This window comes from Pipistrellus kuhlii, unplaced genomic scaffold (assembly GCF_014108245.1).
Source record: "Pipistrellus kuhlii isolate mPipKuh1 unplaced genomic scaffold, mPipKuh1.p scaffold_m20_p_2, whole genome shotgun sequence".
Lineage (NCBI taxonomy): Eukaryota > Metazoa > Chordata > Mammalia > Chiroptera > Vespertilionidae > Pipistrellus > Pipistrellus kuhlii.
This window is the reverse complement of record NW_023425515.1, coordinates 114,047,141-114,119,229: the sequence shown is the minus strand read 5'-3', so window position 1 is coordinate 114,119,229 and position 72,089 is coordinate 114,047,141. Positions and strand designations below refer to the sequence as shown.

Genomic DNA, 72,089 nt, shown 5'->3' with positions numbered 1-72,089 from the left:
GTTTATGACTATCCACATGAATTTTAAATGTATTAATGTCAATGGAATTTGATGAAATTTTAACTTGCATTGTAGAGTACACAACTGAACAATGTATACTGTTAAAAAAGTAACTTTAGATTATCTTGAAGTTGATTTGGAGTTCCTTTGTTGAGCCTCCCAAAAGTCTTTGACATGATGCATTGATCTGTAGGGTTTTTTGTTTGTTTGTTTGTTTGTTTGTTTGTTTGTTTTGTAACCCCCATTCCCACTCCAATTTTTCACATCTGTAGGTATTTTCTAACTGAACATAAGCTCTTCTACTTTAAGTCTTGTAACATGAGGACCACAAAAAACTTATTAAAGCAGCATTCTTGTATACTCAAATTTAGACATTATAGACAATAGTCTATTACCAGTGAAATATTCATGACAAAAACATGAATTTATTTTCAGTTTTATGATTCATATGACATTAATAATTAAGCCAAGTTTTGTGATACGTCATTTTGAAAGATTTGATTAAAATAGATTCAGAAGCACTGAAATAAAATGGTAAAAGTTCAGACTGTCTGTGTTTATTCTTGTTTGAAATATCTTTAAATGGGAAGAATGAAAGCAGTGGGACTACAGCTCAATTCTTGTAAGCTTGAGAACTCCTCAATATGAAAAAAAAATTATGAGATAATTTGAGACAAATTAGATTGCTGCCCTCTGAGCTCATGTAATATTAGGACAATTGAGCACAAAAGGAAATAATCAATAGGGTGTGGCTCATCATGAGAACCTAGAAAGTTGCAGCATGCTCTAAGAGTTCATTTAAAAAAGAAATGTTTTTATGCTATTCAAGACAGAAAACTACACAACTCTTAAAAACCATCTGAGTTCTAAAATTACAAATATATAATATTTTATATATTATATTTTAATGTATAAAATATTTAAAAATATTTTAAGGATACAGGTCAGTTGAGACTTAAAGCTGCTTTTGCAAATGTGTATACGTAAGCCTCTTGAGGCTCTAGGCTTTATTCTATGGGTGTAGTTGTAAGTCTCTACAACTTGGGTTTAAAATAGTTAACCTCCATTATCTGAGGTCAACTACCGTTGCAGCTCCCTCTTTTTCTTAACCTGGCTAACAGATTACTCTTTATTTCTGGCACATGGTAATTCCTCATCCCTGTGTTTTTGAGATAAACTAGGTATTATTTATATTTTCTGGTTTGTTTGTTTATTTATACAAATAAATAAAGAGTTTTGAATGTTTGTGTATTTTTGTAACTATTCCAAGATTTAATTTTCTGTGGCTATCTCAGGGCAGAAGCACAACATTGGCACTTCTCTCTCTCTCTCTCTCTCTCTCTCTCTCTCTCTCTCTCTCTCTCTTCCCCCCCCCCTCTCTCTTTCTCTGTTATTCCCTGTTCCTCTCCCTCTCCCTTTTTTGTTTAGGCTTCTCTTCCTTAACCAAAACCATACTTAAGTGCTACATATGCTTTATAAGATGTCTGAGAGGATTTTACTTACTTTTAACTTTGGCTAAAATACAAAATTCTGTTTACCCTTCACTACATTTAGAATTTAATATTACTACATAGGATTAAAATAATCAGACAAATCATGCACTTCTGGTGGCAAATTTGTGCAAATATTATTATTTGGAATATTTCTAATCCTACATAATAAAATGTTAATATGCAAATAGACCAAATGGTGGAACAACCTAACAACAGGTCACTATGACATGCATTGACCACCAGGGGGTGTGTGAAGAAATGGCAGACATTGGCCACAGCATGATGGTGAGCAGGTGAAAGGGAGCCCCAGACCAAGGTGGAGCACCAGTCGTTGTAATCAGGGAAAGCTTCTGGTGGTTACTGAAAAATCTTTGCTCCCATGAGTTGGAGTTTTGCCTGGTGCTCACACCTGCTGCCAATGCTGGCCCCGCTCTTGCCCACTGCCTGTGCCTGTTGCCAGTCCCGAGATCACTCAGCTTCATCAGTGAGTGAAAGCAGCTGCTGCCAGCCCTTATCACCCCTGAGGGCTTCTCTACCTCCCCCCTGCTCCTGAAGGGCAATTGGGGCAGCAGCTGCTGCTCACACCCGCTGACAAAGCTGGCCCCAATCGCTCCACACCATCAGTGGGAGCTGCGGCAGTGGGAGTGGGAATGCTGGTAGAAAGGGTACCAGGGGCTCTGGTGGGAGGGGCCAGGCTAGGGGTGCGGAGGGTGGGCTGAGACTGGCACCTGTGCCTACCACAATCTCACAGCCCACAGTTCCTTTCAAGGTGCACAAATTTGTGCACTGGGTCCCTAAATATTAATGATATTGTCAAGATCAAACTTAATTACTTTTTTAATTTTTTTCAGTAGAAGAACCTATATGTCTTTCTATAATAGTACAAAGTCAGTAAATTATGCTAATATGTCAAAATTCTATATACCAAATTATTCCTAGGAAATCATAGCTGTCCAATAAATGAGTCAATAAAATCTACACTTAATAGAAAGACTATTTGATTTTGGGTGAAATATCCAACTGAAACCCATCTGGGGATTCTAGTTCAGAGAACCTAATAATGCAATTTACCTTCTGGAGTTCCTCAAACTAAGTTATTTTCTAACTAAGGGTCTATATTCCAGCACTAATGCTGTAACACCAACTGGATATGCAACTGTTCAGTTCAATTCCAATACTGCATGGAGTTAGTGCAGACCTCATTGTCCTACTTCAGACACCAGCCTCACATCTTGGGTGTCTCTATGCCACTCAAACTTCTACCATACTTGGCTACAAATACAGGGGGGAGGGGGGTCTTACTACCCCTCCTTCAGGTTAGGTAATTTGTTAGAATGATTCACAAAACTCATTGAAATATAACTGCAATTGTACTTACAATTACAGTTGTATTTAAAAGACACAACTCAGGAATAGCCAGGTGGATACAGCAAGGTCCAAAAGGATCCCAAGCACAAGAGCTTCTGTCCTCTGGAGTCAGGTTGCATCACCCTCTTGGCCCATATCCGTAGGCTAACTGGAAAGCTGTCCACACTTCAGAGTTTGTAAGTGGGATTTTATTACGTAGGCACAATTGATTAAATCATCAGCCAAATGAATTTGATTCCAACTCCCTGCTTGCTAAGGAACTCAGAGAATGAAACTAAAAGTTCCAACTAACCCTTTAATGAATTGCTGGGTCTTTCTAGCATCATCAGCTCATCCCTTAAACCACTTGGGGCACACCCTGAGTTCCTTCACTAGCTTTAACTTAAGTATGGTTGAAGGGGCTGGTTATGAAAAACAAAAGACTTGCCTATTACATAGGACAGTGGTCGGCAAACTCATTAGTCAACAGAGCCAAATATCAACAGTACAATGACTGAAATTTCTTTTGAGAGCTGAAAACTGACTTTTGCGCATGGGCCACACAGTTTCAATTGCACTGAGCGTGCGCGCCCGCACTTGGTATTTTGTGGAAGGGGCCAAGAGCTGCTCACGTGCCACAGTTTGCCAACCACTGACTGGGGATATTCCAGAGGCTTTTTAAAGTTCCTGGTTGGGAAGTGAGAACAAAGACATTTAAAAATATAACTGTAAGAATAGAGTCTATGTGTCAGGGAAGAACAATTAGAATAAAAGAGATAGGAAAAACAAATATTTGATGTTAAGACATGATATGAATTGGGTGCACATTGTATAGCAAAGGGTAGATGCAAGTAAGAGATTATATAAGAATAACTATCCAAAAGGAAAAAAAAACCTATATTATACATATTCTGATAAGTTCTTGCTCATAGGCAAATAAATACAAATAAGTAAAGCAATATATATTGTATATATTGACATTATTTATCTCATCATGATTACTTAGTTTATATAACCTTGAAGAAGAAATATTTAATTTCTTTGTGTGTTTTTTCTGATAAGAACAGCTGTTCATAAATATTTGCCTATTCCCCAAATTCCCTCTACCAGGACCCCAGAGAAGTCCTCTCAATAAATTTAATATAAATTATACTATTGAGAAACTCACCAATGCTTATTTTATTATTGTTGACAGTTAGGCAATGTCAGTATATTGCTATCTGTGATTATACAATTCTACCCTGTTTATAAGAGATGGCATAGAAGAGTAAGAAAAAGATCATGTATGGAGCCAAATGATTAGGGTCATGTTCCTGGATCTGACACTAATTTAACATGTGGTTATAATGGCAACTACTTAACCTTTATGAACTCTAATGTCCTCATTTGTTTATTACATAGATTTGCTAGATGCAATGTTTAATATTTCTTGATTTTGTTCCTATTGACTTCAAGCTTCATAATAATCTAATTTATAGCCTGGTTGAAGTGGCTCAGTAGTTGAGTATTGACTTATAAACCTGGAAGTCACAGTCAGGGGACATGCTTGGGTTGTGGGCTCTATCCTCAGTGTGGTGCATGCAGGAGACAGCTGATCTAAGATCCTCTCATTGTTGATGTTTCTCTCCCTCTCCTTTCCTCTCTGAAATCAATAAAAATATATTTTAAAAAAATTAAAAAAAAAATATATATATATCAGTACAAAAACTTAAATACTTTATACAAGTTGGCAATATTTCAGAACTCAATAAATTGAAAATACAGATATTGAAAAGAATGTTAATAGAGGATGTACTAATTCACATTGATTAGCATAAATACCCATTATCAAATACAAATAAAAGTATTACACATAATTACTCCAGCCACTTCTATGACAATTAGCCTTTTATCTCTTCATCTCAATTGCACTTCTTACTTTCTGCACCAAGGCTCCTTGGTGGCTGGCAAATGTTGTAGCAGGGGAGTCATGGAGAAGCTCACTGAACTCATGCGTGCACAAACTGGAAGTAATGGAGAGTTAATGAGCCATGGAGTAATGTTGAGCAATGGGGAAAGGATGAGACAGAGAACTCCCCTGTTTTCATCCCTGGGAACACCAGGCTGAAGATCATTCTGTACAGTTTCTCAGTGGGTCCGAGTGGGATTGAGTCTCAGATGCCTTTCACAGTGATCAGCTCACCAATGCACACTGTGTTCTTGATTCTCTTCATCTCCATTCCAACCTCCGTGCTTCCCTCCCCTGTGCTCTGGGACCACTTTCTAAACAAACCACCTGCACACAAGTTAATGGGTCAGGCTCTGTTGTAGGTGAGGCCATACTAAGACTAAGAAAATTCAAAAGAAAAACTATTCTAGGAAGCAGACATTAAAGAGGAGATTCTGGTAGGGAAGAACTCACCAGCTCTGTGGCATTAAAGATGCCATTTCTGGTTGGAAGTCAGGTGGTGGTCAGTAGCATTATAACTACTAGAGCTCTCAGCTGACACTAACAGAGGGGACCTGAAATGCCACAATAGCCTTCCAGTTAGAATTCAGCTCATGAAGGTCAGGTAATGGCCCAAATATGCCTCACTGTGCATCCACTTGTTTGCAGCAATGATTTCCAAACCTTACTACTCATCTGGAGAACTTTAAAAAATCTTGATACATTGGTTATATCAGCTAGATTCTTCCACTAGTGTCAAAGCTGAGGATCAGCATTTTAAAATTTGCCCATGGTTATTTATTTAGTTTCTTTAAATTTTCTCAAGGTTATTTCTTGAGTTCTGTGAACATAGTGGGATAGATATGCTGAGCAGCTAGTAGAACCCTCATATTCATTCTCTGATTTAGGAGCCATGATAAGAAGTCTTTGACATTGAATGCCCACAAAATGAACAGTAAGAAATGGCAAATACTTTGAATACCTTAGTAATAGTCATGACTGCAACAGTATGGAAACCTGTACCAGTGACAGGGAAAGAGAAATCATATTTATTCCTCAGGAATACAAAAGTGTCCTGGAGTAAACTGACATTCTCCTATAGCAATATTATCAGTAACGCTTAACCCCAGCATACTGTTTATGTATTTGAAACCAAGTATGTTTCTTGTTTTGTATTTTCTATCTGTAAATTGCAAAAAAAAGTATTTTTAGGAAATAATAAATGAAACAGAAATAGACAAAGAAGAGTCTGCTATATCAGTGTTTCTTTTATTTATTATTAATTATCATTATTATTTTTTTAATTCTCATCCAAGGCTGTTTTTTCCTTTGATTTTCAGAGAGAGTGGAAGGGAAGGAGGAGGGGATGTAAAACAAATAGTGAGAGAGATACATTGACTGGTTGCATCCCACACATGCCCTAACTGAGGCCAGAATGGAACCTGCAACAGAGGCATGTGTTCTTACCAGGAATCAAACCCGTGATCCATTGGTCTATAAACATGCCAGGCAGGACTAGAATAGTGTTTTGTATTTTTTTTAGTGATTAAAAATATATGTCTCCTCCAATAGCTGTATTTTTAGTAAGAAAGTAATTAAGGTTAAATGAATGGGGCCCTAATTTGATAGGATTAGTGGCCTCATAGAAGGAGACACCAGAGAGCTTCTTCCTCCCTCCTCCACTTGAAAGAACCAAGAAAAGACCATGTGAGGACATAGAACTCAGCTGTCTGCAAGCCAAAAGGAGAGTCATCACCAGAAAGTGAATCAGCTAGAACATGAATCTTGATGATAGACTTTTAGGCTCCAGATTGTGAGACAATAAATTTATTTTCCTTAAGCCAGTCAGTCTTCAGTATGTTATTATGGCAGCCAGAGCAGTCTAGTACAAGTGGTCTGGAAGGTAGGCTGAGATATCTCTGCTAAGAGAAAGAATGAGTTGTTGCTCCTTGTACCTCTCACTAAGGAAGAGGTGATTAGGGGATCATTGAATATTTTCAGGATTTTTGTTGAAGTATACTATACATATAGAAAAGACACATGTCAGCAATGGAAAATGGCTTCTGGTATGCTCCCAGATTGTGGTAGACACTAAGAATCTCTTCACGGGGAATCAATTAACTATGTGGTCACATTTTCCCATTGTGAGCTGAATATCATGCTATACACTGAATCAGAAACCACAGCAATCCATTGTACAGTGGAAATTGTACATTCAGGATTAAGCTGGCATAGATCCAGAAAACAAAAGAAAACCACAAGAACTGCTGATTCAGACTCCCACAGCATCTTACTTTTTAAAACAATGCCTCTTGCTCAATTAATACTTATTCCTTTACCAAAAAATATAGACCACAAAGGAAAATATCAGGCCCTTTTCAATGATAGGCCAGATAAATTGATTAGTGCTTATCGATGAAAAAAGATTGCTTCCACGTGCTGTCCATTTTGGGCTGGACCTACTATATAGAGGTGAAAGGAAATGCTCCTAGTGGGCAGAACTGCAAGAAATGTACTTGGTCTTTCAGTTTGAACGGAGAGAGGAATGACTCAGTACAGAAACATCATAGCTGAGTAGAACAAATGTCTTAGTTGTTTCATCATGGGATTGGGAAGAGCAAGATTGAAAGATTGGAAAGAAAGAATTTTAGGGAAATCATGAGGATGGATAGATGGAAATGGTCCAAAGCCAATTTTGTCTCATTGCATTCTCTAGAAAGAATTTAAAATGAGGAAATATTCAACAAAACATATGACTTGACAGCTACTACAGTGCTAGAATCATGGGTTCCAAAACCAAGTAACCATGGAGGAAGGGAGGGGCACTATACAGGTATGTATCAACATGAGTGCCCTTTTGCCAATCACAATCTAGCTAGAGCCACAGTTGAATAATAAATTTGTCACCAGAGAGTTATGCTAAGCCCTCTAAATGACAACATCCCGTGAAGAGATGATGTAGCTACTTGATGGAGGTTAATTCTAGTGGAACCCCACCATCCTTACCAGGATTGGTAGTGGCTCCTGATATGGGAATGTCTCCCCCACTGCAGACTTACAAAAGGCCTGCTTTCCCAGTAGGTTACCTCTTGCAATATTGTCTTAAATAAGACATTATTAAGGAAGTATATTACCAGCCCTTGTATTCCATTATTAAGGAAGTATATTACCAGCCCTTGCACAGTATCCTCTGGTTCCTCCATATAATACATTACATGGAAGCAGCTAGTCTAACTAAATGGCCAGCTAAAGGCTTAATTAAGATGTTTGCTTAGGAACTCAACTCTAGGGTTTGGGTGTTATGCTCCAGGGTAGGATGCACATGTTGAGCGCACACCTGATATTTGGTTCTTATTGCTAGATTATGCTAATTACTATATTAATAGTATATAGGCTCTGTAACTAAGGAATGAAGCAGATTAGCCTCTATCTCCATCTTTTCTAATAGAGTTCCCATTTCTGAACAGGAAAGCACTGCCATACTAGATCGACTAGCCTCCAGCAGGCGTCTTCAAACTTTTTAAAGTGGGGGCCAGATCACGGTCCCTCAGAGAGCTGGAGGGCCGGACTATATGAACTACTAATTCTTACTGTAATACCTCGGCTGCTCTCACTGCCCAAAAAACCTGGCGGGCCGGATCAGACTCCTATGCGGGCCGCATGTGGCCCGCGGGCCGTAGTTTGAAGACGCCTGCTCCAGGGGAATCACTTGTACTGAGGCACACAGTAATGGCTTTCAATGGACTTAAAGCTATAACTACCTCCTGGTCACTTTGAGCTCCTCATGCCTTTGAGTTAAAAGGCAAACAAGAGTTACTGGACTGTAAATGGTAATGGATGCTGAGTACCATGAACTTAAAATTGCTGCTACATAATGGGGATGGGAAGAGCACATCTGGATCCCCAGAGATTCAGTGAGGCAGCTTTGGGCATTTCATGTCCAGTGGTGATTAAATATAGGCAATTAACCAATCATAACAACACAATGTAAAAGGCAAATTGAGACTCATTCCCTTGAGTATTAAAGTCTGATTTTCTTAGAGTGGGGGTAAGGAAAATCAGATGGTAGATAAAAGGCATCATGTGTGTTTTTTTAATTAAAACTTTTTTTATAATAACCATGGGCAACTGGAACCTCTCCTTTATTATTGGAACGTTTAATCTATAAACCTGTACTGTACATAATAAATTATCATTTCAGGATCAATTGTAGTTGGCAAACCCTACCTTTTGTATAAATTGCAATCTACTACCACATCAACATTGACGGCTTTGACTTAATGAAGGTTATAAGAAAATCTGAGCTGTGTAAGGGAGGGGACTCATGTTTTACTTGAGCCACTGCTGTTGAAGTCAGCTTCATGTAGGTATAATCTGGCTGCATTGCTGCCTCAGTACCCAGTGTCCCAACTTTCTACCTTAGGGCTGTCTGAAGCCAGGGTGGGAAATACCTATGAAAACCTGCCTAATACAATGTACATCTTGGAGGCAGGAGAATGTAAATATGTGCTGAAGCTTCTTGACAGCAGGGGGCAGGAGGCAGAGAATAAATGCTTCCCCACAGTTGTCAAGAGGCATATTCTATTCAGCCTCCTGGTAAGTTTGAGGCTGGTTGTCTACACATAATACCCATTTAGGAAACATATCCTTGTTTTAACATGTTGGTTTTGTTACTATTCAGGTATGGTGAGACCAACAAATCAGAAGATGAGTGCCACCTAAAAAAACAATTTGTCACAGTTCCCATGCCTTTTGGGACCACACAGGGAAGCTGTCAGGAGGCCAGAACCAGGGAGCAGGAAAAACATGGGCAATCCTCCCTTGAGATCACTTTGCAAATATCTTTACACAGACTCTAGCCTTATACTTTAATGTCATACAAAGGTTGTGGGTGTTGGAGAGGGCAAAGGGTAAGAAGTAGAGGAACCCAGGCTAAGAATAATTCATTCTAATCCATTTATTTATCTTTATATTGTATTACGATTTCTTAGATTTTGACCCTATCTTTCAACAGACTCATTGTCCATGACTATATAATGTAGATGGAATGTTGCATTTCGATACAGCAATGATTTGTGAGAATAAAGATGCTATATTAAGAAAAAAACAGAACCGACTTGAAAGATGGTTTAAGAAATTAGAAAGTTGTTTGTATGTGTTTTTATTAAATTTTTTTTATAATGACCATGGGCAACTGGAACATCTCCTTAATTATTGGAGCATTTAATCTATAAGCCTGTACTGTAACACAAAAAAGAAATGGGAGCTAAATCATATATGGTGTTTTATTAATGTGCAGAAAGAGGCGTGAACGGCAATAATCAAGAAAGAACATAATCAAATAAAGCAAACATTCTCTCACACATTCCTCCTAAGTGCTGTGTCATTCGTTCGATTTTCATCAAGACCCAAAGGAATTGCTTGAGTGGTTGAGCACCAGGGACCTCTGTGGCCATATGTGAATGTTATTTCATTCTTGATTCTCCTAACTCAAGACCCACTGATGGCAATTACTTTATGACATGAGGAAAGCAATCTTCATTTTATGTTGCTCAAAAGTGGGGATTGTGAAAATCAGGTTCCCTGTTCTCCTCGGAACACAGATTGGCTTTCCATCTTCCCAGGACACATTCTTCCAAGCAGACTTCTTATGCAGCATTTTCATAGACAAACCTGAGCAATGGAAAGCAGTCAAATATTGCCTTTAAGAAGCATATTACATAGCATTTTTAAAATTAAAATTTATAGAATTAAATTATTTTGGAATTTAATTCTAGAATTTAAGAATCAAATATAAAGAAATTATAAATTATTTTGCTGGCTTAAACAGCAGAGGAAAATAAAGCCCTACACTAGATTAACTACCCTGTATTTCAAAATGGGAAATTCTCTGGCGTGAGTCATAAATTTTCCCTATTCTGAGATTTCCCTGTGTGCTTTCTTAAGGGTCTGAGTTTGGAAATCCAAATACATCAGAGACTAACTTATTTAGAAATTACCCTGAATACCAGATTAGTGAGATTATCTAAAAATAACTGAGTTAATGTAATTCAGAAGGTAACTAATGACCTGTAAATGTAGGTTCCTCTATAACTCTCTCTTCAGGGAGCAGTTAATGCTTCTGAAATGGCTTCTAGGGGAACTGGATGGTTCAGAGGAATTGGTAATAAGAGATGATACAATGATTTTGCCATTATGTCCTGAATTGAGTAACATATAAACAAACTATCTTTCTAAACAAATATATTCATAAATGCTTAAGAAATGCACCAAGGGCTGATAGCAGCCTGGACTACTGCACTTCTAATCTTCCAGGCTTACTTGTCAATTCATTTTGCAGCACACACAGCATCATGTCTTTGCTTTTCTACAGCAATAGGCTATGTTATCACTCTAGTGTAAAACTTCCATTGCAAACAAGTTAATCAGAAGTTCTTTCTTCATTTGTACCTATTTCAATTGGCCTTTATATCGGTAATCAAGTAATTTAGGAACTAACACAAAGAATGGAAGACAAGATCATTTACTAAAAGGTGCAATGCTATGAGATAACCACAGGAGGAAAAAAAAAACAACAACCCAAAAACAGAGCTACAAAAGAGCTTACTTACTGCCAGATACTTTATTTCTTAGATGTGCAAAATGAAACAGAGGTAGTTTAAATTGACTTGCACTATGTAATCCACTTAAGAAATAGCAGAGGAGCTGAAACTGGTTTGACTCAGTGGATAGAGCATCAGCCTGCTGACTGAAAGGTCCCAGGTTCAATTCCAGTCAAGGGCATGTACCATGGTTGCAGGCACATCCCTAGTAGGGGGTGTGCAGGAGGCAGCTAATAGATGATTCTCTCTCATCGATGTTTCTAGCTCTCTATCCGTCTCCCTTCCTCTCTGTGAAAAATCACACCATCACCATTCTTACTCAGTACCCAGTGAGGTCTGTGGAGACCCACTAGTGGGTGTGAATATCCCTGGCTGAGCATCTTCCTGAGATTCTATTGTAGTTTCTAACACACTCCACACTTCCTTAGCCTTTAGTAATTCATTTGAAAATTTAGCTAAATTATTCTATTAATTTGTATATTGTTTGGAATCTGCCCCATAGCAATAAGAGAGTGTTTGTGCTCGCTCTCTCTCTCTCCAGGAAGGTACCCATATTTCATTAGATTTTAAGCTGGTTTTTTTGCAGGGTGATTCCAGATCTTTAATGGATTAAAAAAAAAGTTGAGAATTTATAAATTATCTGTGTCTTCTCATTGTAACACTAGTAGCAAAGCTTTTCCAGTTTTCTATATCTTAAGCAGAAGCTGGAAGTTTCCAAAATGTTTTAGTAAATACAAAAGATAAAAGTATATATTTTTATATTTTATTTAAGAAGATAAAACATTGAACCCTGGCCAGTCTGGCTCAGTTGGCTGAGTGTTGTTCCTTGTACCAAAAAGTGGGCAGTTGCATTCCCTGTCAAGGCACATGACAGAATTATGAGTTGGTTCCTCAGTAGGGGACAGTCAACATTTCTCTCTCTCCCTCTCCCTTTCTCTCTCTCTCTCAAATCAATAAAAGCATTAAAAATAAGAATATATTACATTGAAAAATTAAATGGGGGGATCTCAGAAAGCTTTAAAAGCAAGTACCAAATGTAAATTGCTGATTATAAATAAAATATGGATTCAAAAGTGAGGGAGCATAGAAAGTATGGGCAGGGCTACTTTTTATGAGAAAGGCTACTCATCACTTACATAAAATCTCAGAAGTAATATAATTTAAATATCTGAACACTTTATATTTGTCTCAAAACTGGAGTATTTAATTTAAAATAGAATGCAAAGTAGTTAGCATTTTAATTGTCTCAACATCTTTAACCAGGTATGAGCAGTAATAGCCAACAATATTCTGTTAAACTAGGTCATATATGTTTTTTTCTGTTCTGTTCTTTAACATACAAACAACAGTGAAAGAATGAATAGGAAAGTATTCTGAACACTATAGAACAAAAAGATTGTCATCCTCACAAATGCTGATTAATTAAAGGTATGGCAGATATCTAGATGTACTATTAGGTGTAATTTTAGAAAGATTATCTTAATAAGAATTGTTGCTCTTGTAATTCAGTTGCAAACATTATAATGAAAAATTCTAATCATAACAGTCATTAATGTAAACAAAAATCTTGATCTTTGTTAAAGGATTTCCAAGTCCTAAATTAGGAATGAACTGTAATTTCATTCAGTTCCAACAATACCAAATATTTGGAAGAAAGAGATATTAAATAAATGAGCCACCAAGGTTTCCATTTCTATGGCTGAGGAGCCAGTTATCAGAATCTTGTATTGGTAAAATCTTCATTTCACTACAGGTCAATACAGAAGAAAGAAAACATTTTTCTACAAAGGTCTACTTGGCTGTCAGTTGGCAGTGCATTAAACTGAAAAATCCACATCCTGGCATGTGAGTATTTCTCAAAGCTAACTATTCATAAAATGTTGACATATCATTACTGTAACTGTCAACAGACATAGATACTGATCACATGAAATTCTATTCTTGAGGAAACCAGAAATCACAAGACTACTCTGAGAAATTTTAGAATACTAGTACTTAAAACAAGAAAATGCTCAGATATATCTAAGTATATAAAAATATGATTAAAAGGAACCGCTTCAAACTAGTTACTAAGTCTGAGGTTCATATAGTAACACAGGTCATTAGAGAGGCCTATTAACTGTATTTGCCAAACTTAGTAAAGCATACAGCTTTGCAGATGATTATACATGGAAAAAATCATTTTTAATCATGGAAAGTTCATATAAACCTTGACCATATTAACAATGGTTCCAATAGTGACACAGAAACTTCTTTGATGCTCTTGGAATATGAAGTTGCCAGATTTCTCTTTTCCATGCTAAGGTGCAAACTTTAATATTTGTTCATAGACATTCTCAGGGGAATTTAATTTGAGCAAGAGAATTAATTATAGAAACAGAATTCTCCAGTTTAGTGACCAAGAAACATACATTTAATTTAACCAATTTAAGGTATTTTTTAAATATATCCCAAATCTATGTAAAATAATAAAAATTATCAAAACTAAAAATGTATCGATATTTATAATTTTATTTTAAAATAGGTATTATTCTCTCTTTCAGTAGTTTATCCAACATCAAATTAATTAGAACAACTGCTTATTGAGTACTTATTTTGTGATAGGAAAAGTAATTGGTTTTTTTATGCGTTATTTCATGTTTAATATCATACAGTTAGGTTAGGTCCAATATTTATTTTCTAAATAGAAAACATTTTTAAAAATGAACCAGAGAAAATGGATCATATTATTAGTTTGCTCAGATGTTGGTGATTTCAGTGGGCAAGCTTTCTAAATCCCTTGCTCATTTTTCATTTTTTTTTTTTTCCAGCTTACTGTTGATTTCGGCAAATCTTTTAATCTTTCTTTCCATGAAACAATGAAGTACTAATAACCCAAGGCATTCTCTGTATGTTAGCATTTGCCTTTTTTTTTCATTCAGGGTGGTTTCAATTATACACCATTGTTGGGAAACAAATAAAAATATAGTCACTCAAATAATCTTCTGTGTTATGTGGTTCATATGAGGAACCCTGCTTGAGAAAGGCCATTACAAAAAAGAATGCTCTACAAGTTAGACCAATTGATCTCCCTTAACATCTACTTGTGATTGGTGAGAAGCATGAAGCTAAATCATTATATATGAAGCCATTAGTCATTTAATCATTTTTCCTATGACTTATCATAGTGGGTAACTGAGAATGTCTAGTTTCAGGTGGTAGGGAGGACATTTGATATCATTATCTCCTCTAATCTATTAACATTATTACACATTAGTTTATCTAATTGGCTATTTCTCTCATTGTCACAGAAATAGAATAAAATATTAGCTGGGCATTATTTAGGGCTTCAAATGTAACCAAAGAAGCCCTGGCCAGATAGTGCAGTTGGTTAGAGGGTCATCCCCATACGCCAAGGTTGTGGTTTTGATCCCTGGTCAGGGCACATACAAGAATCAACCAATGAATGCATAAGTAAGTGGAACAACAAGTCAATTACTCTCTCTCTCTTTCTCTCTCTCTCTCTCTCTCTCTCTCTCTCTCTCTCTCTCTCTCTTTCTCTCTCTCCTTTATCAATAACACTTTTTTAATCTTAACATAACTGATGAATGTTACATTAGGAGCAATAACTTCTATTTACCAGTTATCAAAGGATACATACTACCAGCCTATCTTCATTCAATTGATGGTATTAAACTATAAAATAGAATTATCCAAAATAAGCCACATTTCTATAAATCAAGTAAACAACCTTTCCAATGTATCTCAGCACACTAATATTATTCCTTTTCTTTCCACACACTAAATATATGGTTGAAAAATATTATTGGATGCTAATTCTTAAAGTTAGAAGGTGGCATCAGCTATCATTAAATCAAATCCTTTCAAGTGCAAAATGGAGACAAAAAATAAGAAGCTTGCCTAAGATCTTAAGTCAGTCACAATTAGCTAATTATGCTGTTACTTATTACTCCATTTTGAAAGAGGACCATTTGAGTACCAATTCAGGCAATAACAGGCTAACTGGTATTCCTTCTCATACAAAAGAAAAGAGTCAAATGAGATAAAATATAGACAAACATCTTTTCATATATTGGACAAGAAGCATCTCAGGTGTGTGGTTATTGAGAGGAGAATAAAACTGATCTGAGCCCCACATAAACCCACAATCATCCTAGATTTTTGTTTAGGAGAATTATCCTGCTACAGAGCACAGAAGAGGAGCTCCAGAGAGTGGCAGCCTTACTGCACTGAGGAGACAGCACATCATGGGTTGCTGAAATAGCTGAGACTTAGAAGATAAAGACATCACATATGGAAGCTATGCAGAAAGGAGCATCCAGAAATCAGCATGGTGAGTCACATAGCCGGGGCCTAAATATACATAGCAAAACATTCCTCAAGGTCTGGAAGATATCACATGAAAAAGCTCTGAGTATGACACAAGAGATTATGCAGAGCTAGGAGAATTTGAAGTTTGCAGCTGGCTTGAACAGAGATCTCAACAAACATCATGGGTAATGAGTGAAGTCTTAAGAAAACCACACTTAAGAAGGAGCCATAGCCCATAACAGGAGTACTGTAAGACTAAATTAAAAACTAAAATAAACCCACTTCAAAAAGACAAAAATAAAAATAAACATGAGAAGTCCAAAATGATTGTTCAATAATTTAATTGGCTGCCAAAAGAAAACTCAACACTTTTTAAAGGGAGTACCATTATCCAAACTTCTTTGCTAAACATTATTTTAATTTCTAGTATAAAATAAAAATCATTAGGAATAGAGGTATATGAAATGTTATCCACCATCGAAAGAAACAGAATAAATATAAAAGACCTCAAGATTCCATATATGTTAAAATAGAAGGCAAGGATGCTAACGGAGTTATTATGAATATATTTAGGGTGTAAAAAATATGGTCTTAATGAATAAACAGATGGTGGAGTCAGCAGAGACACAGAAACTATACAAAACAATAAAGGTGAAAACACTATAACAGAATTACAATATCTATGAGGAAGAAATTTACTGGATTAGGTTGACAACAAATCAAAGGCAGCAAAAGAAATGGTCAGTGAGTATGAAGATATATAAATAAAGTAACACAATATGAGAACACAGATTTAAAGTCTTAAAAAACAAATGGACTTGTGTGGCAATATCAAGTATGAGATGAATCAAATGGATTTGGTTTTAGTTTCTGATGGTCATATTAGTCAGAGTGGCTGATGGAGTGGTATACTCGTGTGTACGTTTACCAGAAAGAAAAATAGAGCAAAGCTCAGCTAGGTTTGCTTGTAGACCATTTAAAACAAAACAAAATAACAACAAAATCACATCTTCTGGATTCATGTTTCCTCAGTTGCATAGCTGCATGGCTGCTTGTCTATTGGCCATTGGAATATTATTTTAGAAGAAATTCCTATGTAGTTACTCTGCCCCTTTTTAAATTGAATTGTTGGTTTTCTCCTGTTAAATTAAATGAGTTCCTTGTATATTTTGGATATCCATCCCTCATCAGGTGTATCATTGGTGAATATCTCCTCCCCTTCTGTGGGATGTCTTCATTCTTCTGATAGTTCCCTTTGTGGTGCAAAACTTTTTTACTTTGATGTAGTTCCATTTGTTTACTTTTTTTGTTGTTGTTTCCCTTGCTGAAGAGACATATCTAGAAAAAATATTACTAAGAGTGATGTCAACGGATTTATTGCCTATGTTTTCTTCCAGGAATTTTACGGTTTCAGATTTTATATTTAAGTCTTTAACCAATTTTGAGGTTGTTTTGTTTGTTTTTTTCTGTTTTTTTTGTTTTTTGTTTTTGTTTTAATGTACGGTATAAGAAAGTAATCATTTCCTTATTTTTAAAGTGTCTGTCCAGTTTTACCAGTTCAGTCTATTGAAGGGACTATCTTTATCCCATTATATATTCATGTCTTTTTTGTCACAGATAATTAGATCATCTAGCCTTGGTTTTATTTCTGGGCTCTCAATTCTGATCCATTGATCAAAAAGTCTATTTTTATGCCAGTTCCATGCTGTTTTGAATACTATATATAGTCTTGCAGTATAGTTTAATTTTAAGTAGAGTGATATTTCTAATTTTGTTCTTTCACAAGATTGCTTTGACTCTTTGTGGTTCTAGTACAAATAAATGTTAGGATTATATTGTTCTAGTTCTGTGAAAATGTCATTAGTATTTTGACAAGGATTACATTGAATCTGTAGATTTCTTTTGGTAGTATGGAGATTTTAATGTTAATTCTTTCTACCCATGAGCATAGTATATCCTTCTATTTATTTATGTATTATTCAATTTTTTTCTTAAATTTTATAATTTTCTGAGAACAGGTCTTTTACATCCTTAGTTAAATGTATTCATGAGTATTTTATTTTTTATGCAATAGTAAATGGGATTATTGTCTTAATTTCTTTTTCTGAGAGTTCATTATTGGCATATAACAATGCAACTAATTGCTGACTATTAATTTTATATACTGCTACTTCACTAAAACCATCTATTAATTATAATATTTTGGTTGATTCTTTAGGGTTCTCTATGTATAGTATCATGTCATCTGCAAATAATGACAGTTTTATTCTTCCATTCCAAATTGGATGCTGTTTGATCCTTTCTTTTATCTAACTACTGAGGCTAGGAAATTAATTCCTTCTTTATGAATTGAGATTTTTGTGTATTCTGCTAATATCCATGAAACTATGACAGTATAATGTTTTACTTTGCAAGTGGGGGAAAATCACATGCATATCTGTCACAGGTCTGGCACAAAGATGTGGGGGGGAAATCCTAAAATTGTATATATACAAAAAGAAACCACTGCACTGAACCGTATTTCAAATGGCTAACATTATCACAGTCAAAGGACTAGGGAAAGTACTAACCCAAGTACCTTTTTAACACAATATTTGGACTATGTTCTCAGGCTAAAAACAGAAAAGAAAAAAAAAAGAAAAACCCTAAGTAATTAATTTTTATTATTATGTTTATTTTTCCCAGAGGTTTAGATTAGCAATTCTGAAAAAAATTGTATACTTTAGGATTGAGAAAATGAACATATTGTGACTAATAAGAGGCAGTTTTCTGAATGTCAAAATTGAAACAAATGTTAAATGGGGAGTTACTAAAATTAATATATCAGTGAAAACTGATAGTTTTTACTAAAAACAGATGATGATGATGATGATGATGATGATAGATGATAAATATTAATGAGAGAGAGATAAGTGTGTGTATATCTGTGTGGGAATGTACATATTTATGCCCATACATGTATGTTCTATGTATATATGTCATCTATTACACAGCTTGGTCCACTGAGACAGCCTAGATACAATGATATTCCAATATCAGTGAACATACCTTTGTTTCTAAATACCCTCCTCCAGAATACACAGGTGTCCTTGGTGTACTAACTAATACTAATACTAGATATTGAAAATTAATATGAGCTCGAAATGATACATTGCTTTAACTATAATCCCATAAAGTGGTTAGATTTAAAAAACGCTGTTGTATGTTTCTTTTTGATGTTTTACTCAATCCTTGGATTATTTACAAGTGTGCTTATTTCCAAATATTTGGAATATATTTTTAAATTTGTTGCTGTTATTGATTTCAAGTTTCATTCTAATCAATTCCAGTTTTGCCAAAGAAAATAATTTTTATGATTTCAATCTTAAAACTTGTCACCATATTTGCTCTAGGTCTCACAAGATACATCTTTAGCATATCACACTTAACCTTTAAATGATATTATACTATTGCATTATCTTTTGTGATATTGTTATCATACATTTTATTTCTTCCTAGGTGACTATCCTTATAAATATATTGTTATTATTTTATAGATAAAATAAATTAAAATAACGTTTATAGTAACCATGTATTTACTATTTTTTATGTTTCTTTTCTCTTTTTTTGGTGTTTCATCTTTTTTGTTTTTTTTGTTTTGCTCTTTTTTTTTTTTTTTTTTTTATTCAAACTTCCATTTTCCTTATCCTCGAAGAATTTCTTTTAAAATTTCTTGTAGCATATGGCTGATGGTAACAATTTCTCTTAAGTTTTGCTTATCTGAAAAAAATCTTTACTTTACCTTTAATTTCAAAATAATTTTTTTTTTCTGGGTAAAGAAATCTAGATAAATAGTATTTTTCTCTCAAATCAGGATGTTTCTGAATTATCTTCTGGTTTGTATAGTTTCAATCTTTTAATTATTTTTTTCTTCTGCGTTTTTTGTTGTTGTTGTTGCAATTTGATTTATTATGCCTTAGTTTATTTTTCTGTACATCTATTATATTTAGGGTTTAGTGAGGTTTATTGATCTGTGAGTTTTCTTTTTTAAAGGATATTTTATTGATTTTTTACAGAGAGGAAGGGAGAGGGACAGAGAGCTAGAAATATCAATGAGAGAGAAATATCGAACAGCTGCCTCCTGCACACCCCCCCACTGGGGATGTGCCCGCAACCAATGTACATGCCCTTGACAGAATCGAACCTGGGACCCTTCAGTCCGCAGACCGACGCTCTATCCACTGAGCCAAACCAGTTTCGGCTGTGAGTTTTCATTTTTAATGAAATTCTAATCATTTTTGTTTATTATTCCTTAAATATTTTTCTGGTGCTATTTATTTTCTCTCACTTTGAAACTCTCTCTCTCTCTCTCTCTCTCTCTCTCTATATATATATATATATATATATATATTTCCTAATGTGACATACAGGGTAGTAGGTTTGATTCCTAGTCAAGGGCACATACCTCCACTGAAGGTTACATCCCTGGCTCTGATCTGGGCTTGTACAGGAGGCAGTAAATCAATATGTCTCTTTCACATCTCTCTCTCTCTCTCTTTCTCTCTCTCTCATTTTCCCCTCTTGCTCTCTCCTACACTCCATAAGAATCGAATTAATGGAGAAAATATCCTTAGGTGAAGATTAAAAAATAATAATAAATTATAACCATAATATATATATATATATATATATATATATATATATATATATATATATATACTGATATCAACAAAATCACTAAATTACTTAATGAGATAGAAGAGAAAGCTATTGCTTGCTGTATCATTTTAACTAATAAATATAGAAGAATGAAGGAGTACAAAATCATCAATGGATTTCCTCTAGCAAGTTAATGAGAAACTGTGGTTGTATACAATCTCAAGGTATTACTCTATAAATTATTTATTAATTACAAAAAGAAAACTAGTGACTTCGTAGTGGAAAGATTTGGTGGAAACCACTTTCATCTAATAATGATAAGATCTCTGGGACTGAGGCAAACTGAAATTTCTGGGCATTTGGTTAGGATGAAGTGGGGAGGACTAGCATAACTTCTCTGCCATAATCTCTATATCAGTTTGGGATCTCCAGAGAAACAGAGCCCATAGAATATCTACCTAATAAAAGAGTAACATGCTAATTGACCTTACCTTCATGACACCCACCAGCCCATCAGGAGTGAGTATGCAAATTAACCCAACAAAGATAGTGGGTTAATTTGCATATACAGGTGCTGAGCAGCTAGAAGTGGGGTGGGATGCTTGGTAGGTGTTCCACACCACCCCAGTCACTCCGGGCCTTTGGGCAGTGTGGGAAGGCAGGAAGGCATCTCATGGCTGGAGCAGAAAGGCAGCTCCAGCTAGTGCAAAGTCAGTGCCAGCAGCCAGAGGAAGGAAGTTCCATTCTTGCACATATCTTCATGCATTGTGCCTCTAATATTTGGATAAAGAGATGTATTTTAAGGAATTGGTTCATGAGAATGGCAGTTATGAAAATGGCAAGTCCAAAATCTTTAGGATAGATTGGCAGGCTAGATTTTTATATTACAATTTTGAGGCAGAATTCCTTCCTCACCAGGAAATTTCAGTTTTGCTCTGAAGGCCTCAACTGATTAGATGAGGCCCACCTCATTATGATGGGTAATAACCTTCATTTTAAGTTAGCTGGTTATAAATCTCAACTGCATCTAAAAATACCTTGTCACATCTAAATTAGTGCTTGATTAAATAACTATGCACCAGACCACAGTCAAGTGGACACATCAAATTTAACCATCACACCTGACAAAAAATTCATAATCTGAATGCAATCATGAAAAAAAAACAGAGAAGTACAAATGAAGGAGCTTATAATGAAACAACAGGCATCTAGTCTTAAAAATACCAAAGTAAAGGACAAAAAGAAGAAAGGCTAAAAAACTGATTTACTAAATTAAAGTAGACCAAAGGCATACAACAATTAAATTTACAATAATATAGGTTCCTAAATTTTATCCAATATTGAATGAATAACATTATTGGCACAATTTATGAAATTCCATTACATAGTGTGGTCTAGACAAGTCTCTAATTTTGATAGTTTTTCTTTAGTTATGTAAGAGAAAGTTCACATTTTTAGATTTTCACACTGAAACATTGGAGGGAGAGTAGCACCATCTCTATTTCACTCTGTACACTAGGCAGAATAATGGCCCCAAACAATGTCCAAATCCCAGCGCCTGGGAACATGTCTTCCTATATGGCAAAAGCAACTCTGTGATATGTTTGAATATGGATCTTGAGATGAGGAGATTGCCCTGGATTCCCACAGTGGTCCCAAAGTGATTAAATAGGTCTTACATAAAAGAAATAGCAGGAGAATCAGAATCAGAGAATTAAGATCCGTGGAGTTTGGAGCGGTACCATTGCTAGCTTTACGGTGGGAGGGGATCACAAACTAAGGCATGCTGGCAGCCCCAGGAGCTGGAAGGCCTGTGGCAGCCTTTAGAGACTGAGAGGCAGGGATGGGTTCTCCCCAGGCCATACAGCCCTGATGACACGTGACTTCTCGCTCTAGAAGACCTGTTCTAGTTTTATGAGTCCCAGAACTATCATAATAATAAAAGACCAAGAGGCGTCATGACCTAAATGACCAAATGACTGGTCACCATGAGGGACCCGTGCCTGGATCTGGGACGTGGCTGGCCTTCAAACTGCCGGTGGCCCGTAGCCCAGACTGGCCCTGCACCCCAGAGGGGACCCCTGTTACGATCGGGGATGTGGTCCCTAGCCCAGGCCAGGGCAGTACTGGGGGCCCTGCGTATGCCGTGCAGTCTTTTTAAAATAAAGACCTGCTGGCACTGACCATTCAGCAACCTCCCTCACACCACCTCACCCCACATGCAGCCCCAGGCAGAGCGGCTTGGGTAGGTGTGGGCTGCGGCCCTAGGCCCCAGGCCCTGTGGGGATGGAGAGGTTCACGCTGCAGATGGTGTAGTGACTCAGGTTAACTTTGCTGGGGACTCCAAACTGGACTGAATGGACTGCAGCTGGTGGTGCTGGCCAGGTTAAGCTCCAGGAAGATGTTTTGTAAGAAGGGTGGGTAAGCCTGTTCTCCCAGTAGAGTTCTGATCACGGAGAATGATGTGAAGGGAGACCTCCAGAAGTCTCACATTTTATATGACCAAGCAGGAGAAGAGCCTACAACTGCATCTCTGCTCTTCATAAGTTGATGCAGGCTCTTCAACTCTGGCACGCATGCCCTAAGGAGGAGAGGACCTCTGTATGTGGCAGAGGCTGGTGAGGTTTGCCAGGGAAGACATAGGTCTGGCAGACCCATCTGCATTATCACAAGCAGTGGGTGCCTACCAGGGCTGTCACTTCATAGGCATGCCCCAATGAGAGGTGCTTCAGGCCCAGTCTGTAGTCTATTTTGCCAGAGCCCCAAAGTCTGTTGAGGTGTACAGCACCTACAACAAATGTTAAAGCCTGCCTGAGGAGCCTCTGCCTCCCATCCGACTGCATCAGAGGAACACACTAACCCGACTCATGAAGGACCTGGGCTATGGCAAGGGCTACAAATACAACCCCATGTACAGCGAGCCTGTGGACCAGGAATACCTGCCCGAAGAATTGAGAGGAGTGGATTTCTTCAAGCAGAGGCGATGCTGACTCTTCAAGGCTATGGCAGCAGAAGGATGTTACCTCCCCCTCCCCCTCCTCCTCCTCCCCCTCCCCCCCTCTCCCCTTTCTCCTTCTCCTCCTCCTCCCCCTCCTCCTCTTCCCCCTCTTCCTCCTTCTCCTCCTCCCCCTCCCCCTTCCCCCTCCCCCTTCCTCCCCTCTTCTTCTTCTCTTCTTCTTCTCTTCCTTCTTCTTCTTCCTCTTCTTCTCTCTTTCCTTCTCCTTTCCTTCTCTTCTCCTTCTCCTTCTCCTTCTCCTTCTCCTTCTCCTTCTCCTTCTCCTTCTCCTTCTCCTTCTCCTTCTTCTTTCTTCTTTTCTTTAATAAGAATGGCCGGAAAGAGAGTAAATAGATTGTGAAGTTGGTTTCCTGGTAAAAGTTAAAACAGCCCAACTTTTTGTGCCAGAAATTTGAGAGTTTCTTAAGTGGAGGCACAGCTACTTCAGCTAAGTGTGTACTGTTGAATTGTGTTCATTTGCTCTCTGCAATGATGATGCATATGGAAGCGTCTGGCAGCTTTGTGCAATGAGTTAATGTTATAAGGAATTATCTATTTTGTCATAGTATTTAAATCATGATGTCATTTCAGAATTCAGTTCTGTAGGATTTTTCCCCCTTTAAATATATATATATTCTGGGTAGTTTTAATTGGTAAAATATATATATATATATATATATATATATATATATATATATATATATATAATTGTGATTTAATACTGTATAGTGTTCTGTGGTTGTTTTTTTAAAAAATTATTATTATATGCAAAGATCTTATGAGCCAATAAAACTATTTCAAAGTGGAAAAAAAAGGACTTTGCTGGGGAGGCCAGCGGAGCTCTGGCATGTTCAGGAGCAGCCTGTTTATGCCAGGACATGGGTGCGTGGCCACATCAACACAGTGGGCATGTGCTGGGAGCGTGGCACAGGCATTACATGGACATTTGTGCGTGAAAAGGTGTGTATACACCTTTGTGAGCATAAATACATCTGTTTCTCAGAAACATACCTGGAAAGGTGCTTTATCTGTAATAGGCAGTTTTCAAAAGGTAATCCAGAGCAAGGGATCTGTAGCAGAAACACACACATAAGAAAAGGTTTTTGATACTAAACATAAAGCTGTAATTGAAGTGTTTATGCCCAAATGTATTGTGAATCAAACATATGGTGATATTTATCATCTGATGGGTCTATTTGAAAGGTTTGGTTAATCAGTTCTCAGTTCGTAGTTACATAAAATAATGTAACTAAGTGATTACTAAATATATACTTCTAAGGCAAAGCAGTTTATCCACTTTGTGTACTTTTGTACATGTGTAGCACATCAAGGCTGTTTATAAAATATAACTTGAATGATGTGACAATATGGTTGAGGAAGGGGGAGTGGTCAGTTGTTTTAAAAATTAGGCACCTCACAATTTTTAAGACAAATGTGTTAAACTAAAATCTTCAGAAGGCACTGTCAGGGGTCTTTTAAGACCTTTGTATAGGCTTAAGACATAAAAAAGCAGCTACCTTTTGAGGATTTGGCCTAAAAGAAACCTGTTATTTTCAGTTATTATTGTCTTCAAAGTAAATAACATTTTTGCAGGGTTTTTTTTTTTTTTTCTTTTCTTTTTTTTTTTTTTTTCAGATAACAACTTTTTATTTGACATCTACAAGATGGTGGTATCTTGCAGCTTTTGACCAGGCTTATACAATCTCAGTTTTTCATTACTGCAACCTGAACCTGTGCAAGCAAAGAAAAAGCAAAGGAAAAATAGGAAACAAAAAGATCAACTGTCCCCTCACTTGTTTTTATAAAACATCTATCATAGGAGAAACAAAACTTACCCATATTATAGATAAGTGTCTATTCACATTTGTACATTACCATTTTTAACAGCTTGAGATAAACTCTACAATGTCTCACAACACAATGTGAGAGGTTTTTTTTTCATACTTTCATTACAATATTTAATAGGTGTTGTCATTATTTTAAAGCAGTAGTATTTTTTCCTCTCAATATCAGAGACCTAAATTTTCACATACACCCCAAAAATGTTTATTTGAAGTAACTTATGCATCTGGACTCCAGGTGGCCTAATTCAACATTACACACTTAGCTGAAGTAGCTGTGCCTCCACTTAAGAAACTCTCTGAGTGCCAGTAGGGGAGGAAAGTTGGGGGCAATCAGGCTGGCAGGGGAGCACTTAGGCATCAATCAGGCTGGCAGGAAGAAGCAGTTAGGGGCAGTCAGTCAGGCAGGCAGGTGAGTGATTTGGAGCCAGCAATCCCAGATTGTGAGACCGATATCCAACTGCTAGTTTAGGCCTGATCCCTATGGGCCTAAACCGGCAGTTGGATATCCCCCAAGGGGTCCCAGATTGGAGAGGGTACAGGCCAGGGTAAGGGACACCTCCCTCATGCACAAATTTCGTGCACCAGGTCAATAGTGTGTGTGTGTGTGTGTGTGTGTGTGTGTGTGTGTGTATGTATATATATATAAAAGCCCAAGCGACCATTCTACCATTTGACCATTTGACTGGTAGCAATGACATGTACTGACCACCAGAAGTCAGACTCTCAATGCACAGGCATGGAAACATTGAACAAACTGATGAATCTCAGAGGGAAGTGGGGAGGTGGTAGGAGAGGGCTGATGGAGATTAACCGAAGATCTTAAATGCATACTAGAAGCCCAGTGCACAAAATTGAGCACTGGTGAGGTCCCTTGGCCTGTCTTGAGGGCCATCAGGCTGAAACCAATAGTCCAGCATCCCTTAATGGGTCCCAGGTTGTGATAGGGCCTCTAGTAAAATAATAAATCCGTGTTGGTTTAAACTACTAAATTTATAGTAATTCGTTGCAGTAGCAAAAGAATATGAATTCACTCTCAAATGATTCAGAAAAATTGTGCATTTATTTGAAGCCACATCTAGTGGTAATGTAAAATAGATGAATCAAACATAATACATTAGCAAATTTTGGTTAAGGGTCTCTAAGAGTTCCTTGTACTACTTTTGCAAGTTTTCTTTAAGTGTGAAGTAATATTAAAATGAAAATGGATGCCAAAAGGTTTGCTGGCTTTTTAAAGAGAGAGAGGTATTTACAATTAAATTTATACAATATATAAAATTTGTTTCAAATGAAACACGGAGGAGGGAAGTTGTGGGGTAAGAATAGGACAATATTAACCATGGAACAATGGTTTTTACAAATGACCAATGTGGAAAAGAGTTTGAGTATACTTTTTGTCTGTGTTCAGGTGTGTTTCAAATTCTTAAAGAATTAAAAGGAAAAAATAACTATTTCATCTAAAGAACTATGGAAGGGAAAATAATGCAATACTAACTTTTCAAGTAACAGTCTATGCAAGGAATTAGTACCTTCAATTGAAAAAAAATAATCAGCATAAACTCTAATAATCTAATGTCAGATCAGTTTAATATGTTTCACTTACTTGAGTAGATAAATAACAAGTTTCTCTTTGAGTATGTCAGCCAGTGGACATGAACTTTTCCCTTACGTGAAAGCTACTGTCCTTGGATAAACATAACACACTACAGGTATTCTTACAAAGTGAGTGAGCACAGAGTTTGTGTCTTTCTGGCTGCCAAAGCTATTGTATTTTCCTTTTCCAGGAGCATTCTAGTTGGCAGGTAGTTTGAGAGGAACATTGGCAAGAGACAAAGAGCATACATTTGGATTATCAACTTCACCTGCCCCTCCTCCCCCCTTTTTATCCTTACCCAATGATATCTTTTTTATTTATTTATTTATTTATTTATTTTACAGAGAGAGAGAGAGAGAGAGAGAGAGAGAGAATATGAGAGAAACATTGATGGGTTACCTCCCGCACAAGCACGAACCAAGGATCAAACCCACAATTTTTGGGAGTATGGGATGATGCTCCAACAAATGGGTTCAACTATTTGCATAAATATATTAAAGGGTTAAAATATTTATAGACATTTAAAAGAAAAGTAAAACAGTCAGTGAACCTAACTTTTTGCCCTTCCCCAAAGAGAGAAACAAATAAGAGCATGCATTTCTTGGCCAGATCCAATGAATTTAAATTTTCCATTAGCATATAATGGGTTTAGATTATAAATCCCTTTGAGCGTGGGAATCTGTGAGGGGAAAAAACAACAAACACTCTGCAAGCTATTGTTCAAATAAACTCAAACTGTGATTTTAGAATATACTGTGCCTGTAAGGAGAAAGATAGTAAGTTTTATATGTCAGGGTTTTTTTGTTTGTTTGTTTTGTTTTTGTTTGTTTTTTTGTGTTTTTTTTTAAGTAGTAAGATTTTTGTAAAGCCATTTCATCTTGGAAAGACTCAATGATCATGTTTGATGACAAGCCAGATGGCAGCTCTTGTCTAGACCCTGTGCCAAGAAGCATGACAGGAGCCGCAATTTACCTTCCGCAGCGAGGCTAGCTGCTGAGGCACTCCGCAGCTGCGGGCGAGCAGGCTGCTGCCGGTAGGTGCAAGCACAGTTGGTTCCCTCCCAATTTGGATGGAGCAGGTAAGAGGCTGAATCAGTACCCAGCAATTATGGAATTGGCATGCGCTGCATTGTTTACTCACAGTAATATTCCTACTGGACTTTATTAAAACACCATCTGTTGTCAGGGCAGACAAAGAATCCAAACAGAAATTCAGAGCAAGACACAGAGAGGGAGAGAACGTGAGCGAATGTATGTGTGCGTTGGAGCCCTGCTACAGGACTTGGTTGCATTTCTAAGAGGCCATGTTTAATCCTGGAGGTTATCTTTTAATGGATATCCCCACTCTCCCAGATTTTTGTTTATTGGTTTCCACTGCCGGCTAGGCCAAAACTATTTGTGGCCAAATGAAGTTGGCTGTGTGTGAGTCAGGCTGGAATTGAAGGCAGTGAGCACATGCATATGAGTGGAACCCAATAGATTAGCATTGCTGCAAATTAAAACCAAAATGAGGGAGAGTCGTCCCAGGGAACGATGCTCAGAGTAAACTTCTGAGTTAATGTTCGGAATATAGGCTGAGTAATACAGGATATCTGCCAATAATAATACCCTCAGAGCACAGGGAAAAGTGACTGTTTTTTACAATCAGCTGTTTCCTCTCTTTTTTAAATCCTGCAGATGGGGAGCAGATATTTCTAATATGCAGCTGGTCTCTACAAATGGCCAAGTGTAATTTTTCATACACCCACATACAATTCCAGGTGAAATGAATTAGTCAGATTTCCTCATCAGATAATATACTAATAAAATGTGATGCAAGTGATTAAATATGCAGATCCAAGAAAGACAGCACTAAAACTCTGATGTGCCCTTTTAGTTTTTGTTTTTTCTTAAGACATTTGTTTATTTGGAAACGTTCTGCAAAAAAAACAAAACAAACAGAAAAACACTTCTTAAAATAAAAGTGTAAACAATCCTGATTCATATGGCAAATGAAAGTTTCAGAAAAATAATTCTAAAATAATCCTTGAATACCTTCTGATTAAAAGACTTGGCTCATTTAAATATATATATATATATATATATATATATATATATATATATGACTATTACCATGCAAATGAATTGAGAATATTGGGGTGGAGGCAGGGGCAGCCAGAGGGAAAGCTCACATAGTGTATGATGTCATTGTCTGCTTTGCCCAACACTCTGGTCACTGATATTCTTGCCAAGACATGAGCAGTCATTTTAATTTACAGAAATTCTGTTTAGCACTTTGCAAGCCATACCAATATTTACAGAGAATTCAATGAATGAATGAAAAGAAACAGCTGCGCCTCCTTCCACCTCATTGCCCACTTTATCTCTAACTCTTCTCCTCAGTGCTGCCTTATTTATAGGCATTTTGCTGAACAACAATCTGTGTTGGCAGCATTCAATACACCAATGCCTGTTTGCTAAACTCTTCACAATTCTTGAGAGAAATTTTCTCCTTCCTAAGTGTGTTTTACCGAGAATACCAAAATTGGCTTGCTACTTTCTGGATTTATATTTTTAATAGGCTCCAAAATGCATAAATATACCAATTGCATATTTTTGCCTAAAACTAGATTTGTTATGGCTTTAATCCTGTCTCCAAAATCAGGACTTTGTACTGATGATATTTTGCTGTTTAATATTGTATGTATGACACAATATCAGTTATTAGAGAGGATGTTTTAAAAAGACCCAATCCTTACCTTCAGGGAGCTTAAGATTTAGTTAGGAAGATATATACTGAAACAATAAAAAACAATACCAGGTTGCATATGATGATGTGAATCAGCTTGAAAACCATAGGAATTCACAGGACAAACCACTCTAGGAAAAAGAAAGGAAGACCTGGCTTTCCTGACTTTTGAAGTTGAGAAGGTTCTGAATAGGCAAAGAGGATTTCCAGACATGGCAAGTGTAGAGAGAAATGGAGGGGAGCAGCTTTTGCAGAGATGCAGAAGTAAAATAAAAGAAAGGGGTCTTCAGAGAGCCAAACTGGGTTGTTGGTCCAAAGAAAATGATGATTTAATGAGAAACAATTTTCTAGGAGCCCCCACAGTTTATTGCACCTCAGCCAAAGAGGCCTAGCTTACTGAGAGTATGGTAAATACTTTAATGAAGGAGAAAACATCTTTGTACAAATATTGTTAGGTTCAATAAAATTTTAATGCACCACGCTGTCTGAAAAACAGGCTATATAAATATTTGAAGACCAAAGATTACCAAGAAAGAATGAATTGGTGAACTCATTGTGACAACTGAAAACTATGTATAGTAAGAAAACGTGGCAGAACCTAAATACCCTTGTTGAAAGTTTGCTCCTACCATGTACGGAGGCTTTTGTTTAGATTCTACACTAATAACTGGAACAAACCAAATGACGAAGCATTTTTGATGGTTACCAAGGCCTGGCTCGGAATAAGTGAGCTCTTTACCCAGGAAGCAGAATGAAAGCTGTTGAGCTTGAACCATACTTGAAAGGAGGGGGTATAAAGTCAAAGACAAAATAACTGTCTCTGGTGTCAGGTCTGAGGGTGAGCTCAAAGCACACAGAATAAAAATGTTGTAAGGTTTGAAGCTACCGGAGAGCTGGGATAGGTTAAGAGATGGGCATGTGAGTGGATGCCATGACAATTATGGTGCTTATCAGAGCATTGGCTTTATGTGGCACAGAAGAATTATTTCTGCAAAGTAATATTTGACCTATCCAGCACACCCTTCGCCCCTAGTGCTCACTCCTCCTAACATTTCTCCACTGTAAAATTCCACTGGGGTAACTTCTGGTTTGAGGGTTATGCTAGGAGAAGAGCAAGAAATCATCCCTTGTTCTTTTGCTACTAGAGTCTTTCCTTCTATCTATTGGACAAATATTAGTCCCCTTCATAGAGTGGGTATCTTCAGACATTCATGACATAGGTTCATTTCTTTGCTCACCACACCAGAATGAATTAGTTTGAAAACTTCAGAATCTGAAGAGAACACTTGATCAAAATGAAATAGAAATTTTAGGGGAATATAAGCATGCTAGAGAATTTTTAGAGTTGGGGTACCTGGAAAAACACAGGGCTACAGACTGGGAGAAGGCACATTTCAATAGCACAAGGAAGCCAGGCACAGTTGCATTTCCATAAGGCAAGGGAGCAGCAACAGATATATTTCCATAAGACAAGGAAACTTTCCATAAAAGGCCCATATTTACAAAATAAAGAAGGAAGAAGAAAGCCCAGAGGGAATTGGAGGACAACAAGGGAGGAAGGCCTCAGAAGTCACCAATTCTAAAGGAAGTATTGACCAATCAGAGGGGATATCAGGGCACAGGAAACTGTAGCTTTTATAAACCATGGAAATAGAAAGTTGGTGGGACTCTTTCCTCTTCCCATGTGGGAGTCCTTGCTGTGAGAATCTTTCCCTTTCCCTAGGTGGGACTCTGTACCTGTTCTTCAATGAATGTCTACTTTTGTTATACCACCTTCTGTCCCTGGATTCATTCTTCATCTCCAGCAAAGAATCAGGGTTTCAGTCCCAAAATTCCATATCAAAAATATATTTATGAAAATGTTTGCTCTTTTTCGCAAACAGCTTTGCTAACTATCAGGAATGTTTTCTCTGGGGGTATTTTCACCAAGGTCAATAATTCTTTCCTACTTTTCTAGCTTAGGGCTGAAACGAAGCAGCTGTCACCATGTTGATGCTTAAGAAGAACCAGATTGCCATTTACGAACTCCTCTTTAAGGGGGGGAGGGGGTTATGCTGGCCAAGAAGAATGTGCACATGCCTAAACACCCTGAGCTGGCAAAAAAGAATGTGTCCAATCTTCACATCATGAAGACCATGCAGTCTCTAAAATCATAGTTATGTGAAGAAAGAATTTGCCTGGAGACACTTCTACTGTTACCTTACCAATGAGGGCATCCAGTATGTCTGCAATTATCTCCACCTGCCCCCTGAGATCTTGGCTAGCATCACATTGCGCCACAGCCAGCCTGACACTGGCCATTCAAGGTGCAAACATCTCAAGGGTAAGTGACCTGCAAGACTTACATGAGGGTCCAAAAACTTCAAGAGGAAGGAACACTTCCAAGTTCCTTCTATGAAGCCAGCATCACCCTAATACCAAAACCAGATAAAGAGAACACAATGAAAAAGAATCATAGGCCAATATCCCTCATAAACATAGATGCCAAAATCCTCAACAAAATTCTAGCAAGTCGGATCCTGCAGTATGTCAGAAAGACCATTCACCATGACCAAGTAGGATTTATCCCAGGAATGCAAGGATGGTACAATATCTGCAAATCAATAAATGTGATACATCACATAAACAAATTGAGACATAAAAATCATATAGTCGTATCAATTGATGCAGAAAAAGCATTTGACAAAATCCAACACTCTTTCTTGACTTAAAAACTCTCAACAAGGTGGGAATAGAAGGATTATACCTCAACATAATTAAAGCTATATATGATAAACCCATAGCTAACATCATACTCAATGGGCAAAAACTCAAATCATTTCTCCTAAGAACAGGAACAAGACAGGGATGCACACTCTTACCATTCCTTTTCGTCATAGTACTAGAAGTATTAGCCATTGTAATTAGACAAGAAAAAGAAGAAATAAAAGGAATCCAAATTGGAAAAGAAGAAGTAAAGATGCCCTTATTTGCAGATAACATGATATTGTACATAAAAAACCCAAAAGATTCCATTAAAAACTAATAGATTTAATAAGTGAATTCAATAATGTAGTAGGATACAAAATTAATGCCAAGAAATCTATGGCATTTCTATACACCAATAGTGAAATTACAGAAAGAGAGACTAAAAAAGCAATCCCATTTACAATCACACCAAAAAAAATTAAGACACCTAGGAATAATCTTAACTAAGGAGGGAAAAGACTTATACATAGAAAACTATAGGACACCGGAAAAAGAGGTAGAGGAAGATTTAAACAGATGGAAGAACATGCCATGTTCATAAACTGATAGAATCAACATCAATAAAATGTCCATACTACCCAAAGCAATATATAGATTAATTGCACTCTCCATTAAAATACAAATGGTATATTTCACAGACCTAGAAAGAACTCTCCAAAAATTCATCTGGAATTAAAAAAAGACCGGAATAGCCACAGAAATCCAAAGAAAGAAGAATAAAGAAGGAGGGATCTCAATACCAGATTTCAAGCTGTATTACAAAACAACTGTTCTCAAAACAGCATGATACTGGCATAAGAACAGACATAGCCCAATGAAATAGAATAGAATAGAATAGAATAGAATAGAATAGAATAGAATAGAATAGAATAATCCAGATGTCGACCCAAACCACTATGCTCAATTAATATTTGACAAAGGAGGCATGAAAATACAATGGAGTCAAGACAGTTTCTTCAATAAATGGTGTTGGGAAAATTGGGCAAATACATGCAAAAAAATTAAACTAAATCACCAACTTATACCATACACAAAAATAAACTCAAAACAGATACAGTACTTAAACATAAGACAGGAAACCATAAAAATACTAGAGGAATCACAGGAAGAGAAATCTCAGACATATACCGAAGCAATCACCAATACCGCTTCTAGGGTAATGGAAGGTAAAGAAAAAATAAACAAACAGGACTACATCAAAATAAAAGACTTTTTCACAGCAAAAGAAACCATCAACAAAACAAGAAAGCCCACTATATGGGAGAACATCTTTGCAAATGTTATCACTGATAAAGGTTTAAGCTCCAACATCTACAGGGAACTTATACAATTAAATAAAAGAAAGATAAATGATCCAAAAAAACAAAAGGGCAATGGACCTAAATAGAATCTTTTTGAAAGAAGACAGAAGGAAGGCTAAGAGAACCATGAAAACATGCTCAAAGTCACTAATTATCTGAGAAATGAAAATCAAAATGACAATGAAGTACCATCTCATACCTGTCAGAATGGCTATCATCAACAAATCAACAAACTACAAGTGTTGGCAAGGATGTAGAGAAAAAGGAAACCTCATGCACTGCTGGTGGAAATGCAGACTGGTGCAGCCACTGTGAAAAACAATATGGAGTTTTCTCAAAAAATAAAAATGGAGCTGAAACCGGTTTGGCTCAGTGGATAGAGCATCGGCCTCTGGACTGAAGGGTCCCAGGTTCGATTCCTGTCAAGGGCATGTACATTGGTTGTGGGCACATCCCCAATAGGGGGTGTGCAGGAGGCAGCTGATCGATGATTCTCTCTCATAGATGCTTCTAACTCTCTATTCCTCCCTCTTTCTCTCTGTAAAAAATCAATAAAATATATTTTAAAATAAATAAATAAATAAATAAATAAATAAAAATGGAGCTCCCATTTTACCCAGTATTCCCACTTCTAGAACTATATCCCTAGAAACTAGAAACACCAATCAGAAAGGATATATGCACCCCTATGTTCATAGCAGCACAATTCACCATAACTAAGATTTGGAAACAGCCTAAATGCCCATCAGCAGATGAGTCTATTAAAAAATCAGTGCATCTATACAATGGAATACTATGCTGCTATAAAAAAGAATTCTTACCATTTGAAGTAGCATGGATATACTTGGAAAGCATTATGTTAAGTGAAATAAGCCAGGCAATGAAAGAAAAATAGCACATGATCTCACTGATTTATGGAAAATAAAGAAAATTATAACCTAATGAATAAAAAGACAGATACAGAGGCAGTAAAACACTGAACAGACTGTTAAATTACAGCAGGAATGCTGGGGAGTGTTGGGGAGGGAGGGAAATAGATCAACCAAAGGACTTGTATGTATGCATATAAGCACACCAATGGACAGAAGACACTGGGTGGGTGTGGAAAGAGGGCATGCAACAGGGGGTGGGGAGGCTGGGGGAATGTCAATGGGGGGAAAATGAGATATATGTACTACTATATGTAATACTTTAAACAATAAAAAAATATTAAAAAAAAAAAAAGACTTACATGAGTGGAAGCCAACAGAGGCACCTACAGATGAAGTGCTGTGCCCCCTGGTGCTGACCAGAAAGCTGAGGCCTGGGTCAGCAACTGAATTCCAGTTTAGAGGCAAATTTGGTCATGGACATGGTCAGCCACCTCAGTAAAGTTGCTATTTTGTGTTGAACAAACTTGTGGTCAGAAAACAAAACAAAACAAAAAATAAATTTAAAAAAGTATTTCCTTACACACATCTCTCTCTCTCTCTCTCTCTCTCTCTCTCTCTCTCTCTCTCTCTCTCTCTCTCTCTCTCTCTCTCTCTCACACACACACACACACACACACACACACACACACACACTGCTCTGAGATTTTTAGCCTTTGGTCAAAAGCAAAGTGGAACTTGTAAATGCAATAAGACTGCCTCTGGTCCTAAATGGTGCTGTAAAGTAGTTCAAATACTGTGGAGATGACAACCTCAGGCTCTGCTGCTTTAGAAAAAATCCTTTGTCACTGGCTGCCTCCCTTGGGAGACAAGTTTTGGAAACAACAGAATAAAAATATCCCACGGCTTGTATATCTACACCGCAGAGTAGAAAGTTGACAGAATCTCTAAGTCAGTTCTTCATGGATCTGTATCTTGGTCTGATGAAGACATCTTTTCTTTCTATAATGCTGGACTCCGAAAGGAGAAGTAGTACCTTGGCGTTAAACAGTTGTACAAACGGTGACAAGAATAATGCCACTGGAGGTTTTCCACAGGCACTCCCTGCTGTGTTGAGATGCCAGGAGCCACTAAAAACAAACAGAAGCTTCCATTCTTTTGTTCTTCTTCCAAAGGTAGTGATAAGTATTTATAGCAAAGATTGCCATTGTTCTCTTGATAGAAGGAACTGCACTGAAACATCATGGGTATGCTGATCAGTTCTAAAGTCCAACACTTCAGTTCAGAAGCCAAGACCATGAAGAGTAGCCCAGCTATTAAAGACAGAGTTGCAGGGTCCTCCTCTTTGGAGAGTTGATCAGAATAAAAGTCTTCAGGTAGAATTATAAAGTATTAGAATGTCTTTATATTTATAAGGCATGAATGTTAACACTCTATTATTTTAGTTGCCAAATTACTGCAGTAAGGAATATACTTTCATTGTCTTCCTGATATGTTCTATGTATAAAATTAAGGGGCTATTCCTACTCTTGGGAAAGGAGTTGAGATATTAAAAAGAATGAACTCTTGGATAGGATTGAGAAAATGGTCCAAAACAGAACTTTAATTAAATGAATTAAAACCCCAACAACAGATAAGACTAAGAAGAAAATATGGCAGACACTGAAAAAAAAGTCTTGATTTAAAACAAATGCATAAAGAGACTAAAAGAAGAACAAATACCTTTATCAAGAAATAATATGCATACACAAAAAGTCATTTCATGTAGAAAGCACACTAAAAGCAATTCAAAAAGAACAAAAGATAATAAAAAAAGATTTTGTTCTAGAAGTAGACTTCAGACTATCTTACCAGATGGAGTTATGGATAAAGTTCCCCAAATATAGATTAAAGCCTCACATAAATTAAAGATGTATTCAGAATGAGATAATTCAATCACTGGGGTATTTGACCCTACTTATTCTTTTAAGAGTAGAACATTCAAGAAATTCTTATTTTGCCCACATTTTCTTAAGTCAGTTAATAAGAGAAACACTTATTCCAAATTTAGCTTCAAGTAATAAATAATTTGAAGTAATAAGACTAGGGGAAATGTCCATATCGTTTTAGACTTTAGTTATCAAAGAAATTAATTAATAATTAGGACAGTCAAACAAATTCAGATATAATTGGGGTGGTGTGACAAGACATGCCACGTTTAGACAAAAGGTAGATCTTATTTATGTAAACTACTTATTTCTAATAATTGTTTACATATATTCTGAATACAGTTAATACTATATGTTGCACTAGACCAAAACATTTGACTTCAGAAATTCTTTAGCTTTTATACCAATAAAGTCACTAAAATAGAAATATACAGTAATGATTCAAACTCTGGCAATTAACTATGTCTGCATATGGAGAAAGGAAACATGGTCATACTGTGTCAGTTACTAAGCAACCACTTTGTAGCACACTATGTCACCAGGCTGGGGAGACAATAAAGAAATGATGCTCTCCTCTTAGGCCCTACTAATTCCTTTATAAGGGATGCATTGCCAACATAAGGTTGGCAAGTCATTTCCTTAACAATGGGATTTTGTATTTCTATGGTTTTTGTTTATTTTATATTAAATTTTAATATTTATTGAGACAAAGACCATTTTGGGAATCATGAAAGTAATAATGAATGTGTGGATGGATGGATGAATGAATGAATGAAGTACTATATAAAGAACCCAACAAATAGTAGTGTCCACATTTTGCTCCTGTGAAATCCACTTATGAATCATCATGTAAAACTAAATACAGAAGTATATTATTATTAGTTTTTCAAATGTTCACTCATAATCTAAAAATATGTGTCTACTAAATACAGTATTAGTAGACAAAATATATAAAATATAAAGAATATATTAAAAGCCATGGAAAATATGAATGTTTAGTGGGGGGGAAAAAGACACACAAATATCCAAAACTATTAATAGAAAAGTTATTGCAATTGCCAAGACCTAATGGGGATATGGCAATCATCCAAGACAGTATATTCTTTTGCCTGATTTCTTTTGAAAAGTAAATTGGACCTATGACTTCAGAAAAATTAACCACAATTTGGAGGTGAGGGTCAACATGTATTTTATTAGCTTAAATAATAATAATAATTTTAAAAAATCTCTGCTGCTTTAGAAGAGCTACAAATGTTTTCCTTGAAGATTATTCTATACGCCTCCTCATTGGACTTACCCAGGGCACTTTTAAGGTGCAGATTCTTGGAAATTTTGCCATATCTAATGAATCAGACTCTTTCTGCTGGTGTCCCTGAAGAGATGCTTTTAAACAAGCATCCTCACTGATCCTTAGGCAGACTAAAGTTTGAGAACCACTTTCCACATATTTAAAGGCCTTCCTTAATTAAGAGTTTTCCCATATATCACAAAGCTTCAATCCTATAATGGTATAAAATGAAATGTATTTGCAACCTCAATTGCCCTATTTTGGGGGAGGTTTAGATACTTTTTATAGATTTGGTTGTGTTGTCCATTGGAAGTGAAAAATGCTACAACCCCAAGGGGTATATAACTATGCATATCTGTGATTGTCATCTTGTACAGGTTAATAAGAAATAATAACTATCATATCATCTTGGTGACATGAATTGTTGTGACCATTTTCATCTTGACAGCTGAATAGAAGAATCTCCAGAGATTACCTCCATGAGCAAAGCAAAATATCCACAGCTGAGTATTATTAAAAGTTTAAAAAATATATATAGCCATAGGCACAATGTAAGTATAACAAAACCTGCGATTTATCTTTCAATTGATTCTAATTATGAAATATGTAAATAAATGAAATGGAGTAAGATAAATGTTTTTCTTTCCAAATTGCACTTTAATCTTTCAGGTTTGTATAATTTTGCTTCCCCCCCCCCCCGCTCAAGGAGAGAGTAGCATGGAGAGGGAAGGTTTGGAAAAAGGGCGGAAACATAACGAAACTGCCAACTGTTCCAGAAATGAATGTTTTTATGGTACAGGGGTCCATTAGGGATTCAACAGAGGCATGTAATCTAATTACAAGAAGCTAAACAGCTCCCCCCCCTTAAGGATGGCATTCCGTATTGACCTGCTAAAAATAAAAACACCAAACAAATTTATGATCACAGGGGCAGGTGCACACCTTGAACTAACACAATCCTGAATCTGCTGGCACTAGCCTTGAATCATGTGTTACCTGTGTGGGGGCGACGCCGGTACACCTGAGGACGAGCCCATCACACTACAACGCGAGCACACTAAAGCTATATAACATCTGCGCCAGAACTTTCGCATCCTTATAAATCATTGCCTAGCTCTTGCTGGGGCAACAAGAAAGGGATTGCTGGCATATAAATGTAAATTATTGCATGTCCTCTGTAATAGAATAATAATCAGGTTGATTTACCAGCTAAGCACAGTTCCTGAGAGAGTGGGAGAGTGAGGAGTCATTTTAATAGGGTGAAGGGGTTGGTTTTTACTGGACCATTCCCATAAAATTAAAAGCAATCAGCATTATGGATCACAGCTTTCCGGGTAAAAATCACCATCAATCCCTGGAAATAAACTGGAATGGGAAAAAGATGAAGAATGAATGCCACACTTCATATGAGTATATCATCTGATTTCCTTTGTCCCATTGTGCTCCCATAAACTCATTTGTATACCAGCAGGGCCAACACCAGGGTGTGCTCATTTTTACTGTCTTTGTCATTACATGTTTAAGCACTTCACGGGGATCAGGAGGAAACCAATGGAAAAACTTCTCTGACTTCCGATTCATACTCCTGAAAAATGATGTTACAAGACGTGGATGGAAGTACATTTATCTCTATGGCAATAAAAAAGCAATAATTTTGGTACCTGTGCAAATCTAAATGTTTCTCTCCCCAGAACCTTCTTCACCTTCCTCCCTTCCCCTTTTCCCTCTTCCTCTTCTTCTTCCTCCTCCTTCTCTTCTTTTTTTCTTTCTTTCTAGGTTTTCTCCAGTAATATTCTATGTCCAATTCTGTCCTAATGATAAGCAGGTAAATAATTCTAGTACATGGAATACTGTGCTATTTTCAGGGTTACTGCAGTTCTATGTGTAGCATAGTGACACCTGCAGTCATTCTCCAAAGCAGTAACTGAACATTAATTCCCACACCAAAGTAACTAGGGAACTGCAGAATCCTTCTTATTCTGGAAATGATCAGTTCAGGTTTTGCATTTGACAGGCGACATAAGAATCGTAGATGCAAACTTAGGAAGTCCCTCTACAGTTTCCTAGAAGCTGGTGGAAGTTGTCATTGAGCCCCTTTCCAGAAAAGGAAGAATGCCATTATAATAGACCACTGCAAGAAGGAGATACACACACATACAAATGTAGCACGTACATTTAATCACATATAATGAGGTTTTATTGATTTTATTATTTTATTTTATTTTTTTTTTGTTAGTCCTCACCCCAGGATATTTTCCCCATTGATTCCAGAGAGGGTGATAGAGAGACTGGGAAGGGAAAGAGAGAGAAAGAGGAGAGAGAGATGCATCGATGTGAGAGAGCCACATCAATTGGTTTCATCCACACTGCACCTCAGGTATAGAACCTGCAACCCTTCGTTGCTGCACAGGCTGACGGCCTAACCACTACCATTGCCATCCAGGGTGCTTTTATTATTATTATTATTATTATTATTATTATTATTAAACATTTTAAAATCAGTATTCTTAACAATTTAACATTTCTGTCATTTCCACATATAACATTGTCAATTTCTGTCTAATTAGATAAAATACCATGCTTCTTTTTTTAAACATCTATTTTTATTAAAGCTGTGGTACATTTACACCATGGAATACTATGCAGCAAAAAAGAAGAAGAATATCTTACGCTTTGAGACAGCATGGAGGGAACTGAAGAGTATTATGCTAAGTGAAGTAAGTCAGTCAGAGAAAGATAAGTATCACATGACCTCACTCATATGTAGAATCTAAGTAACAAAATAAACTGATAAATGGACTGGATCCAGAGACATGGAAGCATGGAATAGAGTGCAGAATCTTGGAGGGAAGGCAGGGGAGAATGGGTGGGTGGGATGTAATCAACCAAGAACCTTGTATGCATTTATGCATAACCCATGGACACAGACAAATGGCAGTGAGGGCCTGGGGCAGACATGGGGTGGACAGGAGGGGGTCAGTTTGGGGGGGAGGAACATATATAATACTTTCAACAATAAAGAATTATTTAAAAATAATAAGGATATTTTTTATTGATTTCAGAGAGGAAGGGAGACAGAGAGAGATAGACACATCAATGATGAGAGAGAATCATTGATTGGCTGCCTTCTGCATATCCCCTACTGGGGACCAAGCCTGCAACCCAGGCATGTTCCCTTGACCAGAATTGAACCTAGGAGTCTTCAGTCTGCAGACCAAGGATGCTCTATCCACTGAGCCGAACCAACTGGGGCGCTCTGTTTCTTTAATGACAGCTTAAATTTTTGGAAAGTAAGATATTTGCCATTTTCTAATCATGGCTCTAAAAACATCCACTGAGGTGGTTTTATAGGCAAGTCACCTGCTTTTTAAGGTATTTATCTTAACATAACTCCTGTAGTATGTGGAGGATGAAATGTTGTAGAAAGCTTTATTTTGTGTGGAATTTCATCCCTGAATTTGCAAAGTCACATTTCCCTAAAACCAGTCCTTGAAAAGTTGCATCTGGGAATTCAGCAGAGATAAAAGCAAAGCCAGTGTCCAGAGTTTCCCTTCCTTGGTGGAGCTGGGTGAGGCACAGCATCAGGCTATTCTCAGCCCATTAGTCCATTGTGGGAGGGGCCCACCTGGGCAAGAGCAGAGCAGGAGAGCCTGGAGACAGGTATGAGCAGCAAGAGAGGGAACTCCTTTTGTTTAGGAGCTCATTAGCTCAGATTTCTTGCCCTTGTAGTGACCAAGCCCATCTGGCCAATAACCTGCTCCCAGGTATGACCAACAGACAAACAGTACCTCCACTATCTCATAGACATATACTGAGTATGCCTATGATATTAGGCCTTCCCTTCCTTTCTTTTCAATTAATTAATATCTGGGTTAAATAAAAACAATATCGCAACGATTAAGAATAAAGCTCAACAAATAAAGGTATATTTTTGCTACTTATGCATACACATCTGAAAAAAATACACAAATGGCAGGAAAGGAAGAAGTTTCTTTACAATCAGTGATTTTTACAGCTTGTATCTTCATAGTTTTTCATCTATTATGTATATAATTAGAACTATCAGGGTGTTACTACGGTTTGTATGGCACTATTGTGACATATCCGATATAATAAGGAGGTAATATGCAAGTGAACTGCCACACCAGCACAAGATGGCTGCTCCCACAGTGGAGGCGAGGTTCCCATAACAAGTGATCATCAGGGACCTGAGGCTGCATGGAGCTGGGCCGGGGGACCTGAGGCTGCACCCCCTGTCCTGCGCCAGGCCAGGGGACTTAGGTTGTGGCCCCTATCCAGCGGGGCTTGATGGGGGTAGGGCAGGCTGGATCGGGGTCTCACGTGATTTTGAGGCACATGCAGGTGGGCAGGGACTTGACTTTGAGTCTCATGGTATGCCCCAGACTCTGACAGGAGGAAGATTTTCATATACATTTTACTAATTTTCTTTTATCTCTGACACTTCTATTATAGAGAAAGGGAAACTAGCAATATTAAAATCTTTCCTCTAATTAATTCCCTTTTAATATGCACAGATTTCAAGTACCAGGCCACTAGTATTTAACATAGTTAAAACTGGATATTTCTTGAGCTGGTGAATTTTTTTTCAAATATTATTTAACTATATATATTGCTTTTTTATGCTTAACAGAAAACTCCTGCTGTGAGAGTTTGAACCCATCTTTTCCACACAGCCCCTGCCACTTCTCATATATATATATATATATATATATATATATATATATATATATATATATGAGAGAGAGAGATGAGAACTTTTCTCAACAAATGCTTAGCATTAGTGTTTATATTCTATCACTGCATAATAAATCATCACACAGTGGTTTAGAACACACAAACTTATCACCTCACAATGGTCAGGAGCTCCCTAGGCCTCTCTCCAGGGTCTTTTGGGCTGAAATCAGGGTGTCCAGTGAAGCTATTATCTCCCCTGAGTAGAGCTCACCCACCCCACCCCCAAGCACTTGTCCTTGTCAGTATAACATCTCTACTATATATATATATATATTTCATTGATATTTTACAGAGAGGAGGAAGGGAGAGAGATAGAGAGCTAGAAACGTCGACGAGAGAGAAACATCGACCAGCCGCCTCTTGCACCCCCCCTACTGGGGACGTGCCCACAACCAATGTACATGCCCTCCACAGAAATCGAACCTGGGACCTTTCAGTCCGCAGAAGGACGCTCTACCACTGACAAACTGGTTTCGGCAACATCTCTACTTTCTTGCCAACTGTTAGCCTAGGGCAGTGGTCCGCAAACTCATTAATCAACAGAGCCAAATATCAACAGTACAACAATTGACATTTCTTTTGCAAACCACATTTTTTAAACTTAAACTTCTTCTAATGCCACTTCTTCAAAATAGACTTGCCCAGGTCTTGGTATTTTGTGGAAGAGCCGCACTCAAGGGGCCAAAGAATCACATGTGGCTCATGAGCCACAGTTTTCCAACCATGGGCCTAGGGGTCTCTTTTAGCTCCTAGAAATTACCAATCATTCCTTGTGCCGTGACCTCTCCCTGCTTCTTCAAGACCAGAAGGGGAAATTCTCCCTCATCTGCTCTGAGTCTTATATAACAGTGTTGTCATGAGAGTGGCTCTCTCACCACCTTGATCATATTAAGTGATTGTATTTGCTGAGGGGGAGAGGATTCCACAGGCATGCAAGGCAGCAGGCAGACTCTTAGGAGCCACCTTAGAGTCCTGCTTACCACAGTCCCCCTAACTAGGCTATCAAAATTGAATGTATTCTTTTGAAGAGAAAGAATAATTGCATCAGACATAAACTAGATAAATAAATAAAAAAACTAACTGTAGCCTTTTGATTTCTATAGAGCAAAGAGAAACAGAAATGTAAACTATTTTTAATGCAACTTTTTCTTGTGATTTTGGGGAGGACACTGATTTTTTGGTAAGAAAACTAATAACATATTTAAATTTTATAGATAATTTCTTTTTTAAAACATTAAATCGCTAAGAAATTAGTGTCTTATTAAGAAATGAGTTGTTATTCCCTGTCTTCAACATTGTAGTCTGTAATCTGCTTGCATTTCCTCATAGATGAGGTGATTTTGTTTGTTTGTTTTTCCCAGGTATATCTTCAGGGTAGTTTCTGCAAAGGGTGGCAGATATTACAGTAATGAAGGAAAGTACACACAAACCAAAATGCATTATGTTTCTTTTTAGCTCTCTTCAATGCATAATTGTGTCAATATTCTATGATAGTCTATTTTAGTTTAAAGCCTGACAAGTAGGCCAGCTCCAGGGATACACTCATCAAAAAGTAGTTATCCACTTTCTTTATCTGTGCAAATGAAATCAGGAAAACTCATGGGCTAACTGCTTATTCCAGGCTTCATGAAGAATCAGTGATGGAACTGGGATTACAATCCAGCCTTTAAACCTTTGCTTGGGTGTCTGAGGCCACCATAAAGGATGAGGCTAGCACTATGCTACAAGTTTGAGTTGTGATAGCAACCTGAAAAAAAATCTGAGGCAATGATAAGAACTTCCCACAGAATTTCCCAGCTAGCATTTCTGTGGGCACATCAGGTCATACCATTGACTCTTGTCCTTGATGAATTTACTATGTTTTTCCACAAACACACAGATAAATGGATGCTCCTGTCCCCAGGTGTCAAGGTCACTCTGTTAATCTCCACTTAGGAAAATGATTTTGTAAACCCATTTCAGAACCCCCTTATACAATTTTTCCAAGCTCATTTCTTCCAAAGACAGCAGACCAAAACTTTCTACCCTGTGAGCAGTGAAACATCATTTAAGATAATTACATAACTCTCTGTGGGTTTCTGACAGCACCCTTTACACTGAAACACAGTTTTAAACCATTTCAGCTCATCTTTCTGCTAATGGAATTTTTAGCCTAAACCTCTGTTGGGACTGACTACCCAATAAATATGCTTGTAAGTCACCATTTAATCATTTATTTTTGCTACAGTGCACAACATATTTCTATTTGTTAAATCAAAGCAGATTTCCATTGCATAAGGGACATAAACATTTCCTTCCAGGAGTTAACCAATAGCTTCTCAAATGTTCCTTCAGCAGTACGGCTGGCGCGCATCTTCTCATTTCCATTATCCTCCGCATGTTGGTGATCTTAGATAGTAGATACCTAGCCACATTTTCTTACATTGTTTTCATTCCCTCTAGTAAATTATTTCAAATAAGCTCTAAAGAAATGTCTAATATCTTGGCTGTAATGGTAGATATTGGCATATCACTATTTTTCAGACTTAAATAATAACACCAAGTCAGATTCTTATATAAATGAGGTCATTACATAATATTATATTAACAAAGATTCTGAGAATATAGATTAAAAATAAAATATTCAGCTCATCAACACCTAATGAATGGCTAAGCTGCAGCCTCATCAAGCATCACAGAAGTGAACTGGGTTTTGGTCCACAAACTTAATCATTTTTGTCACCCTGGAAGTTTACTGAATTACAAATTTCACTATCTCTGGCCATTTGATATTGGGATGTAGTTGGGATTAAAGTTTCCATGCTCTCTGTTGATGCTGGACACCACTGGGTAGATTAATTTTATCACTCTTTTCATCTATGAAGATGTGTATGAAAACTTTTATTTCAAATGTTTTTATTCCTGAGGCATTTACTTTAATTTGATGGGAAAATGTAGGAATCAGGAGAGATTTATAATTATTTGTTATAAGTAAAAGGATTACCATCAATGTACAGATTCTAATTAGATTTTTTATCTAATTAATTTCAGTAACATTCCATAAGAGGAAATAGAAAATTTATAAATTCTGACTACAAATTGTACTTATACTTGCAGAAGATAGATGAATAGATAATAGTTAGATATATAAAAAAACATATATATCTAACTATTATCTATTCATCTACCTTTTTTCCTGTCTATCTCATATATTTGCCTAAAATTGGTTTTTGGTTGCCTTTCCTATAATGCTTCTTAAATAACTTCCATGTAAACCCATTTTCATAAGGATTTCTAGTCCTTTGATTGGTCAATCTCCTAAAATAAGGAAATGGCATCAGCAATTTTTCAATGTGAATTATTATCATCACCACTGCCCAATTTTCATTTGTTTCTTTTCATTGCTTGAATTTGATGGCCTTACACAGACTAAGGATTTTATCCTAGAATATACAGGTAAAAAAGAAACACACACACACACACCCCAAAATAGCAGAAATTCTCTCAGCCACCCAAACAGACTGTTGTTGTTTTTTAATTTTTATGGAAGTATAGCTGCCAAATTATATTATATTAGTTTCAATTGTACAACATAGTGATTCAACATTGATATATCTTATGAAGTGATCGCTACATGAAGTAAACCAGATGAGCCCTAATGTTGACATACTTATCACTGTGAGTGATAGTTTGGGAAATGAACTTTCCCAGGAACGAAGACAATGGAATAGCTAAAATATCCTCAAAGGATAGCTTCTTTATTCTACTCTAGTCCTCCTTCCAGCAATTCTGCATGGCCTGCCATAGCTTCTCTCACAGCTGCCTTCACTGGCATTGCGCAGCTATGGACAATTGGCTGAAAGTGTGACCTTCTTCACACCAGTGAACTTGTGCTCCAGAGCAGAAAACTGATAACAGGCTTTTTTTTGTCATCAAAGGGTGAAGAAATGTGACAATCTGGGAACTGGTTTTAGGACCCCATCTGCTAAACCAGAGAGAAATCAAGATTTTACAGTTCTATAAATATTTTAGTGTATCCCATCATTTATGAACTGTGGCAGCTATCATAAAATGTCTCTGACTTTTGTTACAACTGCATATAAGGCCAGAAAATTGCATCTCGTGGTAAACCATAAAAACCTAAGTAAAAGCACCATTCCTTTCACTATATTCTAAAAATATACAACCTCCCTGTCAGTACGTGGCAGAGTAGTTACCATCCCATGATGCCTGTTTCTTTCTCTCTCTCTCTCTTTTTTTTTTTATCTGATCTTACCCTGGTCCTTTCAAGCCCTTTTGTATTTCAGTATCTTTTTATGTTTCATAAATAACAGCCATTGCCGTATTACAGCTGAAATAGATTTCACTTTGCCACAATACACTGTAAGCAAGAGACAGTGGATGATGATAATGCTGTTATAAATAAGCTTTCATTCTTGACCTACTGTCTAATTGCTCAAGATGTGATTCTCATTTTGTCTCTACTGTGATTCTTTAGCATTATGATTACAATGGCTTAATTAAGAAATGGTCAGCAGATTTTTGAGAGACAGCTTTTCCTAAGAAACTACATAGAAAAAAATGTTAAGTAAAAACTGACTTGACGATAAGATTAAAGTAGCAACTCGTGGATTGTTTAATCTCCTTATTCCATACACTCTCATTCTCTGATCTTTAAAAATATTTAATGATACTTGTGATATTTAAACTCAAATATATTTTGATCCTTATGATGGCCTCTAAAACATCATTGTTTTGAGGGTCATGTCACATTTCAAGGTGAACAAATGAAATTGGCGTCATTTGATCAGACAACAGAATGTTTCTCTTAAGACTAGACAGTGGATTGTCAGACATACCAATTTAACAAGGTAATTGATCTCAGGGTTTGCAGTCACTTGTAGAAACCTGAGAGCTCTCATTGTCCTTTGAGATACATATGATACTGTATGGATCATATTTGGAAGGAATTGGGCTATAATATTATCCTTTGATATTAATTTTATACACAAATGAACAATGTCTAAAGTCTGCCTGAACACTTATCATACAAACCAAATGTTTCTCAGCTTAGTTTGTAATGTGATAACCAGCTGCCTAAACTTGGTCTTTCCATTCTCATATTCTTCCCTGTGAGTAAACCATTTTTATTTGCAGTGACCAATGCCAGGTTGATCCTGGGGATATTGAAAAGGTGACTAATGGTCCACGAATATAGTTTGGGCACACTGAGATTCATGACAGATCATCTGCGTGCCTCTGTTCTCAGATCTAAGTGGTGGAAATAAAGTCAGATCCTGGACCTTTCTCTTATACTCTATAAGCCCAGCTCTGATCTGTAAAAGACGTTCAGGCACATACAGTCCAAATGAGAAAGAATGGACCAAATTCCTGGAGCACTCTTAAGGTACCAGCAGGATCTCTGTGGAAGGATGAGTGTCTTGTAGATGTAGTCCTGAGAAGTCAACTGCCCAGTATGAGAGCTTCTCTTTGGAACTGCTGGATTCCTTTCAATAATAACAGGTACTAGAAATTATCGTGGGTCTAAACCTTTAATGGCAATGAAGATTTCTGCTTAAAAACATACACACAAAGAAACCAAAAAACTGGTTGTTTTGACCACTTAGCTCAAAGTTTTCTGGATACACAGATCTGTGAATATGCTGTTAAAAAAAAAAGAGAAGGATAAGGGGTGATAAAATAGAAGAATAAGGACTAAAAACCACAGTGATTGGAAGAATTCATCATGATTAACAAAAGTAACACATTCATTACACATTTTAGAAACAGCCCTGAAAGGTTTGCCACTTGCTAGCTAAGTTAATTTAATATTCACATTCTTAATTTCCTCTTCTGTAAAATGGGCTCCTCTGAGCTCCCAGGAGAGTGTTTGGCAGGACCATGCTACTTATTAAATATCCTAAATAAAAAAAGGCTAATATGCAAATTGGCTGAACGAATGGAATGACTGGTCGCTATGACACACACTGATCTCCAGGGGGAAGATGCTCAATGCAGGAGAAGTGCTGCTCAGCCAGAAGCTGAGCTCATGGCTGGTGAGTGCAACAACAGTGGCGGGAGCCTCTTCCGCCTTTGTGGTATTGCTACTGATGTCCAACTGTGGCCTAGGCAGGCTCCACGTGGGGAGCTGGCCTAAACCATTAGTCAGACATCCCCTGAGGGCTCCTGGAATGCATGAAGGCACACTTGAGCTGAGAAACCCCTCCAAGTGCACGAATTTTGTGCACTAGACCTCTAGTTTTGAGTGATATATCTGTCTACCCATAGTTACTCTGAGAATCAAGTATGTAAGGCAATAAAATGCTTAACAGAGTGTCTGAAATTTAGTAAGTACTCAAAATAATTTGGCTCTTGTTATAAGGAATATATCAGTGTGCCTGATACACAGTAGGTACTCAATAGACTTCGGTTGAATTGAATTAAGTTGAACAAAAAAGTAAAAAAGTATTATATAGGGATATCTTTCCATTCATTAAAAACAGTCCTGGCTGAAGCTGGTTTGGCACAGTGGATAGAGCATCAGCTTGTGGACTGAAAGGTCCCAGGTTCGATTCTGGTCAAGGGCATGTACCTTGGTTGTGGGCACATACCCAGTGGGAGGTGTGCAGGAGGTAACTGATCCATGTTTCTCTCTCATCAACATTTCTAGCTATCTATCCCTCTCCTTTCCTCTCTGTAAAAAAAAAAAAAATCAATAAAAATAAAAACAGTCCTGATCGGGGACATTTTAGTATAAAATAGGAATAAACTAAATGAATATTTAATTGTGCCAGATGTGGCACTAAGCACCGGCTAGTATTTGCCTTATAAAATTCTTATATCACTGCTATAAATTAAGCATCTTTCCACTTTACTGATAAGGATATTAAATTTCAGATGAATGAATTAAACTTATTTGTGGTTACATAACTGAAAGGCAAAATCAGGATTTGAACTCTGGTTACTGGACTCAGAACCAAAGAGGAAGGACAATAGAAGACTGAGGAAACCTAAAAGCTCCCAAGGACACATGTATCTGTCACAGTAATATATATATATATATATATATATATATATATATATATATATGCCTAATATGCTAAGTGTCTGACAGTTTGACCATTTGACCAGTAGCTATGATGTGCACTGACCACCAGGGGGCAGATGTTCAATGCATAAGCAAGGAAACATGGAATAGACTGATGAATCTCAGAGGGAAGGGGGAGGGGGGAGAGCGGGAAGAGATTAATTGAAGATCTTACATGCTTACTAGAGGACTGGTGCACAGATCCATGTACCTGTGAGGTACCTCAGCCTGGCCTATGAGGATGGGGCCAAAACTGGCAGTCTGACAAACCTTGACGGGTACTGGATTGCAAGAAGGCACAGGTTAATTGTTTCTGCATAATTTATGCTCTTCTTCCCTATACCAACTCCTTTGTGGCTGTGATGTTACTGTGATATCTTTGTGTGTTCTATAGAAAGAACTCTCAGCTGCTCCACACAAATGAACAACAGAACATTTCAAGAGCATTCCACAGGTACCTGTGTTACCTGTCAAAGAACAAGGGAACCCTATATAAGACCTTATTTATTGTTATTGTTGTTTTATCAGAATTAAGACGAGGGGTAGAAATTATAAAGAAGTAGACTTAAGTTACACAAAATAAAAAATTTCAACCACTATAAAAGTTGCTGAGAATTACCTATTCTGGAAGAGATTTTAGCAATGGGCAGGAAATTAAACAGATGACAACCGGGTTGCCTTTTGACTGGAAATCCTATGATTTTTATGGAAGAAGGCAACTCTAAAACAGATGTCCTTTAATTGATAATCCATAATCATATTTTTAAAAAGAAAATTAAGTCTCTTTAAAGAAATACTTTTAAAGTAATGTGGAGAGTCTGGACACTGGTACCTTTCTGCAGTCATGTAACCTGGACTCATTGTTTGTTTTGACCAAGGCGAATATGGCTCAGAACTTCTGAGCCACACAGAACAACAGGATCTGGTTGCAGACAATAGATCTGGCAGACTCAGACTATATATACAAATAAATGTCTGAAAAAATTTAAAAGTTAAGACATTTCAACTGCAAGGGGGTGGTGAAATTTTAATCAAAGTAGGCTTTGACATATAGGAGATCCCTTCATCAGCTGTGCCGTCTTTATTGTCCGTGGTTGGTTGCACTTGTCAAATCTGAGTGCTGACAAGACCACAGTCTTAGGATCAAGAGCTCCGAATTCCAATTCCAAGCTGCCCAAGTGTATCAGAAGCACAACCCCTCCTTGCTCTCTTCATTTAAGTGTGTGTGATGGGACAGATAGAATGACTATGAACTGTGGGAATTCATTTCCGAAGCAGGAAGTGAGGCCAGGAGGAAGCACAACAAAACCAATGCATGTTGTGGTAACTGAATCCACGTCTGTGTTTAATCAAAGGGCACTGGTGAGTCAAGGCCAGGAGAGCAGGGCTCCCCACGTCAGTAATCAGCAGAGAAGCCCACATCAAAATGCAGCCTCAGTGCTGGACTTCCTGCTCTCCATTGTTCCACAGACGTTATTAGACACAGTGGGGAATGCAACAGAGATGGCAGATTCTTTTAAGTCCTGTTTTCCAGCTTCACGGCTTTCACAGAAATGCATGTCAACAAGCCACAAACAGCCCAGTAGTATTCACCAAAAGACCAGTGATTGACCTTGCTGGATTGGACATCAATGTTACCACGTGCCTCCTGCTCTAGCATCTCTGTGGTTAGAGCTATGGCGATGCTGTGTGTCCCTCTTCTCCATGTTGGCATCTTGTCTGGCTGAGGGACATCCTTCCTCATGTGAGTGTCTCTCTCCCCAAGATCTCAAGAGGATTCTAAGGCAACATTGCCCAGGGCTTTGCATTTTGAAAGTGTGCCCCTGGAAAACATTATCTTACTGTGGCATGCAGTGTTCTGCATGAAGTTTCTTCTAAAGAAGGCAAGCAATTCATATCCATCAAAAAATGCTGCCTAAAATACAAGCTATGTAATGTATTGCAGGGAATTACTGTCCATGCAGTTACAGGTTGTCACTGCCCTATTGCCCATGTCCATGGGCTATGCATATAAGTATATAAATTCTTTAGTTTATCTCTCCTCTTCATCCCAACCCCACATGGAGTTATTTCAGTCTGTTCCATGTCTCCAGGCTGTGGGTCTTATTTTGTTGGTCAATTAATTTTTTTTCACTAGATTCTACAAATAAGTAAGGTCATATGATTTTTTTCTCTCAGTTTGGCTTATTTCACTTAGCATATTATTTTCCAGGTCCATCCATGCTGTTCCAAAAGGTAAGAGATCTCTCTTTTTCTACAGGTGCATAGTATTTCATATTGTAAGTGTCCCACAACTTTTTTTATCCATTCATCTACAGATGGGCACTTGGACTGCTTCTAAATCTTAGCTATTGTAAATAATGCTGGCTGCTATGAGCATAGGGGTGCATATATTTTTTTCTGATGTTGTCTCTTCATCAAATAGTGCTGGGAAAACTGGACATATACATGCAGAAAGATGAAACTAGACCACCAAATTACATCATACAGAAGAATAAACTCAAAGTGGATAAGACTTAAATGTAAGGCATGAAACCATAAAAATCCTAGAGGATAACTTAGGCAGTAAAATCTCAGACATCTCATGTAGCAATATGTTTATGGATACATTTCCTAGGGCAAAGAAAAATAAGGATAAAGTAAAAAAAATGGGATGATATCAAAATAAAAAGCATCTGCACAGTAAAGGAAACTACCAACAAATTGAAAAGAGAACCCACTGAATGGGAAAACATATTTTCCAACGATACCTCTGATAAGGGGTTAATATTTAACTTTTATAAAGTACTCATACATCTTAACAAAAGAAAGGCAAACAATCCAATAAAAAAAATGGGCAGAAGACTTGAATAGACATTTCTCCAGAGACATATAAATGGCCAAGAAATATGTGGAAAAAAAATTTTTCAAGTCACTAATCATCAGAGATATGCAAATTAAAACCACCCTGAGATATCACCTCATACCTGTCATAAAAAAATGGCTATCATAAAAAAATCAACAAAAAATAAGTGCTGTCAAGGATGTGAAGAAAAGGGAACACTAGTTCATTGCTGGTGGGAATGCAGATTGGTGGAGCCATTATGAACAACAGTATGGAGTTTCAGAAAAATATATTTGAAATGTAATATATTCTTATATTTTCCTTTGTTTTCCATATCCATGTACTATATGAGCAGTTTCTTATAATCAGGAAAAGAATCATTGCTTACCTAAATTGGTATTTAAGTATTTTCTAATAATAATAGTTAATACATAACATTTATTAAATGTTCAGCCTCAATAGCCTATAATTCTATTCTCCATATATTATAGGATGAACTGAAGGAGGCTTTTCTCTTTTCCATTATTAGACAAAATACAACTTCTTATCATCAATATGAAAGTTTATACAACAAATCTGAAAGTCAATTCTTGATATAAATTTGCCATTAAAAGGAAAATTTGCCCTTAAAATGATCATTGACAAGTCACCCAGAAACCTCCAGTTCAATGGGCAGTTTTTGTTCAAAACTTCAGGCACATGTTCTGTTCTGCTCAGAGAACAGTCAGTTCTGAGGAAGAGTGACATTGCAGTCATAAGTAAGGGACATTGAAGACCTTCATGCATAACTTGTTCTTCTTTTATAACATAAATGATACGTGGAGGGATAAAGTTATTCTAATCTGATATCTTCTCAACATTTGAAAAAGCAACTTTTCTTTTCCATGAACTTTTCATAAGCTCTTTTACGTATAGATGTTTGCAACACGATTTGTTTCTTCTAGTTATGTTATTTCTTGTATGGATCATGTTGACTTGAGGAAAGCAACCCGATCATGTAATTGCATCCAGAACAAATACTTCTGTGAGCCCATAGGCTGGCATGAGTTTCCAGCATCCTATTTACACTACCTAATGGAAGACCACCTTACTTCAAAGACAAATAGAGAATGTTTTTCTTTAGATATATTCTTCAAAACAAGACTTGGCATATCAACAGAAATTAGAGATAGAGAAGCACTATTTAAAAAGTTTCCTTTGCCTGTTCCCATTTGTTCTTTACCTTCAGTTATTTTTGTTTTCATTGTAGACTTAAATGACACAACAGGAAATGGTCCCATTCTCCTATAAAACTATAAACACTTTGCAAAGAACAGAAAGGAAAGAAAAGGATATCGAAGGAAAGGGTTTTAGGTTAAGGGATTGATTTTGCAGTGGTAGAAAAACTAGTGTTGTGTTACCTAAACTTCTGTTCTTGTTCATAATGCTGTCAGTGCCCATGCTGCTCTTGATATCCAAGTGAAGAACCACTGGCTGGCACCTAGCACCATTAATCTAATGATTTGGAGTGCTTTGCCCAGGGCCACAGTTTTTGTTCTTCCTTTCTCAGGACAGAATTTGGTTTAGGCCAGTACTTAATTTTTTAGAAGCTTCCAACCCATGTGCATAGCACCATCCTATATAATAAAAGCTTAATATTCTAAGTGCCCAGTTGAAAGGTTGGCAGTTCAACCAATCAAAATGTAATATCCTAATGATATGCTAAGGCTGCTCAATCACTCACTATGATGTGCACTGACCACCAGGGGGCAGACAATTGACTGGCTGGCCAGTTGCTTTGACATGCACTGATCATCAGGGCCAGAGGCTCCATGTGGTAGATGAGCTTGCTGCTGGGATCCAGCCGATTGGGACTGAGCCAGACAGACATAGCCCTCCCATAGCCCCTCCCCAACTGGCCATCTCTCAGGTCTCTCCCCAGCCCTGATCATGCACTGGTGGGGTCCTTCAGCCTGGCCTGCACCCTCTTGCAATCCTAGACCCCTTAGGGGATGTTAGAGAGCTGGTTTTGTCTTGATCCCTACAGGCCAGGCCAAGGGACCCCACTGGTGCACGTGTTCATGCACTGGGCCTTTAGTGTGTTGATAAAACAAGCAAACAACACAAACAAACAAGAAACATGTAGAAATAACCAACTGACACTCTATTTTAATAAAACTTTAAGTATAATACTATTGACAATTTTATTCCATAATTGTTCCTTCCAATGGGCACTTTTACACTCAATAATAGGATCTGGCATTGAAATATAAAACAAATAAAGGTCAATAACAGTTTTACCATCTAATTTTTGCATTGGGGGAATAGCATAAGAACAAAACTTTATGGCTCTAAACTACTTTGAAGTACCTCACAGAAGAATTTTTACATGCCACTAAAATGTTGACAATACAGTATTGGTGCTTTTATTTTATACTAGAGGCCCGATGCATTAAATTTGTGCAAGAGGATCAGTCTTGCAATCCCTTGCCACTCTTTGAAGCTCCAGCTGGCCCCCACAGCCCCTCGCAGCCCTGGCTGGCCCTCACAACCCCTCACCCCTCCTGTTTTCATCCAGAACATCATTTGGTCGTTCTGCTGTTTGGTCTAATTAGCATATTAGCTCTTTATTATATAGGATTATATAATATAACATATAATTATTTCACTGTTCAAATGAAACTTTTTTCAGCATTTTGGCCTAAGAGTAAATGATTCCCATTCTGCATTCTCTTAGACAATGCACAGAACAGTTGAGAATGGCTTTCACATTCTGACAACCTTGAGATTTTATTTAAACAAATTCTTCTCCCTGAATTCCCTACAGAGAAGCTATTGTACCCTTTTGCTGATTGTAGTGGACATATTGCAGATCTCCACTGACCTCCCAGTGGACCACCCACCACAAGAAGGTTTTGTCTTGCCAGCACAGCCGCCCTGCCAGCCTCTTGCCTCTTGGAGACTGGAGAGAGGCCTTTGTCTCCACTGGCCCCACATCTGTGCTTTCCCTGACATGGAACCACCTAATCAATTACCCCAAACCACTTAGGAATAAATCCATTGTCTAACATAATAATAATTAGGTGGTAAAAGAAAAACATCATAATGTTCTTTTGGATAGGAAGTTGACAGCTTCCAGACAAATACAGAGCTTTGACAGGATGTGAAATTATAATGGGGCAAGCAACTTGCCCTTGAAAAGAAGCATCTAAGTACAAGAGGAAATAGGACTTCCAAGTACTCTCCTGAGTCTCTGAGCAGTTACAGTCAACACCTTAAATTTTGTTCTTCTGTAATCTTCTGAAATAAGTAACTTGGTTAGTAAAATTTCTTGCTAGTGATACTGCATTTGAAAGTGCTTTTGGTAATATGAGACAATACAATATGCATATGAAGCTACAGTGGATTGAAAATTAGCACATTTGATTGGGTAAAAAAATGTAGTTTCTATTTCTATGCTTTAAATTCTTCTCCCAAGTAGCGTTGGCTTGCATGAGTATGATTTCTGGAATGATGTCCTACCTTGTATTCTAAATTCTCAGTACTTTTCCTGAATAAACAAAAATAATCATTTACATTTCAAAAATCAAATGCAAAACTATTTTGAAATCATATACTTATTATTCCTATTGTCACCACTTACCATTAATTTATAACTCCAATTAAAAAAAATAAACAGTCTGACATTTTATGAATTAAAAAAATAGTAGGATAAAATTTTTAAAATAAAAGTTATTCTCAATTTGTTAGTTTTCTTCACTAATTTAAGACTAAATGGTTCTATGACTCAGTTATTTAATAATAATAATTATTATATATTATATATATTATATATATATATATATATATATATATATATATATATCAACACAGAATGCAAGAAGATTTGGGGATTTATGTATTACAAATACTTTAGCTCTCATCCTGGCTGTGTAGCTCAGTTGGTTAGTGTCTTCCCCATACTCCTGTGTTGTGGGTTCCATCTCTTGTCTAGGGCATATATAAGAATCAACCAAAGAATGCATAAATAAGTGAAAAGCAAATCTTTCTCTCTCTCTCTTTCTTTCAAAAATAAACAAAAATAAATAAATAAATAAACTAAAACATTTGTAGATAGTTAGCTCTTTCAAATATATATTCTTTAGGAGGTAACAAAAATATTAATGGTTTCTTAAGAAATGAGCAACAAAGGACCAAAGTTAAACATAAAACCTGTTAGCTGACTTCAAATATTCCTGTGCTTTTTTTTTTATTCCAAGCCCCAATTTTATTGCTTGATAATTAGATAATTTTGGATCATATACCCATAGCCACAATCAGATTGAAAAATATCAGATTATTAAACTCATGCTTTTTTTGTTTACTTATACATTAGAATGAGGTACTGATATTCCTTATGTGTATAGAGGTAAACTGATACTCTAATAACTTTCTTCCTATTCCCTTGATTCTACAACCTTGCTCATCCTCAACAACCCCCTTAAATCCCTAACCCACATATACACACTCATTCACACACAATTCAAGATGAAGATTATAGATGAGTTTTTTTTTCTTTTCTTTTTTTTTCTTCACATTGCAGCATTTAGAGCCATTTATTGTGGGAAATACAAAAGCATTTTTTGTAGTGTAGAAATAACTGAATGTAGCAATAATATACTTGACCACAGATAAACACACATCCAGTTTTACTATTGGGTTCTTGTGCTTTAATCAGCACTGAGGGAACTTTTAAAATAAGTTCTTTATGTAAAACTGAAGTGCTACAAATAAACAGAAATATACATGAATCATACATGCCCAAATGGATGAAATATCACAAAGGAAACAGACCCAGATGCCAGCAGACAGCGGAAGAGATAGAACAAACCCAAAAGTTCTCCTTAAGCTCAACGTTTTCCATGAAAGGAATCATTATCCTGAGTTCCAACACTGTAAATTAATTTCCCCTGTTTTTTAAACTTTATTTAAGCGGAATAATTCACAATGTGTATTTTTCTTGGGCATCTTTTGATTAATATTATGTTTTTGGGATCAAACCATATTGTTAAATCTAGCAATAATTATTTTTTTCAATGCTCCCACAGTATTCCATTCATGACCATGTAACAATTCATCTGTTTTATTTTTGGGTGGTTTTATTTATTATTATTATTATTATTATTATTATTATTATTTTGCTAATCAAAATAGTGCTGCCATGAAATTTTTTGCAAATGTCCCTTGGTACAGATATTAGGATAAATACCTAGGAGCAGAATTGCTAAGTCACACAATACTTGTAGTCACTTTTAGTAAATACTGCCAACTATTTTCTAAAATGGTTGTACCCATTTATAATACTTTCTTCAGTTCCTGTGAGTTACAGTTACTGCATTCCCTCACAAGCATTGATAATTTGTTTCCTCATTTTGGTCATTTTGATGATATACAGTAGATTTACATTGTGTTTTAAATTTCAAAGCTAGTAAACTGGTGATATTAATATATATATATATATATATATATATATATATATATATATATATATATATAGTATATATGCAGTTTTTAAAATTATTTGTATCATAAAGTGCCCCGTTAAGTATTTTAACACTTTTATGTTATTTTAGGGGAGACTCTTTCCTATTGACATGTAGAAGTTTGTTATAGAGTCTGAGAATGAGTCCATTATTGAGTAAAAGTATTTCAAATGTATGCTTCCTTTATGTAGCTTGTATTTTCACTCTCTTAACAGAACCTTATGAGAAAAATTAATTCTTAACCTTCAAGTAGTCCAATGTGTCATACTTTTTTCTTTTCAGAATTATGAGTTTCATGTCTTGTTTGAGAAATCTTTGCTAAACTAAATGTCATGAAAATGTTGTTTTAATTTTTCCACTAAAAGTGTTATCGATGGGCTGACATCTGTGTCTCCATCTGTTACTGGTGAAAGTGGAGCTCTTACGATGTTGCAAGGAAAGGAATTTCCTGAGACACACAGGAGGATGAATGACCTTTATTTCCCTGGAATTAAACCCCTGGGTTTCCAGTGTCACATTTTCCTCCATCCCACCATGGAAAAAGTCCAACTTATCTTCATCAGGGGAAGAATTAAGGCCAGTGCCGAGTCTTTGCTCCATGTTAAAGCACAGCCCGGTCCAGCATACTGCATATGGAGTCCACATATATCTGGACCATGAGACTGCTTAAAGTCTCATGACTATGATGATAGGATAGGCAAGTGTGGGCAAGAAGGAAGCAAGACGGAGAGAGCTCTTTGGGGATTTTAACCAGGAGCTTAACCAATGAGCCCTTCAAGATTTCCTGTGCTTGCAGTGGCTTTGCCCTAGCCAATTATATTTTCCCAGGTTAGACTGATAGGCAAGCACCATTCCTACAGCAACCCAACTTCTCTGCTCATGTGCAGGACTCCCCCTTTGTTTGATCCCTTCCCCCAGGGATCTGCAGGAAATTGACTCAGGGCTCACTGGGGAGCTTGAAGTTGTAGCTTCCTGGTGAAGCTGTCCAGATGACCAGGCTTATAATGTCTAGCTCTCTTCCTATTGCTCTCTTCCTTTGCTCTCTTCCCATTATTAATATTAACTTGAGGGCTGGTGCACAAATTTGCACCACTGGGGTCCCTTGGCTGGGCCTCTGGAATCAGGCTGAAACCGGCTCTCTGACATCCTCTGAGGAGTCGCAGATTGTGAGAGGGCACAGGCCAGTCCAAGGGACCCCACCTGTTGCATGATTGGGGGCCAGGGAAGGATGTGGGAGGTTAGCCAGCTGGGGAGGGACCACAGGAGGGCTCCAGGGCATGTACTGCCTGTCTCACTCAGTCCTGACTGGCCAGACCCCAGGAGCAAGCTAAAATACTGGTCAGAGCATCTGCTCCCTGTTAGTCAGTGCCTGTCATAGTACTTAGCATATTATTAGCATACTAGAGGCCCAGTGCACGAAATTCTTGCATAGGGGTGTGTGTTCCTCAGCCCAACCTGCACCCTTTCTAATCTGGGACCCCTTGAAGGATGTTTGACTGCTGGGCTTAAACAGGTAGTTGGACATCTCTCTCACAATCCTGGACTGCTGTGGCTCCCAACTGTTTGCCTGCCTGTCTGATTGCCCCTAACTGCTTCCACCTGCCTGCATAATCAACACCTAAACACTCTCCTGTCGGCTTGATCAACACCTAACTGCTCTCCTGCCAGCCTGATCATCCCCAACTGCCCTTCCCTGATAGCTTGGTCACCCCCAAATGCCCTCCCCTACATAGTCCCTTTTTATTAGGGTTTTTTTTTTTTCTTTAACATATTGGACAGCCCTAACTGGTTTGGCTCAGTGGATGGAGCAATGGCCTATAGACTCAAGGGTCCCAGGTTCTATTCCAGTAAAGGCCATGTACCTTGGTTGGGGGCACATACTCAGTGGGGACTGTGCAGAAGGCAGCTGATCAATGTTTCTCTCTCATAGATGTTTTTAGCTCTCTATCCCTTTCCCTTCCTCTCTGTAAAACATCAATAAATATATATATATACAATATATATATGAAACATTTAAGATTCCTCCATATCTGCCCTGCTGGTGTGACTCAGTGGCTGAGAACCAGGCTGGGCCAGGAGGGAATTGCTATGTGGGTGTGCGGGCCACTACTGGCCTGAGACCCCAGGCTGGGGGTGTGGACCCAAACTGCCTCTTGGTGCCAAAGCATTTCCAAGTGGCTACAGTGGGGTGTTGTCACTATGGTGACACGGGGACATTCCCATCTTGCCCACAGCTGCTTGGCACCTGCACCAGGCTCTGAGTGGCCACGGGGCATTCTGGGATCCTTGCCGCTCAGGGCCTATGGGCCTACAGGCTAGGAGCAGCCTGGGTCAGGAGGATGTTCCCCCAGACCCAGGCCAATCAGTGCCTGCATATGCAAATTAACTTATATCTTTGTTGATTTAATTTGCATACTTGCTTTGATTGGCTGAGGGCATAGCAAAGGTACAGTCAATTAGCATTTTTCTCTTTTATTAGTGTAAATGATGCTTGGATTGGTTGAATGGAAGACCGGACAACTGGGCACTTAGCATATTAGGCTTTTATTATATAGGATAACTAGCTAGTTATGACAATAACAAAAGCTTTATTGTTTTACTTATCAACTTTAGATCTAGAATCTATTTGAAAATTGTATTTGTGCTTCATGTGACATTAGAATGAAGATTCATCATTTTGCATATGATTTCCAATGAGTCAGCATTACCAATTGAAAAGACTTCTTTCCTTTCCACAGTTTCCTCTTTGCCATAATCACATGACTGGGTACCTGTGGGTCCTCTGGTTTTATTATTCTTATTCAAGATTGTGTTAGTTATTCTTAATCCTTTTGGTTTCTTCTTAAATTTTAGAGTGTGTATTTGAAATTATACAAAATAAATAATATTACATTAAAACTTCTCCTCCATTTCTGTTGGTCTTCTTTAATTTTCTCAATAATGTTTGAATTATTGAATAGTTTGTGTAAAGGTGCTTTATTTATTTATTATTTTAACTTAAAAAATTGATTTTTATGTCATCATGAATGACATTTTTAAAATTTTATTTTCTATCTATTTATGACAGTATTTGAAATAGTATTGTTTTTTTCTATAGTAATCTTTTATGATCAGATCTTTCTAAATTTACTTATTATTTTTTAACAGTTCATTTGTAGATTCTGTGATGTAATAACATAACCTTTATTTATTCCTTTCAGTGTTTTCCTTGTTTTATTTATTAAATCAGATAGGACTTCTATTAAAATGTGAATATAAGTAGTAATAGTGGATATTCTTGCCATGTTTCTGAGCTTGAGGAAAATATTTCAATATTGCATTATTAAAGATCATTATCTACATAGCTTTATTGTTAGTACATCTATAAGGTTATAGAATTTTTCTCATTCCCAAGTCTTCAATTGTACTTTCAATGGTTTTAATTAATACAGAATAATTCAGTCTCCATTTTTTCTTGCATTACTTTCAGAAACATATTTTTTATGTGGGTATTTTCTATTTCTTCTAAATTTGTAAATGCATGGTATTAAAATTGCTTATGATGCCCTCAGTTTAAAATAGTTTTTTTAATGTTATTTATTTAAACTTTTATACATATATTTAGAATTATATTATTTCATTTCCAAACTTCTGAGTATTTTTAAATTATTTCTTGTTATTGATTTCTAGCTTATCTCCTCTGTGGTCAGAAAACATACTTTGAATGGTTTCAGTCATTAACAAAGCAATGATGATGCATTGTGACATTGCATAAGACCCATCTGGGTGAGATCTGTGTCATCTTGAAATGTAAAGTTTTTTGGTTTTGCTCTTTCTGTTTGGTGCAGGGTTCCAGATATATTACTTAGATCCAGGGGTTTTTTTTGTTTGTTTGTTTGTTTTGTTCCTTTTTCTTGACCATGTGTTAATGAAAATATTATAGCAAAGCAGAGACTCAAACGTGGTGTTCTGAAATCCATTCCAGCTATAGGCTGAGTGACCTGCAGGTGGAAGACTGCCAAAGCCCAAGAAAGTCAGCATCTCTGAGCCAGGGCCCAGACCTCAGGAATGTAATTATCTCACCGTTCGCTCTTCTCTTCCTGCTGATTGTTGGAAGTACTTCTCCTGGGGCCTCTCTAAATTTGCTTTTTATTTCTGGGGTTCTGGGGATAATGGCAATCTCCTTGCTCACCTGCTTGTTGGTGTGAAGTCGTTGCCCAGGTGATGGTAGTACTTCTTGATGATGATCCCAGCCACCTTCTTTATAGTCTTGGTTTTTCACAGGCCAGAAGTCTAATGTATTAAGTTTCAATAACTTAAACAAGGCCCTAAAGCCGGTGAGAGGCGAAACTGAGTCTCAGAAACAGATTATTACTTTAAATTTTATTTACTTATTTAATTTTTACATTTATCTTTCTTGCTGAAAGAATTACAGATGTCCCCTCTTTCCCCCTCCTTGACTCCCTCTTCATCACTCCTGTCCCCTCCCCAGGCCTTCATGGCACTATTGTCTGCGTCCAAGGGTTATAAGGACAGAGGGGTAGGGGGAGGCAAGAAGAGAAACATCATTTTCGTCTGCAGTCTCACCCCCACTTCTCTTTTCTTTTTTCTGAACAACTGCCCCCCTTCCATTGCTAAGTAGATGTATTTTAGAGTGTCTGTCTAGGCCATGAGAGATCTTATTTTTCTGAGAAATGCCTGTTTTAAAGCAACTGACCTGTGGCAGCTGTTTGTGTTTTTACTGTATCCCTGAAATGCAGGTGGTTGAGAAAGAGATGGGCAACTCTTGACCAGTGTTGAGCCCAAAAAAATCTGCCTCTTGGAGTATTTTAGTTAAGTTGAGGCTAATAGTTGAAGGCTATGTCAAATGAAGAACAGGATAATGCCATAGAGATCAATACATTTTTGCTACTAAGGTTTGTCCTGTTTCCATACTTTTGATGTCAGATTGCATTTTCATTAACTAATTTACAAGCATTTGTCTTACTAGCAGCTGGATGCTCAAATTTCCTTTGCTATAACCTTATTTTTCAGGCATTTGCCATTTTTTACCTGTGCATTGTGGGGAGTTTATAACCAGAATAAATAAATAAACACTATTCACAACTTCTGCAAGTCAATAAGAAAAAGACACACCAATGGAAATATGAGCAAAAGACTTAATCAGGGTGTTGACAAAGTGATTGTATTAAATTTGCAAAAATCTGTCAAGCTGGATCCTATGATTTGCATACTTTTTCTATGTTATACTTGAGTACAAACATTTTCTTTAAAAATGTATTAGTGCTTTCTAATTGTTAGGATCACCAAAGGAGGAACGCATGAGGCTAAAAGTGGTGAAGAATTGTGAATTTATTATGTCATCTGGATACCAGATGGGTTGAGCCCCAAAATGGTGCCAGCCCCCAATGACAGGGAGTCAAAAGGTTTTAAAGGACTCTCAGTGGGCTTTTTCTGGTCAGAGAATTCTCTGTGCAGTTGCGGATTCTGGGAAACTCCAGAGGGGCGGGATAATTGTCTTAGCAAGTAGAGTGTCTATTGTGAAGTGGCCTGAAGGTCAGTTCCCAGGGGAGGGAGTATCTTTGATTATTTGATCAGACCTAACACTAATGGACTTAAAATTTACAGAAGTATCTAAATTTGTTCATCTAAAAAATTATAAAATCATAAAGAATACTTCCATGAAACTTGAAGCTTCATATATTACCTGCTGATGAAAATTAATTTAAAAGGGTTATGATATGTAAACTTTATGTTTATCCTAATTTCACAACTTAGGAATGTGGTAGATACACTCTAAAGTGACTCTTGTATTCATAGCTCATAGTTTGGTAATTAAAAAAACACACACACACATACAAAAAAATTAATTTCCCCTCTGACTGAGGGCAGCACTTGTGGGCTGCTTCTACCAAAAGAATATGGCAAAATAATAGTAAGTCATTTCTGTGATTATGCTAAATTTCATCTTGCTGGCAGACATGCTTTGAGATTTTCTTTATTTCTGGCTTTGAAAAAGTAAGTGCCCATGTTAGGAGGCCCATGAGTCAGGAAGCTAAAGAAGGTCACCTTTAGAAACTCAGAGTGGCCTCCAACCAAAAGCCAGCAGGAAGTCACAACCTCAAATCTAAAGTTGCAAAGAAATGAATTCTGTCAACAAATGGACTGGGCTAGTAAGTGGACCCTTCTTTAGTTGAGCCTTTAGGTAAGAACACAGTCCTACCAATACATTTTCTCAGCTAAGCTGTGCCCAGATTTATGACCTACAGAAAATATGAGATAATAAATGTGTTTTGTTCTAAGTTGCTAAGTTTGTGATAATTTGTTATGGAACTATATATGACTAATGTAAGACCAATCTTCAAATTGTATTTATTGGTTATTAGTCTTGAGAACTTAATTACTTTGTCCTATTTTCTCAGTGTTGAGTTAAAGAAAATGATATAAAACAATTACTTTCTTTCATATTTCAACTCTTATTTCACCAAGAAGTTCACAATCCTATCTAATAAAATAGTAATGTGCAAATTAACCATCACTCCACTACACCCACCAGCCAATCTACAGCAAACAAATTTGTGTATATCTTCATTTTCTTATTGGCTTTTTGCACTTCTTCTTTTCCCTGTTTATATAGTTTGCCATTTTTCCATTAAAGCACTTTTTCTCTTTGTTGCTGGTTTACAAGAATCTCTTATGTGATTGAAATATTTGTTCTTTGTTGTTTTTAAGTATGGCAGATAAGTTTCTGTTGCCATTGTACACAGTGTACTTTGTTGAGCTGAAATCCTTACATTGATATAATCAAATTCATTAATTTATAATGAAGATGTAAAACATATCAAACCTATGCAAATAACACACACCTAAAGCAGAAATTAAGGGAGATGAAAGAGAAATCCATTAATAATAGCATGTTTAACACACTGGTTTGTGGTTTTAATTAATCCAATGGAAAAAATAAGTAAGAATATAAACAACTTTATAGCCTTATTAATAAGTCATATCTCATGAATATATCAAACTTTATACCCCAATAAAATATGATATATCTTCTTTTCAATTGCACATGGAACATTTACAATTGACTACATATTATATCACACAGGAAAATCTCAATAAATTTCATAAAGTATAAATAATTTAAACAAAAATATCTATTTGAAGTAATTAAGATTTTAAAAAATTAATAATAAAACCAAAAAATAACAAGTCTAACTTAGAGTTATTTAAAGCAAATCTTGAATAAGTAAATCATGGGTAAAGGGATTTATCAAACCAATATTGAAGAATGCATGACAATATAATAAAAAATGCATATTAGAAACTATGGAAAATAATTAAAGTAATAGTTAGAGAAAAATTTAAAGCTTCAAAATTTACATTACTAAAAATTACATAATAAAAATAAATAATTTAGATTTCCTCCTAAAAAGGTTTTATGAAAACAATTCCAAACCAAAACAAAATCAAACAGGAGTAAATTATATAGATATAGGAACATTTAATGAAATATAAAATGGAACAGTGTAGAAATCAGTAATTCAAAATGATCATTTCTTTATTTCTTAAATAACAAATTAGTAGCCAAAATAAATAACAACTATAATGAGTAGCACAAATAAATAAAAAGAAGAAATAATCAAGAAGAAATGTTGGAAAATCTTAAAAATCTTTATATAAAAGAAGGCTAATATGCAAAGTGACCCCTTGGGAGTTCAACTGGGAGAACAAGAGTTTGATAGCTTTCTATGACGTTGTTCACCGACCTCCAGGGGGTAGCACAGAACATGGTAAGCAACCTGGCAGTGGTTGGGCATTGAGGGAACAAGGGAAGGAGGAGATAGGGAGGCGGGGAATCTGATCGGCCCTGATCGCCAGCCAGGCCTAGGGACCCCACCCATGAATGAATTTCGGGAATCAGACCTCTAGTATGATAAATTATGTGCAAAATGTTTTATTGAAGTGGGAGGGAAGAAGAATGGACATGAAAGACTTTCAGGCCACCATGCACATATGATAATAGGGAAAGGAGAGAGAGGAAATGAAGGGATTAGGGGAAGGAAATCTCAGAATGCAGAGCAGTTCTACTCAAGTTTTGCCCAGGCTGATGGAGAATCTCAAAGCCAGAGCTGTCTGTAGGTGAACGTTCTCATGAGGCTGAACTGGCCCAGTTTTTTACTTTGGCTGTGAGCCCCAGAATGAATGTCACAGTGGATGGAACAAAGGTTGGCAATTAGAAGCAGTTTAAATAGCTCTTCTCTTTAAGGGAGATCTGAGCTGATCATCTCCATAGCATGACCACAACTCATAATCCAGGTCAATAAAATAAAAATTACTAAATTCAACTACACATAATAAATATATGTGAATGACTACAAAAATAATTTAAAACTCAAATGTAAAGACAAATAATAAACTGAACAAAGAACATTTGCCCTGATAAAGGACTAATGTGTCTAACATATAAAGTGTTTTGTAATGTTGAGATAAAAAAATACATAAAAGCTAGGAAAAAAATGCACAAGACTCATGGATGTAGTCTATAAAAAACATGCAATCATTGATAATAAGTGGCATAAAAACTAAACTCGTTCTTCTCACTATCAGATCATTCAAGACTTGACTCTCATTCTGTTGGTAAAGATATTTTTTAAAAAAATAGAAATTTTCATTTATTAGTGATAGAAGCTCTACAAACACAATTCATATAAAGAGAAAATTTAGCAAACCAGTATTCATTTAATCTAAATTCAGAAATCCTATTTAAAAGATGTAACTAAAGGTAAACTTCTAAATTATGAAACAATATGTGCATAAGAATTATTCATTGTGGTAATAACAAAATATCAGCTGCAACCTAAGTTCCCTCAATAGTGAACTATTGAAATAAGCCAATGAAGTACTACATAAACATGAAACAAATAAAGAAGACAAATATAAACTAAATTAATTTTTACAACAATCAAAATTGCATACATAATAAGCTTACCCAAAGTAAGAATTATTTATTTATTTATTTATTTATCTATTTATCTATTTATTTATTTATTTTAATTTTGTTTTTATTTTTTAATTTAATTTCTTTATTGTTAAAGTATTGCATATGTCTTCTTTTCCCCCATTGACCTCTTCCTGGTCACTCCCACCCTCCAGGACATACCCTCATCCCCTTACTGTCTGTGGCAAAAGGCCTTTGATTGATCTTTCCCCCTATTTAGGCCTTTAGGGGAGGACAGTTAGGGGGGACCAGATTGGCAGGGGAGGGCAATTAGGGGCAAGTGGGCTGGCAGGGGAGCTGTTAGGTGTTATCAGGCTGGCAAGGGAGTGGTTAGGGGTGATCAGGCTAGCAGGCAGAAGTTATTCAGTTTGATATAATCATATTCATTTATTTTTGCCTTTACCTTCCCTGCCTTTGGGGTCAAGTCCATAAAATGTTCTCTACCATCCAGGTCCATAAATTTTGTACCTATATATTTTTTCTGTGACTTATGGTTTTGGGTCTTATGTCTAAGACTTTGATCCATTTTGAATTAATTTTTGTACATGGGGTCAAACTGCCATCCAGTTTCATTCGTTTTCATGTGGCTTTCCAATTTTCCAAGCACCATTTATTGAAGAAAATATCTTTACTCCAATGTTCATTTCTGACTCCTTTGTCCATATATGATCTGTCCATATATATATATATATATATATATATATATATATATATATATATATATATGTGTGTGTGTGTGTGTGTGTGTGTGTGTGTGTGTGTGTGTGTGTGTGCTTTTAAGGCTGGGCTCTCTATTCTGTTCCATTTGTCTGTGTATCTGTTTCTCTGTCAATGCCATGCTATTTTGATTATCATAGCTCTGTAGTATATTTTGAAGTCAGGTAGCATGAAACCTCCAGTCTTGTTCTATTCTTTTCTTTTTTTTCAGGATTACTTTGTCTATTCTGGGTCTTTTGTGGTTGCATACAAATCTGATGTTTTCTCATTCTATTTCTTTATAAAATGACATTAGAATTTTGATGGGAACTTCATTAAATCTGTGTATTGCTTTGGATAAAATGGCCTTTTTAACTATGTTGATTATTCCAACCCATAAACATGGGATATTTTTCTATTTTGTGGTATCTTTTCAACCTCTTTTAATAATGTTTGGTAATTTTCAGTATATAGGCCTTTCACGTTCTTTGTTAAGTTTATTCCTAGGTATTTTGTTCTTTTAGTTTTGATTGCAAAAGGAATTGTTTTCTCTATTTCTTTTTCTGAAGATTTGTTGTTGGTATAAAGGAAAGCAATGGATTTTTGTACATTGATTTTGTATCCTACAATTTGACTCTATTTTTTTTATTGTCTCTTGTAGTTTTTTTTGTTTTCTATATACAGCACCATGTCATCTACAAAAAGTGACAGTTTGACATCTTCTTTCCCTATTTGGACCAGAGTTGTTTTGAATCAAATGAATCTGAGATGATGTTCTTGAAGAGAAAAGTGAGAGAATTAGAAAGAGAGAAAAAGAGGCCTCCTTGGAATGTATTATGCTGATACAATCCCAGGAAAATTCCCATAGAGTTTATAGCTATAGCAAAAGTGGCTGGTAAAATCATTTAGTAGACTCTGGATATTGTCTTATTCATCCACTTCTTCCCCTATAAGCCACTCCAAAGTTCTCAAGATATTAAAATCAATAACTCTTAAGAGACAAAATGGCATATCCACTTGAAATGTAAATTAAACTAGTTAATGCACAATGCATCATCTTGTTAAAGAAAAGTGTTCAAATAAATATACCCCCAATGCAAGGCACCTTCATTAAGAAATTCTGAAGTTATTGCCATTTTTGACCTTGAAACACTAATTATTTTTGAATGTGAGAAAACTGTAATATAACTTGGGATCTTTATCTTTTTCTCTTTATCCTCTTTTCCTTCCTATTCTAGTCTATCACACCACTCTAACATTCATATGTCATTTACCAACATTTTAAAACTGATTGTGAAAAAGAATTTTCTAAAATTATCTTACCTACTAAAAGAAAAACATGGAAATTAAACATCACTCTGCTATGTCCACAGCCAATCAGAGTGAGTATGCAAATTAATTCAACAAAAATGGAGGTTAATTTGCATATGCAGGTGCAGAGCAGAGTGAAGCCTGCTATGAGGGCAAGGGGGCTGGTGGAGGGAGCTACTGGAGTGGTGCTCCAGATAGAAGCAAGGGCTTGTGGGCTCCCAGGCACCTGAGAGTGAAGCCAGGGGAAGGAAGGCCTATTCTTGCAAAATATTGTGCAACAGGCCTCTAATTTAAGATAATGAGAAATACTTCTAAATTATGAATTAAATAATAGGCTTCTTTGAACAGATATAAGAAAGAATTTTAGGTTTCTTACATAGCAATGTGAGGAAAGCTCTTATACACCTAGGTATTAACAGAATAAAATTGTATGGGATTAGTCACATACAATTAGTCTTGAATGCAACAAGAATTTGTTGTATTTATTGTTTGTTTGTTTGTTTGTTTGTTTGTTTTACTATTTTAAATTCTCACTAAGGGATATGTTTATTGATTTTGGATAAAGAAAAAGGGAGAGTGAGAAACATCAATGTGGGAGAGAAACATCAGTCTGTTGTCTCCTGTACATGCCCTAACTGGGAATTGAACTTTGGTGTTTGGTATGATGCTCCAAACAACTGAGCTACCTGGCCATGGCTCTTGTCTTTATTACATACCAGATGCTGTAACTTACTATCTGGCCCACACTCTTAATGAGCATCAAATCCAGCAGATTTTCTGAGCTTTCATAGCAAAAATGTGAATGCAATGGCTAAGAGAAAGGCCAAGGGTTTAGGAACAACCACGTCATATTCATGCAGCTGTACAATTAGAAATCTTTCCACCTGGCACTTTTTGAAACTCCTTCAGAGAAGTATGATGATACTTATCACAATAGATATTCATCATATGGAAATGTTATGCCAGGTACTGGGAAATGCTTCCATTCACAGTATTTCATGAATTCATACTTTAGTCAGTGAAGTTGATAGTATTATCCCTTTTAGGGGCTAGTGTGAAGAAAATTCAGAAAGTAATATTAGTTTGCTGACATTTAAATATATTGTAAGAGATGAAACTAATATTCAAACCTGGGTCAGGTGAATCTAGGCCAAACAACTTGCAGTTACAGAATTCTGTCCTTTTGTTACCACTGCAGCTAATGGGTCCTTTATTTTGCAGGCCTATTATTCAGGCCAATCTCAGTTAATTAAAACAGCAGCAACAACAACAAATGAACTATCAAACAAAAATCTAAGGCAAAACTAAAAGTGGTTAACCGGTGGCACATAGCGGAGGTAAATGTGTGTGTTTTTCTCCAGCCATCAATATTTTTTTCCTGTTACTTAAAAATCATCTGGTAAGAATGCATGAGATTCTTTCTGACCTAGTTTGCTCATATGCTCACAGTGAAAGTAAATTCCCAACTCTGCTTTTGATGGAAGCTGTGATTTTTTTTTATGTGACTTTTTATCCACTATTTGGGAGCCAAAATTAAGAGGGAGCTTATATGAAGGAAGAGGTACCTGGGAACCTAAAAATACTCTTGAACACCTTGAAGAAACTGATTTTGGAGATGGCCATGTTAACGATTTTCAAAGAGGAAAATAAACCATGTATTATTTATGAAATTTAAAGATGTACAAATAACAATAAGAAAGTAGCCAAGAAATTTGGCTAATAGTAAAAAACTAATAGTAGTAAACAGATAACACTCTTTTAAGCACACTATTAATAGAACATGGATGGTGCTTGGGCCAAAATATAATGTAATATGTCAAAAACATTATTCAAATACTCCTGGCTTCATATTGTTTACTAGAGGCCTGGTGCACAGATTTGTGCACTGATGGGGTCCCTTGGCCTACCCTGTGGGGATAGAGCCTAAACTGGCTCTCCAACATCCCCTGAGGGGCCCCAGATTGCGAGAGGGTGCAGGCCAGGCCAAGGGACACCACTGGTGCATAATCAGGACCATCGAGGGACTGTGTGAAGGCTCCAGGGCGTGTCCAGCTCATCTCGCACAGTCCCAATCAGCTGGACCCCAGCAGCAAGCTAATCTACTGGTCTAAGCATCTACCCCTATTGGTCAGAGTGCATCATAGCGACTGGTCAAATGGTTGAACACTCGGACACTTAGCATATTAGGCTTTTATTATATAGGATGGGAACAAAATGGTTGACATGGGGGTGGGGGAAAGGACTATATAATCTCTAAATTCATTCAGTGCAAATTTTCTCTCTGAATATATCAGGAAGTAGTCCTGGTTGGTTTGGCTCAGTGGATAGAGCATTGGCCTGTAGACTGAAGAGTCCCAGGTTCAATTCCAGCTAAGGGCACATGCCTGGGTTGTGGGTTTGATCCACAGTAGGAGGTATGCAGGAGGCAGCTGATCAATGATTCTCTCTCATCATCGATGTTTCTATCTCTTTCTCCTTCTTTCTTCCTCTCTGAAATCAATAAAAATATATTTAAAAATAAATAAATAAATAAATAAATAAATAAATCAGGAAATAAAGAACCTAAAGAAGGATATGAAACAAAACCAACCCATAGTGGCTTCTGAAAGCTGTGTGTAATGGGATGTTCCATTGAAACCACATTGGACACATACAAACAAAGGAATGTGTAAATGGTCAAAATAGGAAGGTGAGTATAAATTACATAGCTGTGCAAAAGTGTTTTCAGAAAGTATAATGCAATTGGATAAAAAGCAAGAAGTGTTTTAAATTTCTATGTATTTGCTTTAATTGGAAAAGGAGAGAACAGCTTTGCTTTTTTATAAGAAAGAAAACTGTTCCAAGATAAATGAAAAAAGCTGAACCAACAATTATCTAGACCACATATGTCAAACACAAGGCCCACGGGCGCCAGGCCTTGCAATGTGGCCCGCACCGCGCTGTCATCACTGCACTCCACTGCGTTTCCATCACAATGACAGTTTATGACTGTTCAGTAAACCATTCGGCCCGCGATTTAGGCTGGATTTTAGATTTTGGCCCCTTCTCTGATTGAGTTCGACACCCCTAATCTAGACTAAGTCTGGAGAGCAATAGAAAGAGTAGGAGAGCTACTAGGACAGACAAAGGTCTGATTAAAGAGTTCACAGATGAAATGTAAACATTTATAGCAATCTGGCACCCAAGGTATTCTGATAGTGAGCAAACTTTACTGAAAAGCCTATAGCCATTGTTTGGGATTAAAAAACACACAACATAGAATACATATATACTGAAACATGACTGAAGTTGAAATATACCTTTTGGAGGGATTAAAAAGAAATAGGAAGCATGACCTCTAATTATAT

General features: G+C 36.8%; 1 pseudogene; it reads left to right on the top strand.

Annotated features, from left to right (window-relative positions):
- Positions 1-31,461: 31,461 nt before the first annotated feature.
- LOC118723665 lies at positions 31,462-34,939 on the top strand (annotated as a pseudogene).
- Positions 34,940-72,089: the final 37,150 nt, after the last annotated feature.